Genomic DNA, 60,948 nt, shown 5'->3' with positions numbered 1-60,948 from the left:
TCAGCGACTAAGGATGGGTTAGACTGAAGGGGAAAAATACATGGCTTGTCTGTAATGGATTTCAAAAAGGCCCAAGTTTTTGTGAATAATGACATTTTGTTTTATCACCATTGTTATTTTTCAATACCAAACTAAAACAGATGTAGTTTTTTATTTAATTGGCATCACAAAATGTGATCTTTAAAAAATGACAATATTAGATTAATTAAAAAATTAAATATTAAAAATGACAATATTAGTATTTTGTTTTATGTAATAGTTTATTATGGATATATGAATATAGTGTAGATATTTTTACAGGGAACTAAAAGAGTCCAAACACTTTCCTGGTAGGGATATTTATAAATAGCAATAGTCATTAATCGGATTAGCGACCCCATAAGAGGCAACAGAACATTTTGTTTTACTACAGAGACAGATAAGATAATAGGATGTGCATTACAAGATGGGGATGTAATTATTAATTTTGGTTCTGTGTCGCTGAGAAATGCACTCTGCAATCCACACAATGTTTCTGCATTCTTGTTCCTTCAGTTTAACATAGGCGTAGAACACTCCAAAGTGGAACTGGTTGTTAAATGCCAGCACATTCATTTTTACCTGATGAAATGAAACAAACAAAAAAAATATATATACTGTATACAGACAAGTGTTACAATACACCAGAATGAGGTATTATCTTTTTTGCAATTTGCACCAGGTCTTCAGCACTTCTAAATTGCCACAGGTCTCTATGCTCTAAAATGGAGAGGACAGTGCTAGGAAAACTATATTTATGTAAATGGTATCTGACATAGATTCTCATGTATCAACTCCATCTGTATATGCTCCAATTCAGAGTTACGCAATGTAGGTACCACTAGCCTACAGACACCATTGCTTGAAACAGTGTATGTGAGTCATATCGGAAGCCATTGGCTAGTTTCAGAGAAGTAACTCACAGAAGTTCCAGATGTCTGACTGCAATCACCATAAAGGCACAGCCTTTAAGTGAGCATGAGAGAACATTAAAATACAAATCATTCCATAGGCATTATAAGTATCAGGTTAACGTCTATAATAGAAACAGATTTACAGACCTTCATTCCTCAGTTACAGACCAAGAACAAGATGGCCATGTGTGTGTGTATGGCGGATCGACAAGACGCCCAATATCGCAAGAGCGTTGGATATCGGTGGTCTCGTCAAACGGGCAGGACAAAAAACATAAAAGCTCTATAGTGATCGCATGTAAATTACCAAGAAAGTATTCTTTTTTATATCCTTTTTATAAATTCTTTCTTTGGGGGCAAGCATCTTCATTTGCAGAATCTCAAGAGTAACATATGAACCCATATTATTTGTTGAAATACACATGTAGTGCCAGGCCTAGTGTTGGTAGCTATCCTATGCCCTAGGTCCTTGTTTGTTTAAGTGTGCTGATAATTAGTTTTCAACAAACGTTAATAAGATCAATGATGTATAATTCCTCACTGTGCAGAAAGGGTTTGCATCTATTTACAATCAATGGGCCGCTGCAGTTCTTATTAGTAATTACAGGCTCACACAAACACATGCATATGCAGATCAGGGTTGGAGCTGGTCTGCAAGAGCAATAGGTAAGAAGGTTGTGCCCACTGAATTAATGTGATTAGAATGCTGCCTCTAACACATGTTAGAATGTTAATAAAGTAATATACTTGAATATTAATTGTACTTTGGCTTTGATTTATTTTGAGGCTTTTTCAATGGACAGCCAGAGAACAGCACTGTCCATTTAAGTGAACCTGAAGGTTCTGCTCTATTGAAGTCAATGAAGCTATGCCAAACAAACCAAGGTGGAAGCTACCAGGTATTTACAACAAGTATTAAGAAAGTAAAAATTCCTTGGGTACTTATATGTTCTCTAGGGATGCACTGAATCCAGGTTCTGGTCGAGATTCAACCAAAATTTTGCCTTTTCCAGTAGAATTTGAATTTGGCCAAATCCAAGAACGTAGCCGAACTAAATTGGAATCCTTAAAATCAAATGACTTTTTTTATTTTTTGTATTTTTTTTAATCACCTACCTGTCATATTTCAGAGGCCATCATTTGTTGTTTAACAGCTTACATATTTCAGTACATATAATACAGCTGAGATGTCCAGCCTACCTTGGTTGTTGGTAGGATACTGATAGTTGTAGTCCAACAACAACTGGTGGGGCTTCATTATACATTCTTGATCAACTTCAGCCCCACTAGGGGGATCATGTTTAATTCTTTGTAGACAAATTATTTCTCATTAGCAGATTGGAGACCATAAATATAACTTTTAAGAAACAGTTCAGTGTAAAAATGAACTGGGTAAAATAGATAGACTGTGTAAAACAATATTTGTAATATTGTTTGTTAGACAAGAATGTAATCTATAAGGCTGGAGTCACCAGACACCAGGCAGTCTAACATAATAGCCGGAACTCTACTTCCTGCTTTCAGCTCTCTAACCTCTTAGTTAGTCAGTGACTTTAGGGAAGGCCACATGGGACATAACTGTTCAGTTAGTTTGTGAGCAAGCAGATCAGATTCAAATGCAAACTAACTGAACAGTTATGTCCCATGTGGCCCCCCTTAAGTCACTGATTGGTTACTGACTGCTAACAGCTTAGAAAGCTGTAAAGTAGGAAGTAGTGTTATGGTTGTTATGTTAGACATCTGCTCACTCCAGCCTGTATAGATTACATTTTTGCCTAACTAACTATATTGACACCAATTGTTATTTTTCACAGTCTGTCTATTTTGCCATTTTCATTTTTACACTGAACTGTTCCTTTAAGGGGCCACATCTGGCCTGCAGGCCAGAGAGTGCTGTGTTATGGTTCCACTGGACCTTTCACTCATACAAAAAACATGAACCCTTTGATATAGTTCCTGTTTGTGCTGTATTGGGTACAGGTGGTATAGTAATATCTTTGTGAAAGCTGAGAAGTCATCTCTAGTTACCTCATGTTCAAAAAATTTGTCTTCCAGTGTTTTTTCGCCCGTTCCAATTCCAACTCCTTCAAACAGCGCTTTGTACTCCTAAAAATCACAACATGTCATTTATAAGTATGTTGTCTTTTTCAAGTGGACTGCAAGGAAACTGTGTTCAGGTAATTACCCCCAGTTATTTAAAATCCATTTAATTTTTACACTGTTGTATTAGTTCTGTATGATTTCCTGTGACATCAGATGTTTAGAATTCTCATATACTTGGGCTCCATCCCTTCAGTACAAAAAGTAATTGTGCTTGTTCCAGATAACAAAACCTAATCTTTTAATAAATACCACATTGCAGGAATTTGTAGCTCAACAGAATGTATTCATAAGTTTTTCCATTGCTGTAGAAAATTTGTTTTACTCTTTTTCTAAGTACAGGTTTGGGATCTGTTATCCATAATGCTTTGGACCTGGGGTTTTCTGGTCTAGGTCTGGTCTTTCCCTAATTTGGATCTTCATGCTTTAACTCTACTAAAAATCATTTAAACATTAAATAAACCCAATAGGATTGGTTTGCCTGCAATAAGGATTAATTGTATCTTAGTTTGGATCAAGTACAGGTATGGGATCTGTAATCCGGAAACCCGATATCAAGAAAGCTCTGAATTATTTTTCTCTGTAAAAATAAAACAGAGCTTTTTATTTCACCCCAACTAAGATATAATTAATCCTTACTGGATGCAAAATAATCCTTTTGGGTTTAGTTAATGTTTTATTGATTTTTTAGTAGACTTAAGGTATGAAGATCCAAATTATAGAAAGATCCCTTATCAGGAATACCCTTGGTCCCGAGCATTCTGGATAACGGGTCCCATACCTGTACAAGGTACAGTTTAAATATTACAGAGGAAAAGGAAATCATTTTTGAAAAAGTGAATTATTTGATTAAAATAGAGTCTATGGGAGGTGGCCTTCCCATAATTCAGAGCTTTCTGGATAACAGGTTTCCATATAAGAGATTCCATACCTGTGCCACACTATGTAGATAAGTACAGTTGAGTCTATGAGAGTGCCACCCCTACTGGAGCACATGGTGGACTGGGTGCCATTGTCACAGCCTGCACTATATCATTAGAGTAAGCGGCTCATTGGGGGGGGTGCAGGGGCCCCTGAGGCAGTAGCCCTGGTGGACCCTGCACCCTCCAGCTTGAAACTAATTTTGTCTATACATTATTGCAGTGGAAACTTGCCATGGAACTTTGTCTTAAAATGATGGTACATTCCCATTTGTAGATACCAAACAGTTTGTGCAAATCTCGAAAAAGCGAAAACTCAAATTTTTCAAATTGTTGCACAAAAAAACAACAAAAATTACAACAAAAAAAAAGTTACAAGGCACAAGAAGATCTTTCAGTCAATCTGCCATTGACTACTACATGATCTTGGCAAGCTCTAGCTGGCAAATTTTGGATTTGGATTTTTGGACATAGTTGGTGACTTTTAGCACTAAAAATCCAAAATGGAAAAAAAATCTGACGGTTAGTATATGGCCCCCTTAGTGTATGTCTTATTTGCAAGAAAACTTTAAATAGATTAAAATAGGAACCATGGACACAAGAATACATTTTAACATCCCTTTGACCATTTATTAGACCCTATAAGAAAGTATTAATTTTTAGGGTCCTTCCTGAATAATGTGATGGATGTTCCTCTAGAAATGTCAGTTTTCAGCACCAAAAAAACAGGCAAAGGGTCTTGTGTGTCATGGTGATACCCAGCCAGGTAGCTAGGGAATCCAAGAACCACATTACTGCATATGGAGACAAAGAGAGCAGGAGCTTCCCATGGAATTTTCTGATGCAATTAGACCTCCTGACAGAAAGATAACACAACAGGATAGAAAAGAATTACATACAGCATAATACTCAGCAGTGGTTTTCACTTGGTCCTGGTCGTCAGCATTACCAAGCATGCGCAGGCCTTCTGGGAAAAGCCTTCCACAAGTGGGGTACAACTTCTCCCTCTCTTCCTTGTTTAGCTCTGTGCCAAATGAATTTATGGTGATGACAAATGCACGCCTGTCGGCTTCAAACTGCACAAGACAAAAGCACCATGTCATTACTGTATTCCATGAGAGTACATTGACCCCCCCCAGAAAAAGCAAGTCAGCAGATTTGTGATCCAGAAATCAAGTCTCATTTGCCCAGGGTATTTTACTGTCCTGTTTGCCTCGGGAATACATCTCATCAACTGTGTTTCATTAAAAACTGTTTGCCTTATATTCCATTCACCCCTATGGTATTGTATCTAAATAATTAACACAAATGACTTTATTGCATTGATTTTCCATTTCACATGCTATTCAATGCAAACTGACAGGTTAAATCCTTTATTAAAGCAAGGAGAGCCCTATGTGGATTTAATTGTGCAATTGTGCTGATAAAAAAACTGAAAGCATTTTTATTTATTTACTGTTATTCTCCAAGTAATCTGGATGATCAGACCAAAGCACAGATGCTAATTAGCTGATGGCCCCAGTAATACAGGTACACAGCCATCTGCCAAATAAATACAGCCGCTCTTGCACAAAGTGATGTCATTGATTTGTCTTAGGCCAGTCATTAGTGCAATATGGTTATCAACACATTGTAAATATTCATCTGATAAGCCCATAGCCCATCTGGTATAACACTCAAAGAGAACATGAACACTTAAAAACCAGGCACTTATACCCACTTATATATTCTAGCTCAGAAATTCCACAGTGCCTCTGTTCACCACATTGTAGCTACTGCCAGTAGGAATCATTGATAAAGAAGCTCAGCAATACAGATCACATTTACCAAAGACTTTACAATATTTTAGGGGGTGAACCCTTCTTCAGTCTTCCCCAAAAGAATCTCATGAATTGCAAACTGATTAATGTTATCTACAAATATCTTTAGCCACACTGTAGGCACTTTTTCCCTTCTGTTAGCAATATGCCTGTTTAATATTAATTAAGGGGCAGTACAGGACTTTAGATATATCAGAAAACTGAATAAAAACCCCAAAAGAATTCCACAATGCCTGTCAGGGTTAACACCAACTTAAAGGAACAGTTCAGTGTAAAAATGAAACTGGGTAAAATAGATAGACTGTGCAAAATAAAAAATGTTTTCAATATAGTTAGTTAGGCAAGAATGTAATCTATACAGGCTGGAGTGGGCAGATGTCTAGCATAATAGCCAAATAGCCTTCCTCCTTTAAAGCTCTTTAAGCTGTTAGTAGTCAGTAACCAATCAGTGACTTGAGGGGCGGCCATATGGGACATAACTATTCAGTTAGTTCGCCTTTGGTTCTGACCTGCGTGCTCACAAACTAAAGGTGGCCATACACGTAAAGATCCCCTAGCCTGGCAAGGTTGTGAAGCGAGCGGTCTTCTCCCGATATTCCCACCTACAGTCGGGCGATATCGGGGGAATTTAGACTAATTCGGTCGTTTGGCCCTGAGGGCCGACTGTAATGGGCGCAGTCGGTTCGGGGATGATTTTTTTTCGTATCTGAGCAATCGTAAAATGCAGGAAAACCTTTCTGACTTTGAACCTTCTGTGCATGATTTTGGAAGCCTCCCATAGGACTCAATGGCACTCTTCAGCTCCAACCTGGCCCAAGGAAAGTCTCCCATAGGGCTCAATGGCACTCTGCAGCTCCAACCCGGCCCAAAGAAAACCTCCCATAGGGCTTAATGGCACTCTGCAGCTCCAACCCGGCCCAAGGAAAGTCTCCCATAGGGCTCAATGGCACTCTGCAGCTCCAACCTGGCCCAAGGAAAGCCTCCCATAGGACTCAATGGCACTCTGCAGCTCCAACCTGGCCCAAGGAAAGTCTCCCATAGGGCTCAATGGCACTCTGCAGCTCCAACCTGGCCCAAGGAAAGTCTCCCATAGGGCTCAGTGGCACTCTGCAGCTCCAACCTGGCCCAAGGAAAGTCTCCCATAGGGCTCAATGGCACTCTGCAGCTCCAACCTGGCCCAAGGAAAGTCACCCATAGGGCTCAATGGCACTCTGCAGCTCCATCCCGGCCCAAGGAAAGTCTCCCATAGGGCTCAATGGCACTCTGCAGCTCCAACCTGGCCCAAGGAAAGCCTCTCATAGGACTCAATGGCACTCTGCAGCTCCAACCTGGCCCAAGGAAAGTCTCCCATAGGGCTCAATGGCACTCTGCAGCTCCAACCCGGCCCAAGGAAAGTCTCCCATAGGGCTCAATGGCACTCTGCAGCTCCAACCCGGCCCAAGGAAAGTCTCCCATAGGACTCAATGGCACTCTGCAGCTCCAACCTGGCCCAAGGAAAGTCTCCCATAGGGCTCAATGGCGCTCTGCAGTTCCAACCCGGCCCAAGGAAAGTCTCCCATAGGGCTCAATGGCGCTCTGCAGCTCCAACCTGGCCCAAGGAAAGTCTCCCATAGGGCTCAATGGCGCTCTGCAGCTCCAACCTGGCCCAAGGAAAGTCTCCCATAGGGCTCAATGGCGCTCTGCAGCTCCAACCCGGCCCAAGGAAAGTCTCCCATAGGGCTCAATGGCACTCTGCAGCTCCAACCCGGCCCAAGGAAAGTCTCCCATAGGGCTCAATGGCGCTCTGCAGCTCCAACCTGGCCCAAGGAAAGTCTCCTATAGGACTCAATGGCACTCTGCAGCTCCAACCTGGCCCAAGGAAAGTCATGATACCGAAGCTTGAATGAATCCGAAACTTTACTACTTGGCGCGACAATGCGATTTTGTTGCACAAATTTTGTCACAAAGTATGAAAAAGTCATGCAAATGTACGAAAATATTGCAGAAAATACGCAAAAGTTATAACCTTTAAAAAATAACATTTTTTTGTATTTGGACCTGTCGTACTTTGATGAATCTGCCCCTTAGTGTTGCTTAGCTGTTTTTTTTATATTTCAATACAATTGAAATATAAAATTCAGCTTTCATAGGATTTGCTGACATATATACATAATAACTATGTTTTCTTACAACAACATCATCCAAAGTCTTTTTGGTGGTACAGCAGCAGTGTACTGGGTCATGTCATGGACCAATACAAGATATTTAGTCTTACTGTTTATCACCCACTGAATATTTACAACTGGAAGCCTGATGTAGCGCATAGGCTATATATTTGATCACACTAAAATGGTGGATAGATTTTCACTGTAGAAATTAACTCTATATTGTCTATAGTAAATTATTATATTGTTAATACAACTTATAGTTTTATATAGTAAAGATAACAGTTAAATGTACTGCACACATTTTCTAAGCACTTTAAGTACCAAACATTTATTATAGTAGTAATGATACCTAACAAAGCACTGTCCAAGCCTGTACTATAATATCATTTACTTTTTTATACAAAGTATTTGGTTAACCTGCTATTGTAATGAATTTAAAACAACAGCGCCACCTGCTGTTAAATTCACTGACTGTCTGCAGTTGGCTGAAAATTAATGTAGTGAGAAAAGGAACTGCTTGTGTTCTGCTTAGAAAATTGAGTTAGTAAGCAAGGATGAGCAGGGTTGGACTGGGGGGTGCAGGGCCGCTCCTGGGGCCCCGCATCCCCCAAGGTGCCCCCGCTGGCCGTGTCACCCACATCCCCTGCAGGGGCCACCACCGCACCCCCCTAACCCCCTTCAAGGCCCCTGCCACATTCCCCTCACCCCCTGCTGGGACATCCTCTTCTGAGTGCGCGTAAGTGAAACGCATCAGGGGAGGACATTAGCGGCCAGGGGAAGGGGCCCAGTCTGACCCTGAGGATGAGTTATCTGACATTTCTCTGGTCAGTTTTAAGCAGAGCAACAACACAAAATGCTAATTTTCTCACTAAATGAATTTTCATCCAATGGTACACAGTCAGTCGAATTGAACAGCAGGTGGGGCTATTTCAAATTCATGATATTAGCAGTTTAAAAACTGCTAGTATCTTGAAAAGTAGGATTCATGTAAATTGCAAAAGTGCTTAGAGGAGCGCTGTGAGCAATTTTACATACCTTTGTTATAGATATTTAAATTTCCTTTAAACTAGATTGTCCACATTCAGTTATAAATTATAGAAGATATAAACTTATCATTACCTCGAGAATCGGACACATGATTTCCTCTGTGGTCCCACCTAGTTTTTTACAAAATTTGTAGAATGCCTCTAGGTACGACTGTAACAATAATAAGCAGAAATACAGTAAGTTACAATTAACCATAAACAGAAAATATAAAAAATAGGTGAAAATTATAAATAAAGTCCTTTATTGTTGTAGGTATATGCCTTAATGGGTTACTGCATCCCAGAAAATGTTTTTCAAGTGCTTCTCTTGTAGAATATGAATTGTTTGGGGCTTTTTTTGCTGCACTGAAATTTAGACACTAAATATTAGGCAGGCACATTAAACAAAAAGAAAATATCATGTCATGTGTTAATAATAAGTTGCTCATTTTGGAGAAATGTACTTTAAATTTGCACCAAAAAGACAATAAAGTATGTGGTATTGCTCAGTCTGTACACAGAAGATCACTTAATTATATCTTTTGACATTTGCATCATCTGCATCACTGCTCTTATGAGGAACACTTATCCAGAAACTGCAAGGACGCAGTGCCCTCTAGTGGCCTAGACATAGTTTGGATTGCAGAAAGCTTTTTCCATGCTATAACTCTTAAAATAACCATCTACCAAACATGGAGTAACAAAGATACAAAGCCATTATTGTTTAATAAGTCTATATTGGGCCAGTACAGTTTAATATTCGTTTGAGGTCTCATCTGTACCATTATAAATATGCCAGTAAGTATTAGACCCAGTGTATGTGCAGAACAACTTATTAATTAATATGTTTGTTGAAGTATTCAAAAGGCAATTTGATTATGTGGAAATTCAGACCATGGAAAATTACTAAATATAATAAGACAATTCTCACTTGCGCATAAATACAAATATACAGAGAAGTGTTCTCTGCATATAGTTATGTATAGCTTCATGTGCATATAGTAATCTATAGCTTCATGCTTTTTTGCATGACTTTCTAATTGGTCACTTTCACATTAATAAGACAGTGCGAGAGCACACAATAAGTCCAGCAGCAATTACCTTATAGAGTTTATTGCGCATTATTTCAATATTCATTTCATCCATGTCATTTTCAGACAGACAGTCTTGGAAGAAATCAGCTGGGGGGGGGGAGAAATACTCATTAGGCACAGAATTAAATGATGTACTTTCTGTGATGAAGTTGCATTTGGCAATTCTGACTGTTATCCAGACTCACTGAAATATCTCCCTGACTTTCTGGGTTTTATGCCATGTATTAGTTTACAGCTCATTGTAGGCAGGAACTACCATGGGGTGCAGTTTAACCCCTAGCTCCCATGGGGCCTGCTGGGCATAGCACATTGTGATGCAAACTGCATTTAGGAATGGTGTGGCAGGTATAGGTACACATGGGGATGGTGTAGATTTTGCTCCTGGTATATAACCATACCCTATAAAAGTAATTTACAAGCATGGTCCTTAGATGTCTGCCCCCATATAATGTTATGTAACTGAGATGGTGGCGTTAGGTAAAAGAGTGATAAAATATGGTCTGTTATATTAATGTATACTAAATGTTTATTTTTTGTTACCAAGAGGTGTGTCCACTATAATGGCATTGAAGAGTTCAGCCGGGGTCTGGGCAATATTGACTGCTTCCATCTGTTCAAAGCTGCCCAAAGGGTGGCACTTAGGCACCAATTCAGAAATTGGCCTTTGGTGTAAAGTCCCTGTTATCAGCAGGATTATGTTATCGATCATGTAGCTGTACCTGAGGTAAGAAGAACAAATATACAACCAATAGTGTGTTGAAAATCAGGCCAAGGAGAAAACATGGATTATAGTTTATGCAACAGATATGCAGAGCAAGCAAAGGTACCAAGGGAATAATATTAAGACAACTTTCACATTCAGCATTTTACATTTAGCATTGCTATTCTGCCATTCTTATACAGGCTGAATATGAAAGGTATTAATCCAAAAAGCATTCCTTACGTTATAAAATCCAGAAAAGTGGCAAGCGGCTCAAACGCATGGTTTCTGAAATAGTGGAATTCTGCCATCAGCTTGTCTTTCAGTCTCTGATCAATGATGGAGACTGTAAGCTGTCTGGTTTCATTGGCCAAGAAGCTTCCATAGTCAGTTGACTGGAGGTGCAGCTTCAAGTCTAAACATAAAAAAGAAAGAATTTAGCCCAGTGTATGTATGGAAGGATAAGGCGGCCACGTATACAGTGAACAAAACATTGGGTAATGTAATAATGGGAGCAGCCAATCCACAGTGGTATACATGGGTTGCTCTTCTCATTTCTTAAATTAATATCTTAGCAGTACATAAAGGCCAAGTCATCACTTCCATCTCCTTGCCCCCATTTAAGCCATGTAAAATATGAAGGTACATTAAAAGTTCCTTATAGGTTATGTTTGTTTCTTGCTGCTAGGGCTGCTTTTGTAAGTAACTGTTACTTGAAGTCCCTAAACCTGACTGTTTTGCCAACCTGACTGTTCCTTCTCAACCTGTCAGTTATAGCTTCTAATGCTAACGGCCTACTGCTGCACAAATATGGCAGCCCCCTCATAGAGGAACATGGGGGATCAGATTGGTTATGTAAAAGCATTGGGCAAAGACATTTATGGCAAGATTATAAATAGCATGCAAAGACAATGTTATGATATAAAAAAAAGTTTTATTTTTTGGTGTCAGTGTCTTTAAATTCTGCAGCTCCAGCAGGTCCAAAGAGGGTGCAAGGGGTAGTAGTTATACCACTAGTGGGTTTTTGTAACATGAGGCCCTGCTTACCAAAAGCCAATGAGGGGCTATACTGCGGTGTTTTCCCTGAATGTCTTGGGCACAAAGGGAGTGGTAGCGTGCAGAGGTGTGTAACTGCTGCCTTTGTGTAGCATAACGTCAATGTTCACTACAAAGTAACCCTAGTTGGGAAAAAACTATTATTTGACAGGTTTTTTTCCTGCACAATAACATGAAATAACATATTCTTGCACGAGCATGACTTTGCTATGCACAACCATTATAGCTACTTTCACTTCCACTTAAACTTCTCCGCAACTTTTCAAATGGATCAAGTGGGAATGGCACAAAGGCCAAGCCATGGGGCGGCCTGCTTTTAAGGGTGGTATGCCACCTAGCCTCATATACCCCCTAATTTAAAGGACTGGGCCCGCGGGAGATTTTAACAGTTGCTCAAATCTACATGCAAAGTCCCCAGTGCCGAAAAAGCTGTGTGCACATGTGCGCTTAAGGGAGGGTTTGGAAGGGGGCAGACATGGCCTGGCCTAGGAAATACAAATTCTTTATTATTTTACCAAAGCTCAGGTGATATTTACTAAACAGCACCAACTCCTGGTTATATAAGATCCCCTATGTAATTCCAGCATTGCTTTGTTGCTAATTTTCGTGACCATATAACTATATAATGAGACATTTTATCTTTTTTTCCTTAGTTATGGAATACAGATATACTGACAGGATTAATGGTGATAATAAAGTGCATAGAGTGATTATACACTTGGTTAGGTCCCACACACCATCATCTCAGGTCTCTGGCCACACATACTCACAGTCACACCCCTAGTTTATATATATTACATCCATGTCCCAATACTATAGGTAAGATATCTTAATTCAGCGACTGTATGCTTGGGCATCAGATAAAGCAATGCAATATGTTAAATAAATAATAAAGCATTGCAGGAACTGTTACACAAAGTACAAGTCTTTGGCCACTAGCTTTTTAATTGCATTGGAATTTTGCTATTGGACTTTTGTTAGTCTTGTCTGTCTGCCTGTACCTACCTGTTCCAATGCCTGTTCCATGTACCTACATTGCCTGCCTTGTCTAAACTGTATCTAAATAAAGTTTAAAAATTGTTTTCCAATAATGTACCTGTCCTTACTGTGCCCAAGTTCCTGCTTAGCTTTGGGGGGCTTTACCAAAAATGTCAATAGCAAAGAGGTGCCAGGACTAAACATTTCGAGCCTCAGAGTGCCAGGAACATAAGTTCCCAAGTTAGGCTGTTCTGCTGGGTAGGTTAGGTGGTACTAGTGGCTAGGTAAGGTGTACAAGTGGCTGCATTAGGTGATGGTAGTGGCTGCTTTAGGTGGGTGTGGTGGCTGTATTAGGTGGTACTATGGGACAGGGGACAGATGGAAATTTTCATGCAATGTTTAATTGTTCCCTTATGGCTGTAGCCAGCTAGGTTAGTGTCACCAGAAGTATAATTCAGGGGACGCTACAGGCAAGATTTTCCAGCTACCACTTGCTAGTCCCTTGGGAAATAGGTATGCCTTAATAAACATAATAATTTCTAGGAATCAACCAGAAGAAACAACCTCATAAAATAACGATACTATAGAAGTACATATATGGAGCCCCATGAGCAGCCTTGTTAAAATCTCTTGGAGATCTGCACCCAACGTGAGGGCTTCCATGACCAGCTCTGATGTCAGTGATTCAGTTCAAATCAGGTGTGTGACTTGAGATGCACTGGCAATACTGACCCATTCTGGATAGTACCCGCATAAGCTGCTTTGGCTGGGATAGATGTTTGTCCTGTAATCAAGTGTCCAGTACAACCCAGCTCTAGTCTGTTTCCAAAACACTGTAAAGGTCATGCTTGTTTCAGATGCCTGGGAGTAGTGACAGTGCGGATGCACAACGTTCTGTGTCATTAAACAGCAGCTTCAGCTGAGGAGCAGAGACGACTTGAGAACAGGAATATGGGAAAGACACAGATAATCTGCGTCCCTGCTTGTATAACAGCTGTGCCTGCTGCAGATAGGACTGGAAAAAACTGCATTGCACAACAATGAAAATTCCCATGAATGTAACTAGACTTTGCTTTGTAAGCAAACTGAGAATTTAGCCATAAAATTGCAATACAATGGTAAAGCTTATGACTAATTGGCTCTTGGGCCCAAAAAACAGATGCTGTACAATTTACTGTACATGAGATTGGACAAACTCTAATCTTTTGTTCTCCTGGGGCCAACAGCCCAACTAACTGAAAGAGAAGAGAAGCACTGAATGGACATTTCAACCCAATAGCCGATAATGAGGCATCATTCTGTTGGGCCATGTAACATGGAGCAGAGCTGTGCCATTTGTAACAGCGTCAGAACATTGATGCTGCCCTCTCCAGACATTTCTCCCTAAGCCCCCAGTATGATCCGATTGGGTGATAAAAGGGCCAAAGGATCAGATCATCCCAGTTTGGCCACATGTTAGTAGATGCAAAAAACCTCCAGCCTGGCTCCAAGCTTCATTTTATTATCTCCCATAGCCTTAATGTGTTACAATGCTATTGCAAACTAGAAAGGGAACACTACCTAACATTATGGAGAATTATGAGACACCAACCTTGGGCATTGTTGAATGAAGGCAACCGTGACACTTTCCTTTGTAGGGACAGGAGTGCCCTTGACTGCACCATAAATGATACCATAAATCTATTCCAGCCCAGGAAATAGGATACACCCTTTAATTAATAAAACTCAAGCAAAGTTTCCTCTAATTTCTTCTTGGCTGTGTGCACCAAAAATTTGGTGCGCACTTTTTTAACACCACTACAGTTTTGAAAAATTGGTGTCCGCAGTATAATACTATCTATTTTAATGCAAAAATCCTTGTGCACGTGAATTTCTTGTGTGCGCTGGTCTTAAAATTTGTGCATGTGCACAAGTGCACAGCTTACAGGGAGCATTAGCTTTATGATACCTAATGTATAACTATAAGCTCTGTATATGTTTACGTCTAGTTGTCCTTTAGCTCAGGGAGACTTGGGCAGAAAACTCCTCCACTTAGGACAAATTTGTGCATGAACTTCATGGTACATTGTATGAATGGCAGTTTGAGTGGTACAATCACACCTCAGCCCAATGACAAAAGGGTAAAACTAAGTTGGTTAATGCCCCAACCTAACCCATGAATGGGTACATTGGCCAAACAAATACTTAATGGCTCAGTCATTGCAGCTGACTCAAGGCTCAAAATTAGAGAGGAGAGGGTACAGTCAATGCCAGAAGGCTGGCGATATAAACCTGCTTTATATAAAACAGAGCCACCACCTTTCTCTTCTGATAAGTACAACTCGCTGGAGTATCTAAGGGTTAAATGTACTCCCGCCCCCTTCCATGTGATTCACATTGCTATTCCTTCCAACACGTCATTTGGGGAAGTCAGACATCAGTACAGAGAATCCTCAGTATAAGGACACTGGTACCTTTATACTCGTATAATTGCTGGCCTTTAATGTGTTTTTTATTATAATCATTCTAAACTGTCAGACAAAAGAAGTTCATTAAATTCCCATCTGAGAAAAAGTAACATAATAAATTAACATAATTACTCATATTTTAATTATTCTAGTTCATTATAGGAAGCCTCACTGTGTTAAAGAGGGTTGTGCAGACCCATTCTATACAGTATGGGGTACTATTTACGAGACCTAACACATACTGTAAATCCCTGATATAGACAAATAGGTTCTTTACTTCTTCTGGATATTATAGAGTTTATTATAATGTCCTGGTCACTGTGATTTTTGCAGTATTTGGCCTTGTTTCCGTGCTGTGAGTAGGGTGCCTATCAGACATCTGTCAGCTTCTAAATCCTCCCTGAGTTTGTTTTATAAACAGCTGGTCGGCTGGCTCTGTTCTGTACTGGATGCTGGTGGCCCCACTCGGTGTTTAGGAGAGATTTGGAGGAGGAGATTTGCTTGCTGTGACCTCTGTGCATCCTTCAGAGTTGCACTGCCCAGTGGAGCATAACTGGACAAAAGGAGGCCCTGTCTCTTGGGTTTGCAGGGAATGTCAGCCTTCTCCACATCAGCACTGAAATGATCCTTCACTTCTGCTATTTTACTTTGATTGCCCTTTATTTTTATAGTGCTGACACATTTCCACAGCGCTTTATAGAGATTGTTCATTGTTTACATCGGTCCCTGCACCAGTGAATCACATTCACACACACTAGGGTCAACATTATAAGGTACAATTTAACCTGCAAAATACAAAATAGGCCCTGACATTGCAAGTACACAGAGGCCCAAACTGCCCCACACCAGCCCAATAAATAATAACTGTCTATGGCATCTTACAGCAGCCCCTCTGGCATTTGCCAGAATCTGTAGATTGTCAGTCCATGTCTGAATTACATTTTATACCAGAAAAAAACATGAAATCTCAATAACTGACACGTTTATGCCTAGGTCATCTCTGGTGCTCCCAAACCTACTATTGTGCTAGTGGCATAGGGCAAATAGTGGCAGTATGTGCCTTTAATCTCTACCAGCTTGTATACACGCTGAGTCACAACCAATAATAGGGTTTTGATTTGCCAATCCCTAGCTAATCAATAGGCCTTCTAATGGCAAACTAAAGCAAAGAGTTAAAAACAGAAAGTTAAAGTATGTGTTTTATAATAATTTTGATTATATTTATTCAGTTATTAAGTAAAACATATTGGCACTGATATTGCTTACTGAACAGGAGCTACCATATTGCTCCTGTTGAAAGAAAGCATTTAAAGCTTATTCACAGACTCCAGTGAAACAGTGGCCTCTGGTGGCCAGTCACATTATCATGAAATAGGTACTGTTCTTGCTATTCATCTAAGACCTCCATATAACATATTTTGTGTAAAAAACAATTAATTTAATTGCATATCTGTTACCTGAAATGCAACTTGGACCTTATGGCAAAGGGAAGTGGGCTGCTTTTAGGCCCAAATATGCAATGGCAAAACACCCTTCATTGCCCTCTGTGATAATATCCTGCAAGGGTTAATACCAGATGCTTTATTGCCCTGGTAGTACCTGCATGGCTGTTCTGTTTGCTACAAAGAAGTTTTTTTAATTAAAGATATTAGGCACAAACACAGGATATTACTAGAGCAGGGTTCCAGTACATTAATATGTAAAAAGTCCTATCACGCTACAGTGTTACTGGCCCTTTAATTATTTCTACTTATTGGACACTGTAGAATGCAGAAGGGTTAAAAGAAAGTTTAGGAGTAAGAGACAGAATTACCTTCTAAGGTTTCACACTGTGCCAGATTGAGGTAGTCGGTCGATCTCAGGATCCCCCCTTTAAACCCCCGCACAAGCCCCTCCAGGTACCCACTGTCCACATTGAAGTAGAACTCGGTGTTAGCCATGGTAGAGCAGGTCTGGTCTCTGTGAGAGCTGCTGTGATACAGGCGGCAGTGGGACCTGCCTTCAGCAGCAAATTCATTCCAGTATGTTTGGGGTTGGAATTTATTGGTCACTTGGTTCCTGTTTCTGTCCTTTTTTGCTCTGTTCCTCTTTGTTTATTATGCAAACATGGACCGTACAGCTGCAACCAGTCCGACAAGCCTGCTCTTATTGGCACCTCAGGGAGAAATAGGCAGCACATTTGTACATGCAATTGCTATTGAAAGCAGTATTTGTCTGTCTTTTGCTATTCCTTGCACTGCTGGTCATGACTGCATGTACCAATAAAACAATGGAGTTTAAGTCTTGGCTAGAGAAGAACTGACTGCTGATACATTGTATTAATAGGGAATATAGTCAGGGCCAGCAGTGCAGAGAATAGCAATGGACAGACATAAATTTCTTTCAATAGCAAGTACATAGGTATAAGGCTTAGCAGTGTTGAACTGGGCCATCAGGAGACTGGGAAAAAACCCGCCAACCCAGGGACGCAAACGTTTGATACTCCACCCCCAATGGCAGCCAAAAGGAGAAATAAAAGTTATGCGGCAAGAAAGGGGGTGGGGAGTAGAGGCTGGCAGGTGGGTTTGACAAGGGGAAGAATAGTGAGTGGGGTTGGGGGCCCTGAGATGGCACCCCCGTTGGGCCCTAGACACCACAGTCTGAAGCTTATGCTTAAAATTACATTTACTTTAACTTTATAAAGCGGTATATTTGGGGTTTACTACAACTATAAAGGGCAAGTCTAACCAAACAGTTTTTTGCCTATTAAAAGGAAATGTTACTTTCCAATATACAATAGAAAACTTCTTCAGCACACCACTCAGGTATTTCCATAGGATGCTTCAATTCCTCGCCTGCTCCCAAGCCATTCCATGTACTTTACAAAGGGAAGAAGCACGCCAATTTGCGCTTCATTGCTTTGTAAAGTACTTTCCTATATACATTCATTAAACATTTTTAGTTATGTGTGTAAATTTATTACTACTCAAAGCAATTTATGACTGTTACCAAACCTGGACATAGTTTTAAGGGACAGGAGTGCAAAAAACAGAAAGGGGATAAAAAAAATAAATCTGTAGGGTAATGTACCATTAGTCTCTACTATGTACTCCTAAAACCCTATATACACTACAGAAGTGTGCCACGTGGTGCCAGGTTGGCAGCTCCCAAACATACTTGGCAAACTGCCCAGCATTCTGAGAAAATGTCTGCCTTCTCTAGGGAAATTCTTTGTCTCTTTAGAATTTTATCTATTTATCCACTGCACCCCCTAGTTTTGCTGGAAAATGTAATAACAGATGCAACACCTTTTACATTTAGGTATGATGTAGATAGTGATATTCTGAGACAATTTGCAATTGGTTTAAATGTTTTTCATTGTAGTTTTTGAGTTATTTAGAATTTTATACAGCAGCTTTCCAGTTTAGAATTTCAGCAACTATCTGATTGCTAGAGTCCAAACTACCCTAGCAACCAGCCATTAATTTTAATTACAGGCTGGAATTTCATTAGGAGAAGGACTGATTAGAAAGATAAGTAAAAAAAAAGTAGCAATAACAATAACATTGTAGCCTTACAGAGCATTGCATTTTAGATGTTGGGGTCAGTGACCCCCATTTGACAGCTGGAAAGAGTCACAAGTAAAAGGCAAATAATTGAAAACCTATACAAAATTAAACATAAAGCCCAATTGAAAATTTTAATCTAAATGGATAGTTGAATAGATGGACAAATTCTGCTAATAAGAAGGGCTATATTTTTTAAAACAGTGGTAACAATTTGCTTGCCTGACGGCTTTTGCTGAACTTAAAATCCCTGCAGCTGTTTATAGTTATTGATCAGCAAGCATTGGCTGGAGCTGCCCCAGCCGCCCCCCAGTGTTCTATAAATAAGCAGTATAGATGTAGAAGTAGCCCACTCAATTCAGACATTATTATAATACATGATACAAACATGGTGAGAAAAGTGTCACCATGTGACAAAAAGAGTTACCTATGTTGATCACTATAACTGCAAATTATTATTACCCTTCAGACTGTGAGTACTGCTACACATTATATGCCTTTATTCATTTGTTAATGATCAGCAAGCGTCCTGCATATGAATGCTATGTAAATACCTGTTTGTATCACACAATAACCCGAGAGCGGATCTAAAGGATGTTAAGGGAAAGCAGTAGCTTTCCCTTTACAGCAACATATGCAGTGCAATGGGTACCAGGTAGTAATATCTGTCCCGTTGCGCTTGCTGAAAAATTAGAGAAACACCAAAAATGATGCGTGACAAAAAAAATTTCGCACATCAAATTTTTCTGCAGCAAATTTTTTATAAAACTCCACCAATGGCGAAACGCGGAAATTTGCTGCTAATCTAGCTCTGCTGAAAAATTTTGCTCATCACTAGTACCGGGCACAGTACACATACATTGTAGAGTGTTTGTCATTGCCCCTCTCCAGTGACACACATACTTTGTATATACTAGTAGTGTTTTTTTTCTATTTTTTATCACTGTGCTAGTTAGTTCATATGACATTTTCAGCTGTAAAAATTGCCAATGGGAACTCTTTATATCTGTGTTACCAGTCCAGTTACAGTTCAACAACATATGAGCTGCCAAAAGCATACATCGGGTCCCTGCAAAGTCTGTTTTCCTTGGACCCTGATGTTACTAAGGGCAGCCCAGTTAGTGAGCTACTGAGTTAAGGCTGATCCAGAGAGCTTGATGTAGGGGAGGAGGATGAAACCCAAACATGGGCTCACAGTAGGATCTGACAGCTTCCCAATGTAAAGACAAACAGGCCCAACTCATTTACAATTCTAATAAAAGGACTGAGCCCCATATCCTGTTTGTGACACTGAAACTGATGTGCGCCCCTAGGAATCAACAGGGCTACTGAGTGTCAGCTTGGTGCCAACAAACACGGCTTGCCTGCCTCTATTTGGATATCACACAGAAAGCTACATGTTAGGGAAGCATCCAACCTAACTCTGATCCTTTCATCCCATTATTATTAGTTTGTAATGTGCAGAGTTCCAATGGGCCCCAGTTTGACCAGATATTTGGCTAAACCATTTGAAGTTTTGGTTTCAGTGCAGAATTGCCTGCCACTTTCCAAGTATCTTATGAGGGCCAGATTTAGGGTATGGCAGAGATGCCCTTGGTCCAGGACCTTATAAGCATTGCTACAGGCTTACATACCTGTGGCACGTGGGTTATTTGCCCAGCAACACAGATATCAATAACTGTAAGGGTCACTTTGTGTCCAATCAGTCTCACTTAATCTATCATTGAACCACCCAATATTGAATCCAATATTAGCAAGCAATGCCAGGCAGCAGCTGCAAGGGCAAACAAGGTTTTGAGCTGTATTAAAAGGGGTATAGATTCACGAGAGGAGGGGGTTATTCTTCCCCTTTACAGAGCGCTGGTAAGGCCCCATCTAGAATATGCTGTTCAGTTTTGGTCTCCAGTGCTCAAACGGGACATTATTGAGTTAGAGAGGGTCCAGAGAAGGGCAACTAAGCTGGTAAAGGGTATGGAAAGTCTCAGTTATGAAGAAAGACTGGCCAAGTTGGGTCTGTTTACACTGGAGAAGAGGCGCTTAAGAGGTGACATGATAACTATGTATAAATATATAAAGGGATCATATAATAACCTTTCTAATGTTTTATTTACCAGTAGGTCCTTCCAACGGACACGAGGGCACCCACTCCGTTTAGAAGAAGGGAGGTTCCATTTAAAAATTCGGAAAGGATTTTTTACAGTGAGAGCTGTGAAGTTCTGGAATTCCCTCCCCAAATCAGTCGTGCTGGCTGATACATTATATAACTTTAAGAAGGGGCTGGATGGATTCTTGCAAGTGAGGGAATACAGGGTTATGGGAGATAGCTCTCAGTACAAGTGAGGGAATACAGGGGTAGGGGAGATAGCTCTCAGTACAAGTGAGGGAATACAGGGGTAGGGGAGATAGCTCTCAGTACAAGTGAGGGAATACAGGGGTATGGGAGATAGCTCTCAGTACAAGTGAGGGAATACAGGGGTATGGGAGATAGCTCTCAGTACAAGTGAGGAAATACAAGGGTAGGGGAGATAGCTCTCAGTACAAGTGAGGGAATACAGGGTTATGGGAGATAGCTCTCAGTACAAGTGAGGGAATACAGGGGTAGGGGAGATAGCTCTCAGTACAAGTGAGGGAATACAGGGGTATGGGAGATAGCTCTCAGTACAAGTGAGGAAATACAAGGGTAGGGGAGATAGCTCTCAGTACAAGTGAGGGAATACAGGGGTAGGGGAGATAGCTCTCAGTACAAGTGAGGGAATACAGGGGTAGGGGAGATAGCTCTCAGTACAAGTGAGGGAATACAGGGGTAGGGGAGATAGCTCTCAGTACAAGTGAGGGAATACAGGGGTAGGGGAGATAGCTCTCAGTACAAGTGAGGGAATACAGGGGTATGGGAGATAGCTCTCAGTACAAGTGAGGGAATACAGGGGTAGGGGGGATAGCTCTCAGTACAAGTGAGGGAATACAGGGGTATGGGGGATAGCTCTCAGTACAAGTGAGGGAATACAGGGGTAGGGGAGATAGCTCTCAGTACAAGTGAGGGAATACAGGGGTAGGGGAGATAGCTCTCAGTACAAGTGAGGGAATACAGGGGTAGGGGGGATATCTCTCAGTACAAGTGAGGGAATACAGGGGTAGGGGAGATAGCTCTCAGTACAAGTGAGGGAATACAGGGGTAGGGGAGATAGCTCTCAGTACAAGTGAGGGAATACAGGGGTAGGGGGATAGCTCTCAGTACAAGTGAGGGAATACAGGGGTATGGGAGATAGCTCTCAGTACAAGTGAGGGAATACAGGAGTAGGGGAGATAGCTCTCAGTACAAGTGAGGGAATACAGGGGTAGGGGAGATAGCTCTCAGTACAAGTGAGGGAATACAGGGGTAGGGGGGATAGCTCTCAGTACAAGTGAGGGAATACAGGGGTAGGGGGGATATCTCTCAGTACAAGTGAGGGAATACAGGGGTAGGGGAGATAGCTCTCAGTACAAGTGAGGGAATACAGGGGTAGGGGAGATAGCTCTCAGTACAAGTGAGGGAATACAGGGGTAGGGGAGATAGCTCTCAGTACAAGTGAGGGAATACAGGGGTAGGGGAGATAGCTCTCAGTACAAGTGAGGGAATACAGGGGTAGGGGGGATAGCTCTCAGTACAAGTGAGGGAATACAGGGGTAGGGGAGATAGCTCTCAGTACAAGTGAGGGAATACAGGGGTAGGGGAGATAGCTCTCAGTACAAGTGAGGGAATACAGGGGTATGGGAGATAGCTCTCAGTACAAGTGAGGGAATACAGGGGTAGGGGGGATAGCTCTCAGTACAAGTGAGGGAATACAGGGGTATGGGAGATAGCTCTCAGTACAAGTGAGGGAATACAGGGGTATGGGAGATATCTCTCAGTACAAGTGAGGGAATACAGGGGTAGGGGGGATAGCTCTCAGTACAAGTGAGGGAATACAGGGGTATGGGAGATATCTCTCAGTACAAGTGAGGGAATACAGGGTTATGGGAGATAGCTCTCAGTACAAGTGAGGGAATACAGGGGTAGGGGAGATAGCTCTCAGTACAAGTGAGGGAATACAGGGGTAGGGGAGATAGCTCTCAGTACAAGTGAGGGAATACAGGGTTATGGGAGATAGCTCTTAGTACTAGTTGATCCAGGGACTGGTCCGATTGCCATCATGGAGTCAGGAAGGAATTTTTTCCCCTCTGCGGCAAATTAGAGAGGCTTCAGATGGGGTTTTTTGCCTTCCTCTGGATCAACTAGTAGTTAGGCAGGTTATATATAGGCATTATGGTTGAACTTGATGGATGTATGTCTTTTTTCAACCCAACTTACTATGTTACTATGTATGTTACTAACTATGTTACTATCATCTATCCAATGATCATATCATCTGAATCTGTCTCCTATCTCACTGACTTATAGATAATAGATAAAGGGGAGTCATATTCTCCACTTGGGCCAGGGTTTGGGACTACAATAATTTATGTGATAACACCCCTTACCAGAACTTTAATGCTTTAAGGATCACAGCCTTCCTGCTCCAATTAGCAAACTTTTATTTTAACTAGTACACCATAGACCTGGGAAACCTACAACTCCCAGAATCTCCTGAAAATCTACAATGTTAGGATGAAAGACCTCAGGTTAGAGTGTCACATTCCTGTTCTATGTATTTTGCGGCAGTAGCCATATCTAGGTATAGTTTAGGGGTGCCAAGAACACAGACATTAGAGGACATAGTTGCAATCCCTAGTATGATGAGGGCAGATATATCAATTATTCCAATTATTATTCAGAATGCAATTCATGGTGTATGATGTTCCTTTAAAAAGGGCAGTTTACCTTAAAGTTAATTTTTGGTACAATGCAATGTAGACAGAAGTATTATACCACAATACTAATGTAGTCTTTTTTTGTGAATTAATTTTGATTGACTGGTTGCTAGGGTGCCACTGATTCTAGAAACCAGGGAGAAGTTTTAATGACATAAATACTAAAGTTAGTGACTTCAGCACCACAAGACTTCACTTTAGGTTTGTAGCTGAATCCTCTGAGTGAGCAGATCTACAGCAGGGATTCTTATGGATCCTATGAGTCAGAAACTACAAATGGGGCCCCATGATAGATACAGCGCATTTACTACTACAAGAGAAGAAAGAAGTAAAAACAAGATTTATATATATGTGTTTATGTAAAACTACAATGTACACAATGTTCTTTACAAGGCATTAACACAATCAGGTGTACAGTTAATAATAAATTAGACAGCGACAATAAATAAATCAACACTTAAGTGCTTAGGTTTCTTCAGTACACAGAAGGGTAAGGTCCCTGTCCCACAGAGCTTGCGGTCCATTATATCTGGTCCTAAACTGATCTTGGGGTCACAAAGGGACTTCACATAATTTTGTTTCTCCTGCAAGACACTGGAATATTAGTAACTCATAATGGCAATAAGAAAAGGGGCAATTTGGGTTGTATTGCCATCAAGGATAGGAATAGGTTACCGGGGAAGGAGTGTTTAAGTGATTTAGGGAGTTCCAAAAGCCACAGCTGTTTGTTATAGCAATGGGGCTGTTACAGAGGAAACTGCAGTACTTTGTGCAATGTGGCACCCTGGTGTCAGACCCCTATTGTCTGTGCCTGTCACTAGTGAGCAAATAAGAAGAGAGAAGCAGATGCTGAGACCTGTTGCACCGAGCTGCCCCCCCCCCCCCCGGCTGCTGACATCACAGGCAGTTATACAGCATGTCCCAGCTCTCAGCCTCTCACTAGTTCTGCCCAGTGGGCAGGAAGGGTTTCTAGTCACTCTCACTGAGCCTTGGACCCTGGTCTGGGATGGATCCCCTGTCTGTCCTCTCTGGGATCCCATCCTCCTGAGTCCTGACATGGGCTGTGGAGTCAGCAGCAAGGTGCTCCCGGAGCCCATGGAGCCCCCACTAAAGAAGAAGAATCCCTATTATGTGAAGCTGATTCAAGCTATGGTACCTGTGCAGTTTTGCAGCCAGCCTTCCCAGTGCAAGGAGGAGTTCTGGGGTCTCCAAGAGGAACCCTGCCGGGCACAGGACCAGGAACACAAATTGCAATCAAAGAAGAGCCAAGTGGCCCGATACCGTGCCAAATTTGACCCTAGAGTTACTGCAAGGTGAGCCCATTCTGTCAATCATGTGTTTGGGGGCTTTCATAGCCTTATCTGTCAGGGATGCACAGGGCTAGGCTCACACCAGGGAAAAAAATCTTTGTGGGATGGTGGGAGTTGCAGTTGGAGAGCCATAGGATCAACATTCCAGGCTAAGTAATATCAAGCATTTGCTAGACAATGAAATACATGTCATTTGCCCTTTCTTAAATTACATTTACTGGTAAACAGGGGTCCTCAGGTACTGGATACATACGCTTTCTACCTTAAATTAGCCCTGGCACTGCCGGGAGTGCTAGAGTGCATGCCTGGAAGAAATAGGCATTTCTCTAATCAATTACTGTCATTGTTTTGTAAAACACTAATGATGCAGAAGCATCAATTAAATGTACAGGGCCAGGGTCGGATTGGGGGGTGAAGGGCCCACCGGGGCTCCCGCCCCAGGGGCCCTGCAGGTGCCCCCCTCCCGCAGGGGCCCCCTTAACCGCCCTCGCAGGGCCCTCCACCTGACGTCCTCCCCTGAGCGCATAAATTTAACGCGTCAGGGCAGGAGCGGTTGGGCAGGGGAAGCATCGGAAAGGGCCCACTAGAGCCGGGCCCACCAGGATTTTTCAAATAGCACCGAAATCTCCAAATGCTCTTCTTACACTGATATTGCCCATCTGTCTGGTACTCTGCAAACCCCTTATATACCTGCTCAGCCATAAATGTATTTTTTGCTGTGTAACTGTGTAGTAAGGTGCAAATTGTGGTTTGGTAACACACAGATGCTGACTAGCAAATGCTTGCTGCTTATTGGTTGCTATAGGTGACTATCCTGCATATATTGCCCTCATTTTACTCAGCGCAGCTTGGCAATGGGCAAGTTAATTATTGGCCACATGGATGGTTTCCCTCCCCCTATAAAGATATCACTTGGGCATGAGAGGCACGCCAGTCTCTCAGGCTGATGCACTGGATTATTGCCTGTGTTAGCTCTTCTGTTAAACAGGCCAAACAACTGGATTATTCCATACAGCAGGGATCCCCAACCTTTTTTACCCGTGAGCAACATTCAAATGTAAAAAGAGTTGGGGAGCAACACAAGCATGAAAAAGGTACCTGAACAAGCCAAATAAGGGCTATGATTGGCTAATTGGTAGCCCCTATGTGAACTGGCAGCCTATAGAAGGCTCTGTTTGGCTTTACACTGGGTTTTATGCAACCAAAACTTGCATCCAAGCCAGGAATTAAAAAATAAGCACCTGCATTGAGCCCACTGGGAGCAACATCCAAGGGGTTGGGGAGCAACATGTTGCTCACGAGCTACTGGTTGGAGATCACTGCCATACAGCAATAATGATGTCACTTGGCAACTTTGCCAGCCGAAATACTGTAATAACATTTGCACTAGGTCTAACAACACATCAGCAGATACCTTTAAATGGTCACCTGAAACACCTGATTGGTTGCTATGGGTTACTAGACCTATTATAAACTTCGGGACTTTCATTACATTACCCATCAATTACTGAAGATTCACTCTCAAAAGGGCAAACTGGCAGGTCTAATTACATCTCACGAGGGATGGCTTAAGTTGAGTAATTTTTGCCAAGAAAATCCACTCTCCTTAAGATGCAACTGGACCTCATAGCTAAAGAATACACACACCAGGTAATACGGCCATAAACAGAACTGTCTTTAGTGAGGTGCAGATGAGGGCAACCAATACTTCCCCAGTCCCTTATGGCTCCAAAGCTGTGTCTGACTGAAGTACTTTAGTCCTACCCTAGGACTACCAGGAACCCATCCCTTCAGGGCCTGCCCGCAATCATTATAGATCCCATCCTAGGATCACCAGTGCCTCACTCCTGACCTTTGCTCAGGGCTATAGCTTTAGCCAAGCCTCCGCACTACAGTGCCACCATGGGATTGGAGCCAAGTTGCACTGGGATACTTCCCAGTGGGCCAGTCCAACCCTGCTCCACAGATATCTCCCTCTGTAGCTGTAAGGGTAAAGGCACATTGGGCTGTACTCTACATTCCTCGGCCCCAAAAACATTAAAATGACATTAAAGTAGCTAAAGCAGTCTGGCATTGACTAACACTGCCTGAGCAGTGAAAGTACCCAGGGAAATTTCTCTGTGTGCTGTCCCTTGAGGCAGCAGATCCCATTCCAACCACCTCCATTCCTCTCTAGTGCAGAGAGTGCAATAGAAAAACTGAATTTCTAGTTAAAAAAAATGTATATTCAGTTCTTAAAGTTACCAAGGAAGGCAGTTACACTGTCCCAGGTAAAGCTCGACCTGAGTTAAGGTTCTTAACGCTTAAACAGCACTGTTAGTACCAGCACTTCAAAAAACTTCCTTTGCTTTATTAGACATGTATTGCATGACAAGAGCTGGTATAAGCGCTGTTGGGGGATTGCAGTGGAGCTTGAACACCACTTTTTGGGGCTAATTTAATATGTTGCTTAATGTTTCCTCCCACTCTCTAAAACCATACAGGTAGTCTAATTGGCTCTTGAGGATATTGACCATATATATGTGTATGAATGTGATAGGACCTTAGTTTAGGCTCCAGTTTAGGGGGCAGGAACTGATGTGAATGATGTATAATCTCTCTAAAGTGCTGCGGAAATGTGATGGCACTTTATAAATACCAATAAATAAAAGTGCCCAAATCAGACCAATGTGCCGTTAGTTTCCTCTCGGAGCCTGAACTTCTGGCCTGTTTGGTAAATAAATCTGTGATGAGTCCAACTTCATACAGAGAGGCTACAATATCTGTTTTGCTTGTGGTCCCACAACAACAGTAATGGCTCTAGCTAGTCTATTGGGCATTTTGGATTCAAGTCCTTTTTTGGGCTGCAACATTTAATCAGGGCCTCCTTAGCTAAAAGTATTTTTGTTTGGTGTGCGTCAGAAAACCTTAGACTTGTTGTCAACTCCATGTAGAACGTCTTGTTCAAAGCTTTAAAAATATGCTCATTTTTAATATTTACCTTTATGTGCATACAGCATTGTCCTGCATGTATTCTCTGTGAAAATGAAGCGATTATCTATTTACCATACGCTTCTCTCATCAAATCAGAACGTAAAGATTTTGCAGGTCATTTAACTCAGACCTATTTTTTACCTCTTTGAAAATCATGGAGCCATGAAGGGACTTGACTAATGACAGCAGAAATATGTGATCTACTTATTGGGCACACAAGCCTAGGCTTGCACATGTTTCCAAGTCCTAAATCTGCATTGCAGCTACTTTTTGGTGTGAATTTTCCTCAAATTAAGATTTCTCAGCTTGTCTGAGTCTTTAGATCTGAGCTAAACACAACAGGCAGGGGGCTTGTGAGCCTAGACACACCATTCTTGTTCCAAACTTGCTGCTGTACATATCCTGCATGCAGTGTGCAATTATAAATCCCAAGCTTTCACACATGGATCATATAAATCTTCTTTGGATTTCTATCATGGTATAAAGCCACGACCCTTTAATACAGTTCCACATGTTGTGGTGACCCAGAACCATAAAATTATTCCTAAGACCATCGGAAATATGTGTTTTCCGATGGTCTTAGGCGACCCCTGGGAAAGGGTTGTTCGACCCCCAAAGGGGTCCCGACCCACAGGTTGAGAAGCTCTGGTATAAAGCAACTGTAGGGCCAACTTCTCCATAAGCTGTTCAGTCCTCCTATTAAATATTATTTAGATATATTAGGTAGACTGTCTACTGTTTTGCTCAATTTTGGACCAAACAAGATTAAATTTACCTTTTCACTTTGGGCAGAGCCCAGGGCATGGCCAGTGTTCCCTTCTGTAATGTAACTGGTGTTTTTCTCTTTCAGATATGATATCAAGGCTCTCATAGGCAGGGGTAGTTTCAGTAGAGTTGTAAGAGTGGAGCACAGAGCCACGCGGCAACCATTTGCAATTAAGATGATTGAAACAAGCGCCAAAGAAGGCAGAGAGGTTTGTGAGTCAGAACTCAACATTCTCCGCAGGGTCAGCCACCACTACATCATTCAGCTTATCGAAGTGTTTGAAGCTCGTGACCGAGTCTACATGGTGATGGAGCTTGCCACCGGAGGAGAACTGTTTGACAGAATAATTGCCAAAGGATCTTTTACTGAGCGGGATGCCACAAAGGTTCTGCAGATGGTTTTGGATGGAATAAGCTACCTCCATGGACTGGGCATAACACACAGGGATCTTAAGCCAGAAAATCTCCTCTATTACCATCCAGGAGCAGACTCAAAGATATTAGTCACTGACTTTGGTTTAGCCAACTCTGGTAACAAGGGAGGAGATTGGTCAATGAGGACCATTTGTGGAACCCCAGAATATATTGCCCCTGAAATTATTCTAAGGAGACCATACAGCAATGGAGTGGACATGTGGGCCCTGGGGGTCATCACCTATATATTACTTAGTGGATCCATGCCCTTTGAAGATGAGAACCGTACAAGGCTTTACCGCTTGATCCTTAAAGGCAAATATAGCTATATGGGTGATGTAAGTATCCAGCCTAATATTACTATTACCATTAATAAAAGTAAAAGGAGTTACCGATCTGTCACATTTCAGAGCTAGTGGCCCGTGAAACTGGGAAAGTGTTTATTTTAAGTAGCCAGAAAATTAGTGTTAGTGCCTATTTTCTATACATTTTCTGTGTATATGCATTCATACATATAAATCATAGTTGCCTTATTGCTTCATACTCAGTATCATACTCTCCCCTATCCATTATATAAGTACATATATGCACAATGCAATCTGTAATCTAATTATATTCAGTGTGGGAATGTTAGCAGGGGGCTGCTCTCTATGTCTCATTGCCATCACCTTCTTTCAAAATACATACAGTACCTGTCATGGTCAATTGTTAGAATCAATATCCCTAAATCAGCAATTTCCAATGATATCTTAGACTCAGCTTTTGCACTAGCGTGCCAGCATACAGCTGCGTTTTGCCTGCTGCAGATCTGATTGATTATTACAATATGGCGATAAAGGAACAGTAATTATAATATAATATAGTGTTGCTCTGCACTGGTACAACTGGTGAGTTTGCTTCAAAAATACTGCTTTAGTTTATATAAAGAAGCTAAAAAATTGAAAAGGCACAGGTTATACAGCAGATAACAGATACGGTCTGTTGTATACAATGGGATTCTACACAGCTTATCTGTTATCTATTATGTATCATGTGCTTCAATGGCTGCCCCCTAAATGAACTATAGTATTGTTTCTGAAGCAAACACACCAGTGCAGGCAACAGTACATTATATTGTCAATCCTTTACAGCACTTTCATTTTCAGATGTTACTGTTCCTTTCCATGGAGATACTTATTGCTCCAGAGACTGATTTGTCAGTAAATGATGTGACTCTCAATCTTCAGGAGTGGACCCCTGCCTGTGTTATAGTGATGGTATTGTAGAACTATATCTCTCAGTTTGAGATCCTTAAATGGGTTCCAGTGGTTCTGAGAGTTAACCAGTAACTTCTTTATTAACAGAACTGTTCACAAGAATTATAATTAGGCACAAGTGATAGGATACAGTTGCTTTGCTTTTCTCTTCAGAAAGGAATTACCCATCAGGGGACGTAGTCTCTCAAAAGTGTCACCCCAATCTTTCAGGCCTCTCATGTGGAACCTAGGCAGGACAACTTCTACCCCTAGGTCCCTACTCTTGGGCAGTGCACCCAGGAATCCAGTCCTTAATAAATCCCCTCGGTGGAGCTAAGGCCGCAAACTAGCTACCCTACTCCTATTTCTCACACCCAGTGCAATCTATAAAAAAGAATAACCTCTGGCTTTTCTAGCAAGTTACTCAGCAAGGAAAGAAGTAAGCAAAGGGAAAAAAAGTTGTCAATGGCACCGGTACATAAATGACACTGTATCTCTGCGGGTTTCCTCCTACACTCTGAAAACATACAGGTATCTGATGAAACAGACTCTAGTGTGTGACCTTAGATTGTAAGCTCCTCTGGGGTAGCAGCTGACATCAATTATGAACCATCTCTCTTCCCATCTCTTCCATCCTGTATCAGGACATTTTTGATGACAAGCCCTACTCACCCTGGCAACTGGCAGAAATGTATGTATGTATGTATGTATAACTTTATTTATAAAGCGCCACAAGGGTATAAAGCATTCAGGTTTTTCAGCCTCACTGAAAATGAATGGAACAATGTGATTCTTGCTAGTATGCAACCTTTTTTTGTTAGAAAAATGTAAACTTGAAGCATATTTGAGATCTTTTCTTAAGCTAGCATTCAAGGATAAATATTTAATAAAGAGCACCAGATCTTGTAGCTTTTAGCAGCCAGTCAGATGTTTGCTTTCATATGTGGTTGCTAGGGGTTACAAGATCCAATGAAAACTGTCTTATTTGCCAATCAGATTTGTGGGCTAGATTTAAAGAGAATATAGTTAGGCATTGCTTGTCTCTTGTCCCCATTAATCACTACTGAATAGGAAAAATCTCTGTAGTGCTGCCAATAAAGGTGTGAGATATCTGGCCAAGGAATCACTTGGCTTCAAGTCTCAGGTTCTTTGAAAGTTTTGAGACATATGAAAGGGTTAAAAAAATGTAATTTATTTCACAGTAGGTAGTAGTATTTCCATCGGCACTTTAGCACCAGTCATACAGACAACTGAACCAGTGGGTGCTGGGGTAGAACCAACTTTTGCAGCTGAAGCATGGCACTAATAATAACTCATGGGGGGGCTGAATAAGACACATGGAAAAGTAAGGAGGAGCAGATGCATGGGAACTATAAATTATGCATTGCAAGATGGAGAAAGGTCAAATGTTTTAGAAGTATTGGCTATTCTACAAATAGCCATCCATGGGAGAGCATAGCTGTAATGACCAACTGTAATAAATCATTGGGAAACATTCCAAATAGTTATTAGTGCTGTACTAACTGCCTCATATATATTTATATATAAAGCTGAGGTTAACCTCATAAACACACACAGGCATGGGGGGGGGGAGTCTATAGCAACAACTCGGATGGAGCACCGATCTCATTTTTACCTTCTTGTGTTAAATACATGAAACAGAACTGTATTGGTTTCTATGCTGTAGGATTCTCAACCCATTTCTAGGACATTGTAACCTGTTAAAACGAATATTCACAGATTTCTGTTATTAGCAAAAACTTATTGGCAATTGGTACTAAAATCATTACACAGCATTTCTAAAAGAAATTAAGTTCTGGCTTCATTCCATTTACATGAAACACTATTCGGTCATGGGGCAACCCCCAGTGATAAACCTTTTCCTTCTCTTTCCTATTGCAAGTTTATTTGAAGTTTTAGCCCTGCATAAGCAGCCATTGACTCTCTGCTAGGCTGGCCAAATTCTGCCTTTTCTCCTCCTATAGCCCTCCTATTATGTTACATGTGTTGAACAAAAGCTATTCCAGATTTTAGGACTACAAAACGCAGTTGCTGTGTGAGTCTATGCCATTCAATGCTGGTACTTTATAGGTTCCCTATTTATTATTCTCCATTTCTTCTGCTTAAATGCTACTTTTTGCCATTGTATCTCATAGATTTTCCTTCTTTGTTCTTTTTCAGCCATGGCCTAATGTTTCCAATCTCGCCAAGGACTTTATTGACCGTTTGCTTACTGTCGATTCCAATGACCGGCTGTCAGCATCGGATGCAATGAAACACTCTTGGATTAAGACCATGGCGGCATCTTCATCCATGAAGAACCTTCACCGCTCCATCTCTCAGAACATGAAACGTCGGGTCTCTTCTCGCTGCCACAGTTCTAAGTCAGAACATTCATCCAGATCGGGTCAGTTGAACAAATCCCGGCGCATACGAGAGAGAGAAATAGCGGAGCGCAATCTACGTTATCTGCCTCATACAGTGAGCAATGACCTACTGTGATCATCAGCGCCAGCCAACATGTCTCTTCCTCCTACACAAATACCTGGACTTGATATAGGGGCACATTTATCTGAGGTTCATCTGGAAATCCTGCAGTTTGATGGAATTGCTCCAACTTGCCAAATAAATTGACTTTTATCAGCTTAATAAATGTTTCACAAAATCAGTATCTATCATTATCTGAGCCTTCAGGATTTGTTATGCAAGGCCAGCCAAAAGAACTGGCCGAGATCGTATAGGAGCATTGGGGCAGTGATCAAATGTTTTTCTGAAAAAAAAATCTACTTTCCTGGAGGCATAAACTGCACTTTCCAGCGTGATAGACACAATTCAACAAATTTTTAACAAATTTGCTATAAATAGGTCATAGATATCAGTAATTATTATTGATGAAATGGAGCTGATCACTGGATAAGGATCACTGATAAAGCTGCCCCTATTTCTTTCCATCGTTATTCATCATGGCTGCAATTTTAATTCACTTTCAAAAATAGTGTAAAGTACCTTATGTGATAAATTGTATGGGATTCATTTTTATATTTAATATAATATAGTGGGGGGTTACATTATTATCACTTTGGCCACATTTTTTTAAAAGAAAATATAAATACTCAAAACAAATGCATGAATGTAAAATGGCTCGGTGCACTCATCTAAGCCCTTTTTCAATGTGTATTATTAATTACTCTAGTTTTCACTAAATTAGCAGTTGTTAAACTTAATAAAATGAATTTGAAACAACAGCACCACCTGCTGTTCATTTAGGCTCACTGATTACATGTCATGTGATGTTGCTCTGCTTAAAACTGACCAGCGAAACATTAGAGGACTTTTCTCTGTTTACTTCAACTTAACTTCATTTTCTAAGCAGAGCAAAAAGTACCTTTTCACAAAATTCATTTTCAGCTGACTGTAGTCAGTTCAGGGTCGGAACAGGGCCGGCAGTACACCAGGAAAAAACCTAGCAGTCCCCGTGGCCAAAGCCTGCTCCCCCCACCAGTACATGCAGGTGATCCCCCTCCAATCTCAGCCGAAAGGATGATGTGCGGTACGAAGTGGGGGGGAAGGGGGTTGACATGGAGTGTAGCAGCTCCTAACTGGGGTGCGGGGGTGGAACCCCTATGGGTGCAGGACACCCCAGTCCATTACTGAGTCAGTTTAATAAACTGTGCAGCAGGTGGCGCAGTTGCACTATATTACCAGTTTAAAAACTGCTAAAAGGGGACCTGCCAACTTCCCATTCAGCACTTCCTAGATATCACCCAAATGGAAAATGCATAAGATCTTGGGGTGATACAAAGCTTGCGTTAATAACAGTGTACCCAAAATATGTGACTGTAAATTCCAAGACTGAAGGGAAAAAAAATTAAATGATTTATATAGTGTAAGTAAAGCTTATATTGCTCAGCTAATATGATGGATTTGGAATTCTTTTTTTCAGGTGATAGGTCCCCTTTAAAACTAGAAAAAAACTAAATGAAAATGGCAAAAGTTCTTGCAATATTACATTCATTTGTTTTGAAACTAAAATGTACGTACTAGTCCCCCTAAAATAATATGTTTGTTCTTTTTCTCATTAAGGCACACTGTTTTTTATATATTTTGTAGAAATTTAACCTTTGAGATGCATTCTTTTCGTTAATTATTTTACAATAATGTCATTTTTCTGGCACATTCATTGGCAAACTGTTTTGTGTAAAGAAGATAAATTATTTTTGTATAAAGTAGAGAAATGCTGTGTTTTGATCATTTGGTATAGGTTTTATTTTGCCATTACTGTTGTTACCAACCAACTGTCCATTTCTTTGTATGCAGGATAAGTGGGCAGAGTTCTCTGGGGTTTGCATCAAGCAGACATAGAATCTGCAGAAGTAAAACTAAATAAATGTGTAAATAAATAATAAATAAATAAAACTAATTAAACCTTTATACATCTATGTGGAAGTTTAACATGCCAGTAAACATAACTAGTAAATAATATACCAGTTATGTGTTGCATGAACAGAAGTATTTGTATTTTAAAATCTTTGTATTAAGATTCTAGATCGTATTTTGTTCTTTTACTTCTTTACTTTGTTGTGTTGTAAGTCTCTCCTTCAGCCTGGACTGCTGACACTGGAATAAAGGTATTTTCATTAAGTATTACAGTTATGAGAGTGCATATGAGTGGCTGGGGGGAGGCCTGTATAGTCCTGTATGTATGTATCTATGTATGTATAACTTTATTTATAAAGTGCCACAAGGATACGCAGCGCTGTACAATCTTACAGAATACAAAATTACACACAGGGAGGACAAGTGATATAATAAATAAATACAATAAATACATATATGTATATATATATATATATATATAAGTGCCATGTGGTATGAGACACAGTAGGAAGGAGGTCCCTGCCCCGCAGAGCTTACAATCTGAGTATGTAGCACAGGGGTCTGTGTCATTTGTTTATTAATGTCCTGGAGGCGCCCATTGAAAGTAGTTACTATACGTTCCATGCAGGAAGCTGCTACTCGGCTGAGCAATCTGACTGAACTGGAAAACTGGCCAGCAAACTGGACAATGAGGCTCACTGTCAATAAGTACAAGGTTATGGTGCCATTTTGTATTTTAGGAGTGCTGAGAAAGTTTAGATATATAGTTCAACCAGGTCTTGTGCACCCAAACTTGTCCTTAGAATTGTAGGATGAGCAACATTACTATTGAATGTGTGTGTATATATATATATATATATATACAGTTCCAGTATAGATAGCACTCCACAGAAAAGGTTGACGCCTCAGTGCTGTAGCAGTAAAATATACAAATGTACATACAGAGATAGCCAGCACAAAATATCCTTACATGGTGGTTTATTAATCCGACGTTTCAGTTCCTCACAGGAACACCCTGATGAAAGTTCCTGTGAGGAACTGAATAGTTGGATTAATTAAACCACTATATATATATATATATATATAATGGGGGGGGGGCATTTGGTGAGGTTGAACTTGAAGCACATTTGACTTTTTTCAACTCAAAATATCTATGTAACTATGTATAGGTATAAGGTTTTCAGATCAAGGGGCTGATTGACTAACACAGGTGCTATGTTAGTAAATCAGACACCAAAAGGGTGATATATCACTCACAGGTGCAAGGCTTTATGCATAAATACAGCTCAGGACTGTATACATGAGGGGCAGGTTGTGGAAGCATGCAGGCATCCTGAAACCCAAAAACCCAACTTGCACATTATTGAGAGCCCTGTATCTACAACCGTAGTCAAGATATCAGGCATCATTTATGATGACCCTGGATGCCAGTGCTTCTTGAACGACCATTAAAGGACAGGTAAACCCCTCACAAAAATGTAATCAGTGAACAGCCTTTTTAAAATCTTTAAACCTGCTGTTAATAGTAAGGCTGCAGCATCCCCTTAAATGGGTTGTTCACCTTTAAATTAACTTTTAATATAATGTAGACACTGATACTCTGAGGCAATTTGCAGTTCACTTCATTTTTTACTTTTTGTGGTTTTTCAGTTATTAAGCTTTTTGTTCAGCAGCTTTCCAGTTTGGAATTTCAACAGCTATCTGGTTGCTAGGGTCTTGTTTACCTTAGTAACTAGGCAGTGGGTTAGATGAATAGAAATATGAATAGGAGAGGGACTGAATAGTAAGATAAGTATATACATATATATGATAAGAAAAAAAAAATATATATATATATTCTGTAAAACCAAGTATATGGGCAAACAAAGTTGGTACAAGCTACTTATCAGCGCATTAAAAGCGGTAAAAATCATAAACCAAAAAAGTTTTTGTTTTTTCCAAATTGTAATTTCCTTCTATGTGGCACCTATAGGTGAGTGTGTTACCTGATTTCAGCCACTAGATGGGGTGCAAGGACAACATATCTATCAGGTAACATGAAGAGAGTGGGATGAAGAAAAACAATAGCGCCTGTTACATCTGATGTAAGAATCCTGCGATGGCTGGCAGAATGCTAATGCACTGACTTGCACTGGATAGGACAGAGGGAGTATTGTATGCATATTCCCCCAGCCCAGAACCCAGGACACTCACCCTTCCTCCCCATTCTTGCTACAAAAACAGAAGTCACACGAATGATCCGTTACTAAAAACTGTAAAACATACAGTGAATACTCAGAGGAAGCTGAGGACATAACACTTGATGACAGCATTGTCCTTTACTCTGGAGGGAAGTTTCATCTAAAGGGGCTTTATACAAACCCTGGAGACTAACGGCGCTGCCATATAGCTCTCATAGGAAAGCTGCTATTGTCTCACTAGGACAAATATTTACTGTGCTTCCATTAAAGGAAATTCAACTCAAACAAATTATTGTAACATTCTCTTCTAAGCTTTCTGCCCATTAGAGGCCCTGTGCTATTGGTGTCTAGGGAAGATATTTATTTCAGGCTTTCATATAGGAAAATAAGGACATGATGGTTCCTCTTGGTTGTATTTTTTTCCTTACATTAAAACAAATGGACATTGATTGCAGAGGAATAAAATGGAAAGGACAGGTATGTTGGAGCCGCTCTCATACCCGGGGAATAATGATTCATAATGATCCTTAGAATATAAACCAATTACAGTTCCTCCGGGGGCAAGGATTAGATTATCCATCCAGATGCAGTGTGAGCCTCACTGATAGAAGGGCCGCTAGTATCGACATCTCCATTAGTGTCACCAGAAAAATTAGCTGTCAGAATAAAAAAGTGAAATGACTGGATGATAATGTAACAAATAGGAAATTACAAGTACAATTAAACATGAATTTATTAAGGGAAAACATTAAATTATATAGATATACAAAAGTTTTCATATGTTTACAACCCTGCCATGCACTCATTTTGGATGTCAAAGAGCTTGAAGTCAATATGTCTGACGCCACTGGGCCATAGGGATGCATTCAGAATCTTAGAATTGAAAATATCTGACAAATCTTTTCACCTATCTTTGCATGCACCTAGACTGGACCGATAAAGATGTGTTCTGTTCAAGTGAATGGCTCCTCTGTTTCTTATTAGCAATGTGAGTATAATAGTGATAGAACTAAGGGGTTGCACTTGTGGGAGGCTCTGGGAATTCCTCGGGAGCAGCTCTTGATCTTATGTGCCACGCATGAATAAGTGGCAATGCCAGCGAATGGAATGACATTCTGGACTTAGCCAGGCCCACTTGGCACCCCTGCAAGATGCTGCTAGAGGCACATTACAGTGCGGATGCACAAGAGTTAATTGTATTATCCTCTGAGCACTATGGCACTTTGAGTAACAAGATCATATATAAGTATCGATTGCAGGAACAGTCAAGTGCAATGGGCAGTAGGAAAGCCGGAACTGATATAATATCATCTCGTCAGGCCCGGACTAATGATATGTGGATTCTGGCAAATGCCAGAGGGGCTGCTGTAAGATGCCATAGACAGTCACTATTTATTGGGCTGGTGGGGGAGCTGTTTGGGCCTCTGTACTTAAAATGCCAGAGACTATTTTGAATCCCAGTCCTGCATCTCTGCATGTACCAAGCACTTTTCCCTCTATATGTATCAGAATATCCAAGGCTATTGTGATACTAATATCTACAGTTAGTATTAGTGGGTGTATTTATAGTTTATGTATGTGAGTGTATAGATTGGTAGGTGTGGGTTGTGTGTGCTGGGTTTACTTGGATGGGTTGAACTTGATGGATTCTGGTCTTTTTTCAACCCTATGTAACTATGTAACTAACTATGTAACTATGTAACTATGTATCCTCTGGGTTTATGCCGTTATTATGTATAAGGGAGGTATTTTACATTTTTAATCCAACTGTGTATATTAGACAAAAGAAAAGTTACCATCAGTTGCATGAGTACATGTCGGTGCATTGACATTCAGCTGAGAGTCAGCCTGCCTTTCTGAAGATAAAGGGAATGGATGCCAATGCAAGTGCTATTGAGGCAAGGAAGCCCAGGAACCAGTTCTTGGGAAGATTTCACTGCCAGGGTTCCTTTGGCACCTAGGGAATCACATGCTCAATTGCATTGATTCCAAGTGCATTTACACACTGCAAGTGGTACCATTCATGCAAAACTGTCCATGATTTTCCAAAGCAGGTACTAATTTGCACCTATAGCATTAGACCATGTACTAGGTATTGTGTGTATTCACTATATATCCCTCTAAATTATGTATTGACCACCATGGAAATACCTTTTTAGAAAAGCTGTGATATTGTAGGACTGAATGATGTGGAAAATAAAATATAGCTTCTATGAAGGTGCCATCGCTCTCCTGTTGTGTTATAGTTTAAAGTGCAGTATCTCCATATTTGGTTCTCCCAAAGTAGCTATTTAGATTCCCAGAGTTCAGATAGGCAAGTGTTAGAACAGGGTTCCCCAGCATCTTCAGGCAAGTGTTAGTACAGGGTTCCCCAGCATCTTCAGGCAAGTGTTAGAACAGGGTTCCCCAGCATCTTCAGGCAAGTGTTAGTACAGGGTTCCCCAGCATCTTCAGGCAAGTGTTAGTACAGGGTTCCCCAGCATCTTCAGGCAAGTGTTAGTACAGGGTTCCCCAGCATTTTCAGGCAAGTGTTAGTACAGGGTTCCCCAGCATCTTCAGGCAAGTGTTAGTACAGGGTTCCCCAGCATCTTCAGGCAAGTGTTAGTACAGGGTTCCCCAGCATCTTCTGTACCAGGGGGCACCCACCTGCCTCCCCTTTCCTGCTCCCTCTGCAAGCAGAGCCACATTCACTGTGATGCACAGCTCTTTGCTCACCATTATTCTTTCCCGAGGGGGCAGGAGGTGGAAGGCATATGGGTCTCCAGGTACAGAAGATGGCAGGCATTAAGTACGTATGATAGCACTGTCCTCTGCATCTTGTGCTAGATTTTTAATCTGTAAGGGGTAAATATCCCCCAAATATGAAAAGTGATACAAAGGTATAGCAGAATTGTACATTTTGTTTTATTATACCAGCCTGATATATACAAAATAAGACATACTAGGGCTCATTTATCAACAGTGGGCAAATTTGCCCATGGGCAGTAACCCATAGCAACCAATCACTGATTACCTTTTTTCAGCCAGCTGCAGGAAGAACAATGAGTGTAACCATTTGATTGGTTGTCATGGGTTACTGCCCATGGGCAAATTTGCCCACTGTTGATAGATGACCCCCACTGAGTTCTCTGCATAGTAAAACTCCTCCCTTCTCCAGCTGCTGTCTGTGTCTCAGGTTTACAGAGAAGGGTTGGTTTATTACACAGGGGGTTTCTTTGAAAGGGGCAATTTGATTTCTGCTCTGTTTTCTTTATGATATATCAGTAAATTGATTGTTCTCATATAGCTTAAGTCCTCTTCTGATCAATTAGTGTTCCTTCCAGTCTGCCAGTGATCCCCTGACCTATGGTGCTGCCATACAGACATGAGGGTTTTTCTATACCGCCATCACGTTTTTCCAGCAGGTTATTGATTTCATCCAAGTAATAGAAATGTTTAACATTCCAGCACTTCTGCCCTTGGGAATTAGGATTCCTTAGTCTGGTTCTTTTCTAATAAAGGGAGAAGCCTCTGTCAGTCACTGGATTGGGTTTCAGGAAAGCCATTGAATTTTATAAGCTCACATTCCTTGACATATTAAGAAGATTTATTTCCAGAGATGAAGATGTGACCTCTGTATGTAAGTGCTGCTGCTCCGTCTGTGACATGGAGTCATATGAACAGAGCGGCATCATTATCTTTGGAAAGGAGGCTGAATAAGCTCCAGTTTGTCAGGAAGCCTCCGTGTTTAACTTGTTAATGTATATAACTGATATATGTCTATGGAATTTAGATGAATAAAGATAGGGAATTAAATAACAAATGGCATTGGTTAGTATATTGCTTGCCAGTAATGCTGCCAATATTAATGTATTGTATATTACACCTAATATACTGTATATACTGGAAAAGGAACGTTTGTAGCTACAGAACTGATTTATAGTGTATCTGAAGTTTGGAGCTATCCGGTTAGAAAGGACAGACATATCTGTTTTAAAACGTTTGATATAAACTTGCTAGAAGAGTAGATTCTGTTATAGCAGCAAAGATGGGATCCGTTTCATATTACTACCCATGATATGGGAACAAGATGCTGGGCAGGCAGGTGGACACATACTTTGCCCTATCGTTTATACTCGCATACATGAATCACATTTGATGAAGAATTCTTTACACATTTATTTTAAACTAATGGATGTATAAAGGTTATCTGTAGCTTTAGCAGCAATTATGTGGATGTGGTCAGTGTTATTTTAAGTAACTATATGTTGGGCAGAAAAATCATAAAAAAATCATTAAGGAGGTGGCTGGTAAGGCCTGCAAAGCAAGTAAAGTGCTTCATAAATACATTGCGGTCTGGTGAAATGGAGCCATCCATTTCTTTATCTGCAGATACAATATTGAATGTAAATAGGTATAATGTAAGGGAGAAACTTATGCTGCAATTTCTTAAGAAAACACATAGCTCAGTCGAATAATATGCTCCAAAAACCACGTAGTCCAGGTATTGTATTACGAGGATCATCTTATATATATCATGACCCGGGTGCAAAATCGCCCTGAATCCTGCACAGACAAGGGAGAACACAGGAGTTTCCCAATCAGCAAATCAGCTTTTTTTTTATAGTGGTCCTGGTGCAGATGGTGCAGATGGTGCCCCAGACCCATAGGTGTGCAAGCCTTCTACAAGGCAAAGAAACTTATGTTGACCATGAAATGTAACTTTCCTCATTACATACTAGTGCCTACATGTTGGGCTATATCCCAACCCTTACCCCTCAGCACTGCTGTGCTGTCAACCAACCCCATGTCACGAGGGATCCAGTCGTGGTTTATCAGGCCTGAATTTCTCTTCACACTTAGGGGCAGAATTATCAACATTCTGATTTTCATGGTTTTAGAGTTTTTGGAAACCACGACTAGACTCATTTCCATTAAACCAAGAATGTCTAATAGTTTATTAAAAGATCTGAATTGAAAAAGCATGAACGTAAATAGATGCAGGAAAAAACACAAATTTGTGCGGCAATTTTTCGAATTGCCGCACAAATGCAAGTGTCAACAAACCCCAGAAAACCTCAAAATAACACTTGCCATTGATTTTTACGTGATCTCGACAGCTTTTAGATGGCGTATTTTTTCTTTCGGATTTGTTGCAGTTTTGTTGCAAAATAAATCATGGTTTTTTTAATGAAAACATTGGTGCATAACATGAAAAAAGGCCTGGAGTGGATGACTAGATGTTGGAACATTGTTGGGGTTGGGGTTCTGTGTTGCAGTAGGGCAGACTAGAAGATCTATGCAGTTTGATGGAAATGTATGTTTCATGTACAGACCTTCACAGCCTCACAGACAAGTTTTCCTCGAAGACGGCACAATAGTAAGCACCATTAGCAGTAAGCAGGGTTGCCAAAAACTTTGTTAATCCACAGGTAAGGATGAACTCCTAATATATGATTGTGCAGAGAGCAACAGATTTATTTATTCTACAGGTTATTCATATCCATCAATGCATGCTACAATATTCTGCCTGCAGTACAGGTGAATCAATACACTGATGGATAATTCTGGCAGACGACCAACTTTCTTGCTATCTATTGTAGCTGTAGGAGCGTTTGCCAAACATGTACTTTGGGGAGGAGAAAATACAAGGCTCAATGAAGGCAGGACATGTAATACATGGGCTGGCATCAGCTGCCACTCCAGACCACCACATGATTCATCCTGCTGGAAAGGTATATACTTTATATTTATATACTGTATTTTGCTCACTATTCATCCCTTTAAATGATCCTGACACCCATTTGATCTTTGCATGCCCATACGTTTTGCCCCCTCTGGTGGCGGCATTTTGAAAGCAGGGTGGAACTAGCTAGTTATCATAGCAGTCTGGTGTTTCCTGGGCTAAATGCACCTCTGTGTTGATATGTTCCCTTCTATTCTTAGCCATAGCTATACAACTCAGTGTTTTCCTCGTGGCTGCCTCCCAAGAGAGTGCTTAATAAAATCAAGCGTTCGAAATCAATTTGTCCCTTTGAACAGAAGGTGTTCGATGAGCCTATTAAGGAGAATTAATCACACCTGCACAGTTATCCCATCAGTGTAAAACCGTGGTCTTTGCTCCTGATAAATGGGTTTGTTGTTTTAATTAAGCAGAATGCTGAGTAAGTTGGAAAGTGTGTAATTAAGTGTAAGGCAGAGGATACCTAAATGTTTTAATTCTTGTAAGGGCTAAGCGCATGGAATCAATTTATGCTGTTAGAAGAAAATATATATGATTAGTGTGTGTGGCTCAGGTGTTCTTGAAATGTCCTAATTGTCCTAATTTCCTACTTTGTTGTGATGGCACAATATAATTAAAGAATGAAGTAAACAAGATTTATGGGAATTACTAGGCAAGTCGCACTGGAAGGAATATTAAAATATGTTTAAAATGGATAAACAGGTTTCAGAAAGGGGCCACTAGAAAACAAGCCTGAAAAGTGGAGAGGCAGGGACATGATTAGGGAATGAATTGGGCCCTAAAATGGTGGGTTACAGGAAGCGTAGTATAGGAGGTACGTGTAGCAGTATGAGGGGAAAGAAAGGTTACTAATAGGAGTGAAAGGAAGCCATTTTATATGGACAGCAGAGGTAGAAGACAGCTTTTCTCGTTCCCACCCATGGTTCTAAAGTGGGGAAAGGAGTGGCCATTGATGCCTGATATGCCCAGTTATAGCAGGGGGGTGGTTGGTCTGCCCTAGGGGCTAAAAAACTCAAATGTATGGTATTTAAGTGCAAAAACCTGAAAACTCAAATGTAGAAATTCTAAAACCTTGCGAGTTTCTATAGAAGTTAATGAGAGTAGTCTTGGGCAAAGTTGTATTTGCAAACTCAAATTTTTCAAGAGCTTTTCAAGTTTGTGAAGTCAAAAAAATTGAGGTATTTCAGTTTTTTATTTGAATGAGTTTTCCTTACAAATAAATAAGTGGGCATTTGATAGGCGAGTTTATACGATTTAGGAAAACAAACTCAAATTCACAAACTTGAAAATTAATAGATAATTGTGTTAGGGTTAAGACACACTAAGCTACTAGTAGCAGCTACTTTCCATGTTTACTAAAATAGACAATGCTGATCAGTTACTGATAATTGTCAGTATTTTAGCAGAGGCAACTCTCAATATTATCTATGGCAGGGTATTTTCTGGCTCTTAGTAGCTGTGACAAGTAGCTGCTACTAAGTAGTTCTGTGCATCTTCACTCTTAGGGGCCAATTTACTAATCCATGAACAGATCGAAAGTGTCCGAATGCGTTTTTTTTGTAATGATCGGTATTTTGCGATTTTTTGTCGCCGTCGCGACTTTTTCGTAAATTGACGTGACTTTTCGTAGCCATCGTGAAAAAATCGGAAAGGTTTGCCCGCCGTTTACTAGTGCTCAATACGAAAAAGTTGCGACAATTCGCGCAAGTCGTAACGGCTACGAAAATGTTGCGTCAATTTGCGCAAGTCGTAACAGCTACGAAAAAGTCGTGACAATTCACGAAAAAGTCGTGACAATTCACGAAAAAGTCGCGACAACGAAAAAAATCACAAAAAATACGAAAAAGTCGCAAAATGTTCGTTTCCAATCAGATTTTTTCCCATTCGGGATTAGTAAATCAACCCCTTAGAGTATACAGATTTACTTTTCCCTCTGTTGTGTCCCTCTGTCACTGCAAGCATTCACATAAATACAGCATATACCAAAGCAATGGGTCACTGGGCAGGTATACAGGTTTCCTCCACAGCCCCCATCATATGTGCAGCATAAACAACCCTCCAATCTGTCTTAGAATGAGAACGTATAGATATATCTCACAGTGAAAGCACTACCTGTGTCACAGGCTAAGGCTGCTGCTGCATGGCACAAGGTCACAGCTGAACCACACTGCCTATGGTGGCACCCAAAGCAAAGGGCAAGCCAGTCACAAAACTCACACCAAGGGAGGGGAGGTTATTCTACATGTAAGTGTGATGAGTTAATCAATTTGCTTAATTAAGTATAAAGATCAGGGTCACATGAGGCAATTGTGACATTTATAGCAAGAGTGGAGGGTCAGAGCCAGTCTATCAATAGCCCTAACTCGCAGCCGGAAAGTCACAAAAATGTATGTATGCTAGAATTCCGTTAGCATTTGGGGCAGTTATTTATAGCTTTTCCATTCTTACACATATTTCTGCTGAGTTCTGTCCCTGAGGAGCAATACTTCATTACAATACAGGAGTGTCGAGCTCAAACCCCCAAATAGATACCTTTTGTGGTACCAGGTGCTATGCTTGGGGCCCTAGCCTTCCACAAGGGTTAAACATATGCATAAAGGAAGTACCAGCCGAAATGCTCTGTTTGTCACTGTTTCCCTTAGAGAAGCACAAACACATTGCCTGGGGGGGGCACAACACATGTTTGCCTGGGGTTACAGTTGTGCCACTGGCTGGTTCTCTCTAAAAGCACTGGGGCAGACAAAATGCCATGTGTGGCAAAGCCCTTAAACAGAATTACTAAATGATGATTACATGTATACTTGACTCACTTTTAAAATATCCCTCATTGTTATGTTTGCAAGCCATTTTAGCCCAAGAACAGACACCCTTCAGTGCGGCACATCAACATCTCCGAGCTTTCCTCAAGCAACACAAATTATAGATGCATGTTCAAAAACATCTGGAGTGGTCAAAGCTGTCCTTCCCTGCAGACCAGCCCCATGTAAAGGGTTAATAAAAAGGGGTTACTTACTTTCCTTTCTTACCCTTGCTCATCATCTTATGCTTTTCCTTGTGGCTTCTGAAGACACGTGATGGGGAGCTTTAGGGATGCAAGGCACTAGGGACCCATGCAGTTACTTCTTGTGTAGGTTGGCTGAGACCCAAAATAGGCCCTGGTATTTCAAATACAAAGGGCCCAGACAGCCCCCACCAGCCCAATAAATAGTGACTGTCTATGGCATCCTACAGCAGTCCCTCTGGCATTTGCCAGAACCCACAGATAATAGCAGGGGGCACCCGTTGCCTAATAGCAAGGTGCCCCCTGCCTTGTGTCCAATTTTACATTTAGGACAGAGTGCAAAGCATTTAACAAATAATACAGAGTTTTCCCATCTTACCAGAACCAATTCTTAATTTAATTAAAAAAATATTACATTAGAATATTGAATGTGATTAAAGGTTATATGAAGAATGACATTAGCCACATCAGACTTGAGACCCTTGAGGATGCCGTGGGGAGAACTGGATATTAGCTAAAGATATTATAAAGTAAACAAATTCAGCCTCTGAGCTATTTGTCTTGCCATCTCTGCCAGGCTTATCCACCCTGTCTGTCTTAATTATCCTCACAATTAATCTCCTTGTACTGAGATCAGATTGAAAGCACAGACCGGCCCTTGCTTGCACACAGTCCTCTAGCAGATTTCAGCGTGGTGACTTCTGGCTATGGATTCTTCCTCCAAAATGTCACAACAACATACATTGGATTTCAAAGAATTGTGAGCCAAGTCCCAGGTAAAAGGTGTCGACTGCAAACCATTTCCATAATCACCTATTAATAAGTTGGTTAAGCACCAGAGTGTGTTCAGGGATTTCCTAGTAAGAAGGTGAGGTACTAGGAGCAAAGGGACATTATGTCTCTGGACCTGGTGGGAAAAAGCTAAAACCTAATTAGATTACCAAACCTGGGGTTTGCAAGAAACTGATCAGCAGAGCAACGTTCTCTAACTCAATCAGATGAGGCTATAGGGGCCAAATTGTTCCTTATAAGTCAATTCTGCTTTGCCTCTTTTTATAGAACCAGAGAGGGGCCTAGTGGTGCCTTATAAGTCAGTTTTCTTTGCTTGTGTTTGACCCAGTTTCTACCAAATCAGCCCCAGTCTGACCCACTTTCTACAGAAAATTCTAAAATACATTGTAGTTCACTTGCATGTGACAGTTAAGGAGTATCTGTGTTGGGATCGCGTATTAGATGAGCAGAATGAAGACAAGCAGAGCAGACTCCCTTGCCAAACAATGTATAAGGCTTCCTGCCTGAGACTGCAGATAATCTCAGAAGGAAATAACATTAGGGTGACTGCCTGAGCTGAACGTTTGCACTTCCCACTGAACAGTTCCACGAGCACGAGAACCATGGGAATACAGAAAAAGGAAACTAATTATCATGCCCCAACTACTGTGCAGCTGGTAAAAAAAACCCTCTATTAATAATTTATGGTTTACACTTTACGTGGATTTAAAATGAAATCACAATTATCTTCCACCAAGTAAGCAGGGACAGCAATGGGTTCTGCACACAAGGACAAACAAGTCTCCCTTCACATAATGGTAATTCTACGGCCCCCACAGCAGTTTGTGTCCAGCGCGCTGGTGCCAAAAGAATCACATGCTTATTGTTGTATTGCTGATGGCACTGTTTTATCATTACAGAGGAAAAAATTATGAATTATTTGATTAAAATTGAGTCTATGGGAGATGCCCTTCCTGTAATTCCAAGCTTTCTGGATAACAGGTTTCCAGATATTGGACCTCATACTTGTACAGCATTTAAACCCTTACTTGCGAACCAGAAGAAGCAGGCATTTATTAGTAGCAAGTGTAAATAACCATCCACATGTGGAAAAAAACATTCTGACTACGGCAAATATAATAATGCATTTATGAAAAAGGGATGAATAGAGATTGGTGGATCACAATATATCTGGCAACAGGTTTTGTACAGCACAGACAGCTATTTGGCTATATTAGCGAGAGTATATTCTATCATGCACTTTGACACAGGGGAGCAAATAGAAGAAATTTAGGCTGATGCCACACGGCTGAAAAACGCACGATATCATCAACCATAGAAATAACTTGAAAAGACTCAAAGCAAACCACACTATGCGTAAATACGCTAGAAAACGCCTTACCATGGATTTTTCAAGCGTTGGCCGAAATACGCCAGTATTTGCACAGCAAGCTATTCCTATGTATACACAAAGGCAGCTGTCAGACCTAGCTGAAATACGCGGCGTTTTTTACTATTTCGTACTATTAGCACCATGGAAACGGGATTTGCTACATCACCAGTACTAGGCTGAAAAACGCCATAGTCAGGGGCTGTGTGGCTTGTGCGGCGTTTTTAGGCTGAGAAAATATGCAGCGTAAAAACGCCACGTGTGGCATCAGCCTTAGGGGCTGATTTATGATTCGGGGAAAAGTGTAGAAAAAGGTGAACTAGAGTATATATTCGAGAACATTCTTTTGAACCTTGAATAGTCGAGATTTATTAAAGAAATGTTACCAGAAAAAAAACGGCAAGTAAAACCTGACGAGGTTCAGTAGAAGTCAGTGGGAATTGTCTCTAACAGCTTTACTTATTCATTTATTTTCCCAATTCATTAAAACATTCAAGTTTTTAGCCCCATTTAGGGGCGATTTATCAAAATCTGAGCTTAAATTTTTTCACGATTCAGGAAAAACACAGCAAAAAACATAAATGTTAATATACTTAAGAATATTAAGAACCCTGAATAGGCAGTATTTATTAAAGATAGTTTAAGCTTCATTCAAAGTGAATGGAATAGTGTAATTTTCCACAGCACACAACTCTTTTACTGCAAAAGAACATGCTTGGAAATATTCTGTCACGCTTTTTTCTTAAATAAGCTAGCATTAGAGAAAACATTTGAATTTTGGCGCTTTTTTTAATGACATCAAAAATTAGTAAATAGGTTTCCACAGGGCTTTTTGGAAGACAAGAGGGTAGAGCAGGGTATAAATTGTTTCTTTTATCTGTAGGTTCAGACTATGATTAAGGCTGGTGGAACCCAAAACGCTTAAGGCAATAATTATGGCTCTAATGTTTTTAAGCTGAGCTAAGTACTGTTTTTATTGGAAGACTGGCTGCTGTCCTGGATTTTTTCTTTCTTTCATGTTATCAGTTTATCTGTGAATACTATTGGCATATAATTCCCATGTTTGGCAAACATACAGTGTAAATAATGTATATATCAGATTTCTGCTGGGCCCCATCCACCGAGAGCTGTCCGGGTCAAAACTGTCTGCCCGGTTTTCCAAATTAGGAAAACTGGGCAGGACTTGCTAATAGCCAATCACCATGTCATAGCCCCACCCCGTGATTACAACGACCCGCCAATTCCCCGTCCCCTGTGACGTCACCACCAGCCCCCTGCCCAGAGAAAGAAGCCGGCAGAGGTGGCAACCCTAGAGCCACCCCATTTGGATACATCTATAAATGGTGGGATGGGATGACCTCTCTCCGGTGATGCTACTTCCAAAACTGTCTGCCCTGGCTTGGAGCAACGACTGGGGGGCCAGTTAGGGTGAGAATTAGGAAGAATGACCTGAACATGAAAGCTCACATTGAATGTCAGTTATGGTGAGGCCTGCAGTGATGTATTTGCTGTACTAGATATTCTTGGAGCTATGGCTGAAGGACCTATATTTTCCTGTGTCTGTACCTATTTCATCAGCTAAGGATGGGGTGGGCTTTATTTATTATGTTTTGTATTTAATAAAATATTTTTCTTTGTACTTTTTAAGTGTGCAGACACTTTTTTGCTTTTTTGATTGATTTTGGAGTTGCTAAATAGGTTCAGTGTACTGCACCTCAACCATTATTGATGTTTTGGTAAGGTGTGCACTCTGATATTTTCTATTATTAAGGATGGGGTGGATGACAAAAGATTAAACATTTAAGGGGCTTGACCTGAAAAAGTTTGACAACCACTGGGACAGAAGTCACTACTACTTACAAGTATACAGGTCATACAATATAATTGAATATGTAATTGACCATTAGAAGTTTCACATATTCAACAAGATCTTTTAAAAAATTATTTCTGGAGAAATTCCATTTATATTCTTACTTGGATTTAATATGCAGTATAATGATGATTTCATTTGCACCTCACTACACAATAAATAAGCTTACTTTCCTGGGCTTGAGAACATGTCTAAGCTTATGGCCACTATAAGCCTTATTTAATTAAAATTCACAGTTTTAGCCTGTTATGTGTTATACAAACACGGTGCCTGGTTAATCAGATCATGCAGCAAGTACATCTATTTTTAAGTTGATTTGGTGTATCATTTAACGGGGGATTTAAAGAGTAGTGAGCCACACTCTCATACCAATAAATATCAATAAACCGATTTAGATTTTACAAAGGGAACTGTCGGAATGTCCCAGCGCGGCTTCACTGCCCCAGAAATGCTGTTCTTAAGGGGAGAGGCATCAAATCTGACCACCAACTTAATTAATATGGTACAGAATGAAGTAGTTTTTAGGAACATTAAGAATGAAAATGTTTAATCTAATTTTCCAGGGTTTGTAACCTACAGTGTTGGAAATTAATTATATTAAGTTGGGTTGACCAAAGTCCATCAAGTTCAACCCCTCCAAACAAACCCCAGTGCATATATATTTATACACACACCCTTACCAACCTATCCATACACTATATATCTATATATACCAGTATCTATTCTACTTGTAGATTTTAGTATTACAAACATGTATACAAAGGTAACTACATATTTCTCAGGTATTGCTTATTTAGGTAGTTTGGTAGCACCTGAAAAGCAAGGTCAATTAATTCTGAGAGCTTGGGGAGAGTCAGAATGTGTATATGGATTCCTATGACCGTTCCCCTTAAATAGCTGGGCACTAAAAAAAAGAACTACTTTCAGATAACCTATAGTTTCTCCTACTCGATATACCCAGGTCGCATATTTGCGAAACACGGGTTCTCCTTCTTTGGTGCTGTTCTCATGTCTACCATTAGGTGGGTGCATGGCAGCATTTTTAGCAATGCAGGTGTCTTGTTACCTGCCCATTGTTCTGCTGATCGGCTGCTGGGAGGGGAGTGATGTCGCTCCAACTTGCAGCGCAGCAGTAAAGAGCTACTGAAGTTTATCAGAGCACAAGTCACATGACTGAGGCCACCTGTGAGACTAAGAATATGGCTAGCCCCGTTTTCTCTTTTGAAAAACAGATTACAATACAGGATTCTGCTGGAGAAGCTCTATTAACTGATGCTTTATGTAAAAAACATGTTTTCACAATTGTTTTTAGGCCAAATACCTTTAATGAATGGTTTCTGCAGTTTTAAATGAGCCCTCAATTGTTTTTAATGTCCCCATTCCAACAGCTACACATTTCTATGTCCTTTCTCCTGTCTACCTTACAAAGAAGAATTACATGCTTACTTTATAATGCTAACTGCACACTAATATAGTCAGCCTTGTGCCTTACTACAGCACAGTCATAAATTCTTTTTGTGGCTTTTAAATTATATATATTTTTTTATTTTTCTCAAGACTTGGAATAATAACTTCAACAACCATAAAAAGATAAGAAGATAAATAAAATATAAGGTGAGTGAGAGTGGGAATAGAGCTTGACACAGACGTATAGAGTATAGAGTAATATGAGAGCAGCAGGGAGTCCCGTGCTGTAGAAAGACAGAGGCCTATTTATGAGCCCCAAGGTGACTCAATTATTACTTTCTTTATCGAGAAATTGGAGCCTGTTGCAGGTAAAATGAGCCAAGGGGCAGCCTTAGTCCTGCAGGACAAGAAGGACAATAAAATGCCTATCAGTGCATGAGTTCAATAAGGGAAAGGGCTTTCAGGAACAGTGAATCATTATACAAATGAAAGGGAAGTCTCAGGAGTCAATTCAAAGACTTGCCCCATGGAATGGCTGTTATGTCATTTGTCAGAGCCTTTAATATTGGAAAACAGTTCCCTCATTAGACTGTACCTGCATGTGAATTAATACAAATCTTCTTTATGGGAGTTGATGATAAGGGTCTAATTAAACAAACAGCTTGCACCGGACTGGGCTGATCATTTGTTCATAAGTAAATCTGAGACAGTGATAATCACAAATAACAAAATCATGCCTATTTACATTTTTAAAATGAAAGTATAGAATAAGTCTAAAGGAGTCATTTACTTATGTAAAGGCAGTGTGCAAAGTGCAAATAAACTTTGCAATGCACCATTTTTTCCAGGCACACTGCCTCAATGAACTGCTTTGGTGAATACAGTGCTCCCTGCATTTAGTAATGCTGTATTCATCAGGGTTTGGGAGTGGGAAGGCATAGAAGATATACAAGTTAGGGAGCAGCAGAGGACATGGGTCAGAGTGAGGTGCAGAGCACAGCCAGACTGGGGGTAGAAGTGCTGCTTGAATGAGCACTAAGTAACCATTGTAAATTACTCCTTGTATCTTTTTGTAATTGATCTCACATATGAATAAAAAATACTGCACTTGGGAAGGAAGAACTAAATTTGTGTTCTGCCCCTTAGGTTGAGAAATTTTCATATTTCGAATTGACAGACTTTATAGGGATATAAGGATAGTGGTGCAGACTTTTGAGAACTTCCATATAGCACTTTTATCACTCTATCATTGTGGGGTGCGGTCTGCACTGTGCAGGGTTCCTTTACATTTAGTGGGTAGAGTGCAAAACACAGATACTAACTACCATGTTTTTTCAACTTTTCACAACATAGTTGTGGGCACAGGCCCTGCACTCCAGACTGGATCATAAGGACCTGACATTTGCAGATAAATACAGCACTGCCAATGTTAGGTAGGGAGGTATTCATGAGGGGCAGGCTGGGAGACACACAGACACATAGACATCCTCTATCCTGGCCCGACCCACCCCTTTACTTGCCTAATTTAGGTGCCAAAGTTAGTGCAAAAAGTAAGTTTAGTAATGCCTACCACAGGGCTCTGCAGCTTTTTCTAACCCTATCACATATGTCTAAATGACGTGTAACCTAGGGAGGTCAAAGTATTTGGAAAAGCATGTTTTTCTGTAGCATTCCCCATCTGCTTGCCTTCATGTGCTACTCTAAATAACTTTATAGTTTATTAAGCTGGAACACTGGTTACTCCATTAGGCAGCTGTTTATCTCCCATTTATATTCCCAGGGTTAGCACATTTATACTTGAAGTGCTACATTTAGGGGCACATTTACTAATCCACGAACGTCCAAAAAGTGTCCGAATGCGTTTTTCCTGTAATGATCAGTATTTTTTTGCAATTATTTTCGTCGTCGCCGCGACTTTTTCACAAATTATCGCAACTTTTTCGTCGCCGCCACAACTTTTTCGCGAATTGTCGCAACTTTTTCGTCACCGGCATGAAAAAATCGGATTGGTTTTTCCACCGTTTACAATTGCTCAATACAAAAAAATCGCGACGGCGACGAAAAAGTTGTGCAAAATATGATAAAGTTGTGACGGCGATGAAAAAATCACGCAAAATACGAGAAAAACGCGACGGCGACTAAAAAGTCGCAAAACTTCTGTTTCCAATCCGATTTTTTCCCATTCGGGATTCGGATTCGTGGATTAGTATATGTGCCCTCTCTGCTGGAGAAGCTGCAACTACTTGTTCACTCAGCTCTACTTAGTGTTACACTATAAATACTTTACAAACTGGTTTTTGTTTTTGTGAATTATTAAAGGAATGTCGATGATGGGAATCAATGAATGAATAAGAGAGATGGAAATGCCAGCAATTTTTAACGGATTACTGATTACATGGACTTTGCCAGATTTTGCAACTTGCAGCAGGTTTCATGCTGTGCTGATGTGAAACTCCTATTTCTCTTTACGTAGTTTAACATTAATCTTATTCTTCAAATACACAAGACAATAATTACATTTCATCCACGTCACAGATCCAAAACAGATAACATTCCGCTAGGGCCTTGCTAGGTCCTCTACACTCCTTCCTGCAACCACAAGGTCTGCTGCCTCTGTAGTTATACCCCACGTGTAATGCTTTCACAACACAATTCAAGTTTATTGGAATTCATGGAATTTATTTCAGTTGCTCTTTTTGGCTTAAGGTGGCCATACATGGGTCGATTCCAGCCAATATCTGTCTTTTAGACCAATTCGGCAGCTTATCTGGCCGTGTATGGGCACCAATGACGGGCCTCCCAACCAACATCTGGCCTGAAATTGGCTAGATCTCGATTGGCAGAGTTAATGTTTTCTGTTGATTGGGGACCACATTGGCACATTGATGCACTCCCAGAACCAACGGCACCTATGCCCGCTATTCTAATTCAATCGTTTGGACCTAGTGATCAAATTAGCCTGATGTCGCCCACCCGTACGTGGGCATATCAGGAGAAGATCTGCTCGCTTGGCGACCTCACCAAATGAGTGGATCTTACAGTGTATGGCCAGCTTTATTCTTTCAAATGCCAAGTATGCCCCCTGTTTGTCATTCATTAGATCCATCCCCCAACTCCTAGGTTAACCTTGGTGTTTTTGCTTCTATATCATGGACATTTATTGAATAAGGGCTGTCTAACTTTAGGTTTGCACACTGATAGGACCCAACCTACCAGCAGCTCCATAGAGGTCTTTGTATGGCATAATCTTTCCATTATATTATAATTAACCCATAGTATGAGGATTATCTGCCCAACACATGGAAGAATTTGGAGAGCACTTTATTAAACCAGATTTTTTTCTTTAATTATTACTTCAGGTTTGTTTGAAGGAATCATCATTAAACTGATTCAGTATCTAGGAAACAAATGTACGTTTATCATTCTCTAGACACTAGAAAACAGCATTCCTTGTATTAAAGCCATTTAACCAACAATGCAGCTTTATTTTTCCCTTTAAAATAAATTGCAGTGTAAAGTATAGCACATACAATGACTCTGTAGTTATGTCCCCATGTCTCCCAGGCTCTTTGTGTTCTGAATTAATAACCATCAGTAGCCAAGGTTACTTTGATACAGGAATGAAATCTGATTCTGTGTTGCTCATTGAACCTTGCTGCATGGTCTGTTCTAAAATTCAAACTGTAACTAGGGAAAACTATCTATATAATTGTAGTATTTTTTTTTAAAAACTATTTTGCTGTTAGTGGTACAAGGTGAACTTGTCCAAACAAAAACACATTTGATCAGGCAGAGGGAAGGCAGATAGGAAAGTGCAGGGCCCCCCTTCATTCTTAGGGTCTGCTCCAGTTAGGTTATGCTGCCAGTTGTTTATTATACCCTGAAATCATTCTTTATTCTGCAGTATATTCTATGAACAACAGATAGATTTTTTCATGGGGATTTTTGTCAATAATAAATCCATCAGCTCAGGCAGGGAAGTGCTGCAGTGCAATAAACAGACACATGGTGCAGAGCTGTTGGCAGCTCTTTCAGTTCTAAACAACCAGTTGAATATTACAACCCCAAACCCCCGGAAGAGAACACATAAAATATTTACTGCAGTCGCCTGGTAAACGAGCTAGCAAAAATGTAGTGTAAGTAAAATGAAATTGGGTCACTCAGCTTCAGTCAACACTAAAAGCAACATCAATAAAAATCTTGTATTTCCAGTCAAACAGGCAGTGAACCATAAGTATTTAGTGGGGCCAACGTAAGGGTCTGAAAAGGGCCACGTGCAATCCACTAGGTGCCTAATACTATTAACCGCCGAGAAATTACATCACAGGTAACAGCAAAAGTTCATATTAATGCTGTTTGTAAAGGTTTCACATCAATCTAAATTATTTTTCTTACTGTTCAAAAGTATTTTAAATAGGTTTTAAATAGGTTTTGCTTTTTATATGAGTTCAGAAGAGCATATTGGCATAAGAGTGCTGTCTAACTGGTGGCACACAGGTCCCATGTTATGCGCCAAGAGATTTTTATGGCCCCAGACGAATCAAAAGCTCTACTGATCTCTTTTGATCATCATTTTATTATAATTCTGCCACCAAACATATCATATAATGAACAATTCTCCCACTATAGGGACATATCAGGGTATCACAAATCTGTTATGCATATCCAGTTCCGGGCAAACCCTAGGCAACCCAGACACCACTCCCCCGTGCACACACATGAACTAGGACACATGAACAAGTACATGTATGTGTGCGCATTGACAATGCATTGTGGGTCAGACAGTCAATGAGCTAACAGTGGGGAGACAAGGGCCTGGACTAGGGGAAGGTGATAAAAGAGGTACATGCTGAGAACCCCCTGTTGCACTCAAACGGCAAGGAACAGATCTGGACTCTCGGTATCTGCACTGACAAGTACAAGGGCAAGTACAGTTTCCACCTGAGTTCAGGTAGAAGAAGTAGTAGTGGAGATCAGCCTGAGAATGCTTTCGCATTTTTCAGGGCTGATCTTTTCCTCTTCACATACCTGCTCTCAGGTGGAAGCTGTACTTGTCAGTGCAGATACCCCGGGCTGCGGAAGAGAGCAGATCTGCTCCTCTCTACCAGCCTAAAAAGCACAGGCTGAAGGCAGTGAAGCCAATGCTCTGTGTGCCCTTGCCCTAAGCACGTGCCTCCTCTGCCTACCACTATTCTGGCTCAGTACATATCTGTTTATTGATTTGGGAGTTACCATTGTTTTCTGACGAGGTCACTTATATTGACCAAATTATAAGTAAAAGTTATTGAATGTATCTTGGCTTTACTCAGCATTAAACATTAAAAAGCATCTGTATCATATCGAAGTTCTTCTTACTGGGCAAGCAGTGGCTCCTAAACTGTGCAGCTGGCCCCTGGGGGTCCTTAAAAACAGTGGAGGTGATGGGAGCTTAGTGTGAAAGCTAGTTATGGTAAAATATGTGGAGAAGCCTGTCTGCTCTACTAGATACTCATAAGCCCAGCCTAGTTAGGATCTAGGAATATTGTATCTTTAACCTTGTTTGCACCAATATTTTTATATACAGGTATGGGATCCATTATCTGGAAACCTGTTATCCAGAAAGCTCTGAGTTATGGGAAGGCCTTCTCCATTATAAGCAAAAAAATCTTGTTTTTTTCCTCTGTAATAGTAAAACAGTGCTGTGTACTTGATCCTGACTAAGATATAATTAATCCTTATTGGAGGCAAAACAATCCTACTGGGTTTAATTACTGTGTAAATAATTTTTTAGCAGAATGTATGAAGATCCAAATTACCGAAAGTCCCAAACATTCTGTATAACAGGTCCACAGGTCTGTAACTTTTGACTCAATGTTTTTGATGGTTTGGGTCTTTCCCAAATGGCAACTCTTGAGGTACAACAACCATTGCCCAACACTTAGTGGTTTCTAAGTAGTTGCACAATGGGTTTACTCATGGGTTGCCATGAAACAATTCTGCTTTGTCAGTGTTCCTCAGGGTATTCTCAGGCATGACTGCACTGAGAACTTTTATTTGGGGAAACCATAGAAAAGAAACTATATCTACCTGTATCAATAACCTCATTACTGTTGGTGACCTTTGGTCAGGGGAAACAAGAAATAATCTAATTGTTCCTCTTGAGGAAATAGCTGCATGTCTGCTAATTGTCTTGCTATTTATAGTTAGAATAAAGAACTACCAGTGGCAAAATGATCCCTTTATGAAGGAAGGGTCTTTCTGTAGCAGGACTCAATGAAAAGAGAACCCTACTACTAACTTATGTCATTGTGTAATTTATTTATCCTCAGGGCATTGATCTGCTGCACATATCCTGCATATTAACCATGTAGAGGACCCTTCGACATCTCTCTTTCAGGGATGGTGATCCAATTCCATGAGAATTAATGCATCCATTTTTATAAAGATTGCCACTATAAACCTGGTGACTTTATGATCCAACAGCAGAGAGTATTTTCCATTAAGTTGTCCATTATCTCCTTTTGACCTTGATCTTTCTCATTATAATATTCTGCTGAATGTGCTTTCTGCCTTCTCATCTATTGTCTGCAGATTAATTCTGTATCACTGGGGACCCATCTCAGCGTACAGTAGAAGCTTAAATCTCATCATTGATTAAACCAAAAGGAGGACTTTGCTGCAATGAGAACCTTGTTTATTACATATTCTTGGCACAGCTCAAAGGGAAATTGGTATGAATGGTAAATAAGGCAGAGCAGTAAACAATCCTGCATGGCTTAGCAAGGGTTATGCTTTGGGTTTCTGCTGTCACTGCCGTGTATTATATAACAATTTCTATTGTAGCCATTGCCATGCCTGCTGAGAAGTGCGTACAGAATTCTAATGAATATATAAAGTTCCACTTTACGCGCAGACTAAACTGGATCACATCCCAGAGCTACAGCACAGACACATCAAGAGAATTTAAACTATGGCCCCTTGTTCTCAAGCAGCCAGATGAAAAGCTTGGTTACTCAGTTTTGCAGTACTAAAGGGAAAGGGCAAGTGAGGGCCAAGTGAGAGGATACACAGACAGCACTGAAAACCAATATTAGTCATATGGAATATGGCGCATTAGTCCATAAATAAACCATAGCCAAACAACTGTAACTGATGCCCTTGATGCACAATGACCCCCTCATAAAGTGACACTTTTTACCCCAATAACAAGTAGATCTATAAGAGAAAGGGTTAACGTCTGACAATGTATCTTGAGCTATAGAGCCAAGACTAAGAGGCAGATTCACTAAAGGTCGATAAAACGAGCGCTATTTATAGCATGCGTTAAAAATTTTATCACTTTTTTTTTTTAAGTCGCATTTTTTGCGACTTAAAGCTCGATTCACTAAAAGGACAGCAATTAAGAAGCAATGTTCTTTGCGTTATTTAACTCACAATGAGCGTTTTTCTTGCGTTATTTCCCACCGTGTGCGTTATTTCGCTGCGTGTTATATTAGCGCATGATATCATGCACGTAACCATTACTTTCGGAAAACTACTCTTCTGAAAATTACCATTTCCCTGAAAACTGGAGGCTGCATCACGCATTGACGCTCGATTCACTAAAACGTCATAATTAAGAAGCAATGTTCTTTGCGTTATCTAACTCACGATGAGTGCTTTTCTTGCATTATTTCCTTACTTGAATAAATCCCACTGCAAAGTCCATGTTGTGTTGCCAAAAGCTCACGGACCGCAAAGTACCGCCTGCCCCAAGTAGGTGTTAATCTTCGCACAGACTAATTCGATATTTAGCGTGTTTAATGCTCCATATGTGTTTGTGAATCATGCGTTAGTATTATTTCTATTCGCTAATTAACGCAATGCGATAGAAATAACGTTTTGCGATTACGTGTTTTTTTGCGCATGCGATATGCGGATTAATGCATGTGAAATGACTTTGATGAATCGGTACTTATTTATCACATGCTTTTTAACGCAAAAAACATGCGATAAGTGTTATCGACCTTCAGTGAATCAGCCCCTAAATGTCTTCAAACTAGTTTCTGACTGTAGCTAAATCACTTGTCTCCTAGGGGGGTCATTTATCAAAATTTAAATTTGAATTTTTGCCCCGATTTGAAGTTGTTTGCGCTAAAACTCCCAAATTTGAATTCAAAAAATATAAATTCCATGCATTTGAGTTTTACTTTTATGATTTGATCACATTTTTTTTACCCCAAGAATGAATACGTAACCAACAGATAGTTTATATTACGTTAAGGGACCTATTAAAGAATCTCACCAAACTGGAATATATATATATATCAGTAAATATTGCCCTTTTATATCCTTTCCCTTGAGCCGCCATTTAGTGATGGGCTGTGTGCTCCCTCAGAGATCAGCTGACAGGAAATAATGCAGCTCTGACTGTAACAGGAAGTAGTGTGGGAGTAAAAGGCAGAACTCTGCCCATTAATTGGCTGATGGGGCCTAGCATGTATGTGTGCCTTGGCTTGTTTGTGTGCACTGTGAATCCTATGATCCCAGGGGGGTGGCTCTTAATTCTTAAAATGGCAGTTTTCTATTTAGGATTACCCAATAGCACACACTACTAAAAAAGTATATTTTTAGGAAAACAGTTAATTTAGATGAAGTAGTGTTTTACATATGAGCTGTTTGTGCAATATATATTTATAGAGACCTACATTGTTTGGGGTTATAGTTTTCCTTTAATAAATTAGCAAACATTTAAGTTTGGTAAAATTTCGAGTTTATGCAAACTGAAAAAAAATGAAAATGTAAGCCTTCTAGTGACTCAGCATACGTAGTGGAACCAAAGATGGCTGCCTTGATTGCTTTGTCGTATCAAAGAAAACTATACACTTTTACCAATTGGTTTCCTTCAGATATTCAAAAAGAGCACAGACACTTGGGTACCACTGTATCTGAGGACCCTGGGAATCCATGAGTACCTAAAGGTGGCCATACACGGACCGATTTTTTACTTACAAACGACCGATTCCCGAACGATCCGATGCTATCGTTAAGTTATCGTATAGTTGGTGGTGTACGAACGATCGTCGGCCCACTAAACGAGCCGACATTATCGTCCCCAAAATCGATCGGCCAGGTTTAAAAATTTTGGTCGTTTAACGATAAAATCTGCCAGTTGGTGTGAGTGTCAGACATTTGTCTTTCAACGATTGTTCTCTGCGCATGTCACGATTGCCAGCAGCGGAAGTCAACGACATTCGATCGTACGTAGATGTACGATCGTACGTATTTTACGATAATGATGCGACGAAATCTTTCCCGAATTATCGTTGCCCGTGGATGGCATATCGTATGGGAACTCGATCGCCATACGTTCGTTTGTCGATATAATCGTTCATCGCACAACGAGCGAAATCGCCTCGTGTATGGCCACCTTAAGACATGCAATGACACAGCCAATTAAATGATTAAATGCCTGTCTGACATTCTACCTGGGGGACTAGCCATATGCTATGATGAGTGGTGCGATCATGCAATAATTTAGTCCCGATTCATCAAAGTCATTTCGCAAGCGTTAAGACGCATATCGCATGTGCAAAAAAATGCATCATTGCAAAGTGTTATTTACCTCACATTGTGTTAATTAGCGAATAGAAATAATACTAACGCATGATTCACAAACACATATGAAGCGTTAAACATGCAAAATATCGCATTAGCCTGTGCAAATATTAACACCTACTTGGGGCAGGCGGTAATTAAAGAAAATTGTGGTTCCTGAGCTTTTGACAACACAATAAGGACTTTGCAGTGGGATTTATTCAAGTCTGTGTTGGCCCTAGAGTGATGCAGCCTCCAGTTTGCAGGGAAATGGTCATTTTCAGAAAAGTAGTTTTCCGAAAGTAATGGTTACGTGCGTAATATCATGCGCTAATATAACACGCGGTGAAATATATCCCACACAGCGGAAAATAACGCATGCGGCGG

At 40.6% G+C, this 60,948-nt stretch overlaps 2 protein-coding genes across 2 annotated transcripts; one reads left to right on the top strand and one right to left on the bottom strand.

The window, feature by feature from the left end:
- Nucleotides 1-241: 241 nt before the first annotated feature.
- Nucleotides 242-17,190, bottom strand: atp6v0d2 (ATPase, H+ transporting, lysosomal 38kDa, V0 subunit d2). The gene is given in 8 exon segments (NM_204031.1): nucleotides 242-600; nucleotides 2,961-3,038; nucleotides 4,852-5,028; nucleotides 9,039-9,116; nucleotides 10,046-10,125; nucleotides 10,579-10,757; nucleotides 10,982-11,153; nucleotides 17,033-17,190. Coding segments are annotated over 8 exon segments (1,053 nt in total). The 5' UTR covers nucleotides 17,160-17,190; the 3' UTR covers nucleotides 242-438.
- A 7,347-nt stretch (nucleotides 17,191-24,537) lies between these two features.
- Nucleotides 24,538-34,975, top strand: pskh2 (protein serine kinase H2). Its single transcript, XM_002939157.4, has 3 exons — nucleotides 24,538-24,904; nucleotides 28,725-29,391; nucleotides 32,470-34,975. Exons 1-3 carry the CDS (start codon nucleotides 24,648-24,650, stop codon nucleotides 32,788-32,790), a joined length of 1,245 nt encoding a protein of 414 aa, XP_002939203.3. The 5' UTR covers nucleotides 24,538-24,647; the 3' UTR covers nucleotides 32,791-34,975.
- The last annotated feature ends 25,973 nt before the right edge of the window (nucleotides 34,976-60,948 follow it).

Source organism: Xenopus tropicalis, chromosome 6 (genome assembly GCF_000004195.4).
Source record: "Xenopus tropicalis strain Nigerian chromosome 6, UCB_Xtro_10.0, whole genome shotgun sequence".
In the NCBI taxonomy this organism is placed as follows: domain Eukaryota; kingdom Metazoa; phylum Chordata; class Amphibia; order Anura; family Pipidae; genus Xenopus; species Xenopus tropicalis.
Note: the sequence above shows the minus strand (reverse complement) of the source record. Positions and strands in the feature narration are given on the sequence as shown.

What these genes read in the sequence shown, in the direction of transcription:
- pskh2 (XM_002939157.4), top strand. Translation starts at nt 24,648, where the DNA reads ATGGGCTGTGGAGTCAGCAGCAAGGTGCTCCCGGAGCCCATGGAGCCC. An exon ending in GACCCTAGAGTTACTGCAAG is followed by an intron (nt 24,905 to 28,724) that starts GTGAGCCCATTC and finishes TTTCTCTTTCAG; the next exon opens with ATATGATATCAAGGCTCTCA. An exon ending in AATATAGCTATATGGGTGAT is followed by an intron (nt 29,392 to 32,469) that starts GTAAGTATCCAG and finishes GTTCTTTTTCAG; the next exon opens with CCATGGCCTAATGTTTCCAA.